Here is a 72089-nt window from a genome sequence, read left to right on the forward strand (position 1 = left end):
TAATAAATTCTTTATACGTTTCTTTAGTTTCATACTTTGCACTTTGCATTTTACTTTCATACTTTGCATTTTGTTGAGTATACATAGCATGTCATTTAAATAAAATTCTTCATGAATTGTTTAGTAATATTTTTAAGATGGTAAAAGTCTCTTTAATTTGATCATCAACTTTAGGTCATTTGACATGATTGGATACTCTACTTACATGATTTTGGTTAAAATGGTAGTGGATTCCATGTTGATCGATTTAGCTTGATTGCATGAAAATACCTAGAGAGGACCACCTTAAGCCTATACCTCATTACTTTCTTTTGTGTGTCATGCACTTACAACAATTGAAACTCTAGAACTTGCTTAGTTTCTTTTCAAAGTCACAATAGCATATGTGTGCATGGAGATGAAGTATATTTTTTTCATTCTTGTTCCCTTATTTCCCATTTCTTTCTCTACAATTTTCTTGAAACATTCTCATCTAGCATTCTAAATCTTAATTCTCTTTGCTTGTCGTATTTCTTTTATTTCATTGAGAGTTTTGGATTAATTGCTTGATGAGTTAGCTTGACTAAGATGGACAAGGTTTTAAGTGTGGGGGAGAGATGATGAGATGATAAATTTCTGGAAAGATTAAAGATGTTGCAAGGATTTCCAAAATATTGGCACAATCACTTGATTAAGGAGTGTATAAAGGCACTTTTAGGAAGGGGCTATAAGGATGGGTTGCTACTGTTCTAGAAAAGAAAATTCTGAAATGGCTATAATGAATGAAGTGCTTTTAAGATTGTATGCTAAATGAATCCATTTCTTGAGTTTTATCATGTCAAGAGCAAGTTACAATTGCCTCAGATTTTGAGACTTGATACTATGTTGATACATTTTAAGCTCTAGGAGATATTTGTTGGAAGAAGTTGTTGATGTGCTATATTCTGGAGAGATGAGAATGAAGATGAAATTTGCATGTAAATTGCAGAATTGTTACAAGACAGAAATTCAGAATGAATTTGCAGTGATCATTGCAAGAAATCTGCCATCAAGCTTAGCTGGAATTGTTTTCTTAAGTTCTGATTTGTAGTATAATTAATTGAATTCTTGTTGAACTGTGCTAGTTTTAGATTACCAGAATTCGAATTTGTAATAAGGGACAAGTGTAGGAAAAATCAGATTAATTGTACAAGGCTGAAATATTGAAAATCAAAGCTGTGTTACTTTGGAAATTTTGATTTGTTAAAGCTGAAACTAATTGAGCTCAAGCTTGAAGTGATTGAATGATAACTGAAATAATTTTTAGGAATAGAATGTTGGAGCTTGATCAAATTTAACTAAACATTCTAACCATTCGAAGTCAAAAAGATGGTGTTGAGCTTTTAAATTTTCTTGTATCATGTGGGTATCAAAATCTGTGGGCAGCCCTCAAATCAGTTATGAATTTTACTGGGACTTTGTTAATTTCAGTAACAAATGGTATTTTTGTATTTCTATGTCTTCTACAAGCTGAATGGACAGATTTCTAAAAATCTGCTGCTGAAAAGTAGAAATAGGAAGCTGAAGGCTAGGTTCTGAAATACAGATTTCTGAAACTGAAATGTAGAGATTTCAGAGGTGGTTTGTTCATCTGATCATTGCTATTAAAATCTATTTTTTAAACTGCATAGCTTCAATGAATTGTTGATAATCAGAGTTGCTACCATCTGATGTTTGCAAAGGAAGATAAAAAATGTTCAGTGCCAAATTGGAAACCCGTCTTCAGATTTTTGGAGAAGCATAAACCATAACTGTTAAGTAAAGAGAGAAGATGATACAATGTAGTATTGGGAAGGAAATTGGCACACCACACTACATTCTTCTTGTGCATTTTTTCTTGCTGATGCTGATGGGATTTAAGTTGAAGTCTAATCATACAAAACTGATGTGAAGAAGTCTTAAGCAACAGATTTAAAAAAATGTCATTCGAATCTTTGAACTGTATTGCTTCTTGCATATGTGTAGTAATTTCGGAATCCAAGCATATTTAGCAAACTAATTGAATGTTTAGAACTGAATTACAATGAAACAGAATTCAGAAAATAAAATAGAACTGTGACCGTTTGGGCTGGAAATTTTGGTGAACAAAGTGGAGTGTAGAAGCTAGAAATTCATAAATACAGAACAATGCTAGTTGTAGATTCATAAATAAAGGCAGACAGTGATAAGATTTGAAGTAGTAAAGTTTAATTCCATTCAAGGATTATAATCCAAGTTTTTGAAACTAAAGATTGAAGCAACATGGATGAGAAATCAGTTTAATTTCTGAGGATTTTCAGAATGGGTTGTGAAGTTGGAAATGCAGAAATTCTTTAAACTTAATTGAGTCTGATTTCTGTAACTTTGAAACCTTAGGCAGACCTTAAGTTAAACTTAATTGAATCTGATTTCTACACATTGAAATTTCTTTAATGTGGACTGACCTTGATTTCTTGTAATTCCAATTCTGAAGATAGTGGGATAAGTTTATGTGACAATGCTAGGTTCGGATCAATAGAAAGTTTTAGCTTCCTATTTCTCCATAAATGCTGTTAACAGAATTTTGAAAGCATCACAAGGCTTAAATTGAAACTGTGAACTATTTGAGCAAGGTGAATGCATCTGCTGAAAATCTGATCTAATGGATAAAAATTCAGAATTTGACTGATAAGAACCTTTACACTCATAAAGTACTTGAAGATAGAATCATTTAATCTGAAAAGAAGGCAAGGAAGGATAGTACTTGATACACAAACAATGTGCTGGCTGAAAACTGAAAGAAGCATTTCTACATTTTGGAATGTAACGACCCAATTTTCCTCATTAGGAGTTCTAAAAGTTCTTAAAAATATTTAGAAATGCTATAGAAAAATTCTAGAGATTTTTAGAAATTTTTAGAGTATTTTTACATAATTTTTGGAGGTCGTTTGGTATTTTTACTAAACGAAGGAAGTTTCGACAAAAAAATGTCCAAGCCGAGAATTGAACCCACGACCTTTGACTCAGTCAAAACCCGACTGACCAGGTGGGCAAACGGATTTTTCTATTTAGAATTGATAGTAAATTTATTTGAAGATAGTTAATAGAATATTAAGGTTATAAAAAGGGAGAACTTAGGGATTGAGTTAATCACCGAAGCCTAATTCCTCTCTTCCTCCTCTCGCGTGCGCGGCGATTCTGCCCGAGCAAAACCGAAGCCAAGATTAGGGTTGTCTCCGGCGTCGGCTTGAGGTGTTCTTCAAGGGGTTCTCTCCACCATCACGACCTCTTCATTGAGGGGAGCTCGGGAACACGAGGGAGAGCCGGAACCGTGAGCCATCCGAAGCCCTAGCAGTTTCTTCGGGAGTGAGTCCAAGAACGCAAGTAAGTCGCTTACTCACCTGCAGAAGGATAGCTTCGGATTTCTATTTCTTTTGTGTTCCGAACTTGTTCTGTGAAGAAGGTTAGATTAGGGTTGCTGCCATGACCTTCAAAGGAAGAATAGATTGTGTTCTTATCTAAATCTTTTGTGTCCTTAAGTTATCTAAAATAATTTAAGGATTCATGTTTCCTTCAGTCTTTAGTTTTCTGCCGAGAATATCAAAGAAGAGAAACGGATTATATTGTTTCGAATTATAGATTTGGTTTCGGTTTTGGTAATGCATGTGGTTTCCTGGACAGATTCGTAGCAGATAAAGATGGATTTTCATTGGGTTTTTATTCTAGTTTTCTACCATATATGCTAGTTCCTAGATTAGTTCTTGCAAGCATTAGTACACAATCCAAGTTCTGCATTTTATTATAGTAGTTTTTCTTTTGGAACTTTGTCTCTTAATGTTACATAGGAACTTATATGAGGCATGTTGTTTTCAGCTTTGAGACAGTTAGATGGAGAAAGATTTTAGCAGTTATGTTTTAATTGAGCAGTGTTAAGTGGTATTCTAAAGGGGAAGTGCTTTTGGATGCTTTAGTTTGGACTAAGCATTTGAGATTAAACACCTTGAAGTATATCATTTTTAAGCATTTAGTTTAGTTTTGTTAGAGTATATATGAGAACTCATCCCCTTTAAATAAGGTTATTACTAGCTGGATCTAAACAAATCTGTGAGTCTTATGCTACAATTGTCTAGAATGATAGCAGTCCACCATCTATTCATGGAGTGGTACTATTGTCAAGAACGGATGGATATGGTATTGTGAATTTTAGTTGAATCAGATGGTAGTAAATTTGTAAATCCTAGGTTTGTAGGTTGGTCAAGGAATTATAATTTAGGATGTGTAGATTTATTGAGTTATTGTTCTTGAATGTGCATGAACAGATTTATTTTTCCAGTTTTGTTTGCTATGAGTTGAGCTTGATCAGTTTCCTTTGTCACTAGATATGCACGGGATACTTTCTAGTTTCCTTTGCTATTAGAATATCATGAGCAGAATTTTATGTAAAATTTTATTAGCTTAGTGAGCAGATTTGATTAAGTTAGTATGCAGATTTTTATTAAACTAGTATGCAGATTTCTGTTAAGCAAGTGCAGATTTTGTTAAGCTAGTATGCAGATTTCTGTTAAGCTATTATGCAGATTTTTATTGAGCTAGTGTGCAGATTTCTGTTAAGTATTAGTGCAGATTTTTTATAACTATTGTATGCGCAGATTTCTTTTGTATTCTATGCATGATTATGTGTTACATAGTTAGTTTCATTCATAGATGCATACGAAAGATACCCTAACAGTATTTTGGGTTTAAGAAAAGTATAAGAAAGATAAAGAAAAGTATAATAAAGATAAAGAAAAGTATAAGAAAGATAAAGGAAAGAAAGAAAAGGCCAAGGCCTTAAGTAAATCCCAAAGTCAAGACTTTAGGTATTTTGGCACACAAGGTGCTATTAAAATGCCAAGGCATTTAAAGAAGAAGTAATTAAGATTATAAGTATTTTACTTTTAAGAAGAGGCTAGTACCCGACTTCCGAGGTTGTCGTTAAACAAATCCAGGTGTCCAATTCCGAGGTCTTGGCCCTGGTAGACCGAGGTCTGCTCTTTTAGGATTAGTGGCTCGCTACCCCAACCTATTAGGGAACGCGCATGAGATGGTACTACGCCTGGGTCCAAGAAGAAGTTGATTATTATTTTGAAGTATTATAAGTATAAGTTTTTGAACAAGTAAACGAGTTTTTACATAAACATAAAGTATTAAAGATTAAGTTTAGAACAAATGAAATAAGATTCATATAGTTCTAAAAATCAGTAAGTTTAGTTCTTTATTCTACCATGTTTATCTAGTAGATAAGTAATTTTCATGTTTACCTATTAGATGAGCAGCATGATTAACTATTAGAATTACATGAGTAGATTCCTTAGCTTTTCTTTGCTATTAGTTTGACATGAGCAGTTATGTTTATGCTTTATTTCTTTTTAGAGCATATAGTTTCTAGTTCTTTTCGTATACATGCACATTCGTGATTTTGTGAGTTAGATAGTGCTTACTAAGCAAATTTTGCTTATAGACTACACTTCCTCTTACTGCAGATACAGGAAAGGAAAAGATATAGAAAGGAAGGCGACAAGGAGGTGTTCGAAGGATGTGTGATGCCAGGACTATGGAAGCCTTGGGACTAGGAAAGAAGTTTTAATTTTAGTTTCCGCATTTTAGTTATTGTAAACATTTGAGTTGTATTTTAAGTTCAGTTTTGTAAGTAGATATTTGTGTGTTTGATACTTATTTAACTACGTGGGTGTTTGATAAATGTTCCAGCCGCCTGTGGCTGATGTATACTATGCTTGTATCTTGGTTTATGGTCACCGGTACAAGGGAGACTCTGCCGAAATTTTTCGGTAGGATTTCCATGTGATTTTTAATCATACCGGTTAAGTAGAGTTAGTAGTTAAGTAACGGTCACTCTTAGGTAGTAGTAGTAAGAAGGGTGGTCGTTACATGGAAAATGAGTTGTAGCTAGCTTAAGTTGCTTAGATTCAGAAGTCTTTGGAGGATGATTTGATAAGGATCTTAAGAGGTCAGATGTAAAGAAATTAGAATTTTTGGAGGCTAGATGATGGAGAGTTGATACATATTCAGAAACTGTGCAGGAAATCAGTAAATCTGCAATTGCTGTTACAACTGGAGTTAAAAGCTATTTGTTCATTGAAAATCTGGAAACTAGCTGTTTGTAGAGTGTTGGTAAAAGAAGACCTTGCATCTCCATAGTTTAGCTGAAGTTTAGATGAGAAATTAGATACCAAACAGGGACACATAACTGAAAACTGGAACCTGAAACAATTCTGCAACTTGGGTTTTATCCAGAACTGAAATGCTGGAAAATGCATTAAAGATAACTACTTGAAGGAACTGTGGAGTGTTAAGTTGCTTGCAGTTTTTTTAGTCCAAGAAAATCTAAATTATGAGACTAAATCTATAGGAGCTGATCTCTAAAATCTGTTGCAGAAATCAAAGTGGAGATTTGGCATGGAAGTTTTGTTATTTCTTAAGAAATAGAGATTGGGCCAAGTTTCTTTGTAAATTTTCAATTTAAAGGGTGTATCAAGCAGATCTGAGTTTCTAATTATAAGAATTAAGCTTGTAGGAAGAAACTGTGGAAATTTCAGAATATGAGTTCTATTTTATACCAGTGCAACATGAATGCATTTTTCAAGCTGTTTAGGAGAGCTGGAAATTCTGTTAAAAGCAGATGGATGTGGCACGATCTTGTTTCTGGGTAAGTTTTAGAGAAACCAGTAAGTTTAAAGGTGGTTCTTCAAACTCTGTTCAAAATTTAACTGAAATCTGCAGAAGCAAAAATTCATAAATCAGATTTGTTTCTAAAATTAGCAAGTGTGTGCTAAGCTCTTCCTTGCAATTGTTGAATCAATGGAAGGCTCAAGCAAAGTTAGGTGTATGCAAATGAATGCATTTATATGTTGTTTGATACACAGACCACAAACAGAGAAGAGCAGAAAAAAAAATTTGGAGCTAATGGATTGTCCAGCTTCTAGATTTTCTGATCAGTGGCATTCTAGAATCTGATTCCTGAAATTTTGGGTCTAGACCAAGTATATACGGTTAGAACCAGCAAGAAGACTGAAAATGATGAATCAATATGTTGTGTGCCAAGTTTTGGATGTAATTTTCTGATCATTGAAGCATCAAGAGTTGAAAAAAGTCAGAACTCAGACTCTGAAATTTTGATGGTTGTTTCTGTCCAAGTTAAGTATTGGTTTTTCAATATCATGTGATGTTCCATTTGTTTCATGAAGCCACTTTTTATTGACTCAAAGACTTTGGAATACTCAGAAGTTGAAATTCAGAAGTTTGGAAATCTCTAAAAATGTGGAAGGCATGCAATTTCAGAGAATTGATTTCTGAATGAATACAATTTAAATGCAATACAGAGATTGGGAAGTTGATAGATGCAGAATTGAGAAAAATTCTATTCCAGGCTACATTAATCCTTTTCCAAGTTTAGCTCTGTATAGTGTAAGAAAGGATTCTCTTAGATTCAAATTTCTGAAGCAAGGTTGCAGCAGGAACAATTGTCTTAAGCCTAAGTACAAGTTCTCTGTAGCATTCTGATGTGGTGTGCCAATTTAGTATCGAGCTCACACTGCTGGTTCTTTTGTCTCCAGGCTTGTTGCTATTACTTTACCTTTGACTTTTGCATTATTTCCATTGTTTTTGTAAAGCTTGAGGTCGTTCATAAGAAGAAAGGGCAGTAACAACAACCATAGACAGATCTGATTTCTAAAAATTGCTACTACTGTGACATCAAGCCTAGGAAGTGTTCAGAAAATTGAAATTCAGAGATTCTGAAGTTGCAGAATTTGAAGATATCAGGATGTAGGCAGTATAACATTTGCATTCCAGTTTTGGAACTGAAATTGTAGTAACAAGGATTAGGAATCAATTTCAACTTGAGCAAATTCTGAAATCTGCACACTACAGCTTAATCAAATTTTGCTGATTTCCAAAATTCAGAATCCAAACTGAATGTTTCTGCAAATTCTGATTCGGCAAGGTTTAATCTGATGTATCAGTATTTGAAGCTCCAATCACTCTAATGCTATATGAGACCACTGTTTGGCTGGAATTTTCTTACTTCATGCTGGAATTGATTCAATTCTAGAATCCTGAAACTTAAGTCCAAAGAGAAGAATGCAAATATGCAAAATCTAGAATTTTCCAGCTGCACTTCAGTTTTGATTCAGAAATGACACGACAGAATTTTGTGAAGCTTATTTCTTTGTTCAAACTTCTGAAATCTTATCATTATCATTGGAGATCTGATAGGAGCTGAAATGTTCAGTTATGGAGAGTTTTCTGCTGCATTGTGAGAAACTTGTACCTACAATACACCACAAGAACAGAAGTAGAAAAGAATCTGCAGAATGAAGAATGATAACAGTGGTTGGAAGAATATCAAGCAAATAGAATCTGATGTGTTTCATTGTCCGAGATGGCCAAAGTTTAAGTGTGGGGGAGTGAGTTCTTTGTTAGTTGATTGATTATTTGAGCTTCCAAATGCTAGAATTGAAGTGGAAAAAATAGTGAAGTAAAAAAAAAAAGTGGCAAAACAAAGAATATCAAATGTGGAGATAGAGTATCAAGAATTTTGGATTGCCATCAAATTGTAGGGGAGGTTAGCTTGGTCTTTTGAATTGATAAAAACAAATGGTATTCATCTCTTTTCACATCAAAATGGTCAACTCATCAAGTATATTCCTCCAATACTCTCATCTCCTCAATTCTTCATTGAATTCTTTTCTTTTGCCAATTTCATTCACTTTTATTGTTCTTCTTGCTTTCATTTCAATTCTTGTTGATAAATTCCTTTTGATTCATGTATGCTATGTTTATAGTGGTGGAGAATTAGAAAATAAGCAAGCTTATGGTAGTGAAATGTTGTGAGTTGCATTGAGTAAGCTCCACTTATATGCATGATTGAGTGTGAGAGTTAGAATAGGTAAATCCCTTATGAGATTGCAACTTGCTTAATTTTTCAATTGAATTGAAACTACCATACCTACTGATTATTATTTGGATTGTATTCATGATTGTTTGTGATCTTTAGATGATCTTAATTAAATTCTTTTTACTATCTTCTATGTATTGCTAGGGAATTTAGTGTGAAGATGATTTTTAGTGTTCTTTACTTGCACGGGACGTTCAAGGCTAAGTGTGGAGGATTTGATAATCATGATTTTACTATATTATTTTGATTCATTTATGCATGGTTTGATGCTATGTTCATAGATAAAACCTAAATTTGCATCACATTTCATGCATTGTCTTTATTTTAGGCTTAATTGCAAATTATCTTATTTTTGGTGTTATTTGATGCTAATATTTTATTCTTATTTTGTAGGCATCAAAGGATCTTGGATTTGGATCTATTCGAACTGAAATTGGGCTCGAATCGGAGTTTAAACGAGAAGATCAAGCTGTGGAGTATTATGGACCGTTCATCAAAGATTGGACAGATCTGAACCATCCAATGAAGATCTGGTCGATCTGACCTAAGGGAGAGTAGATCCAGACCCTAGATCGAGATCAGTACCTTCGGATTGGATTTTAGGCGACTTTTCACCGTTGATCAAGCCCCGAATCGCTCACAGCCGTCCGTTCAGATCTAGATCAGATTCAAAAGGGAAGCTACAGTGTTCTTTCTGCTTCGTCGAGTCCTCGCGCACAGCTTCGTTCCGCGGTGCATTTCCAGCGGATTCGGGCCCCGATTCTTCCTCCAATCGATCTCTCAAGCTTTGACCTCGGTGCTGAGCTTCACGGTAGCTGATTCCGATCATCTGGCGCCATCGGCGGGCATTCCCTCCGGCGGAATTCTTCCTCCGACGATCCTCTATTTTCACCAGATTTGTTGGGTGTTTCCTCAGATCTGAGCTTCGCCTTCCATCAGCGACGTTCGGCAGTGTTCCTCCGGCGTTACTGAGCTTCATCCGACCACAATCCGCAATCCATTTCCTCCACTCCAGATTCAGAGGTCAAGGTTTGAAGATTTCCATATTTTCGGCACTTGAGTGGGTTTCTGGTTGTTCTAGCTCGCCGAGGGTGGTCCGCCGGCGTTGTTGAGTATACCTCGAGCTGATACGTTGTAGAGATGCTCCATTGAGGTCTGGAGTTGAGTGTTCTCGACTTCGGCACTCTTGTGTGATGGCAAGAGTGTGTTTCTTGATAGATGATTGTGAGAATGGATTGGTTAGGGGTTATTTCATTTTATTACTATTTTTATAGTTTAGAACAAATTCCTTTTATGTTTGTTATGTTTTTATGCAAGTAATTTAGCATTTCTTTGTTTTGTTGAAGTTTAATTCATGTTTAGTAGTTGTAATTTCATTGATACAATTTAGTTTAATTCTTGTTTGATGCTTAGTTAGTTGTTAAGTGTTTAATTTCTAAGTTAGGGTTTTAATTATGCTTTAGATCATATTTATCTTGTGTTTTATATTTCATTTTTAGATTGAGTGTGTTAATGATTTAATCACAACGTAAAGTGACAATGCGTTATGGTTTAATTGTTGGCACCTAGGTAGATTTCATTTATGTATTAGATCAGTTTCTTATTTACTTGCTTGTCAATTGTTAGATTTAGATCCAAAGTTTAAACTCCCCCGTTTACATATTAAAAACCCCAAAAATAGGAATAAAATACAATCCTAAATTACATTATACCGTTGGTTCCTCGAGAGATCGATCCTGGGCTCATTACTACAACATCATTGTGTAGATAAGAGGTTCATGGAATATACATTGTTAATTTGATTTACGAGTGTGACAGACTCGTTATCACCGGCGACACCAAGCTTGAGCTCCAAGCTTGGGCCGGCCACCTTTACTTGGCTCAACCTTTGTCTTGGCCGGCCCAAGCTTGGGTTCCAAGCTTGCTTGGTCGGCCACCTAAGGGTGGGTAGGAGATTGGGTATTTGGTGGGTATAATTGTTTATAAATAAGAGGTTACGATAGGGACCGAGAGGAGGAATTGGTTTGGTCTCTCGATGAAATTAAGCTTTCCGTGTTCGCCCCGAACACCCAACTTAATTTCATTAATAATAATTCATACCACTAAAGAACTATTATTGAACTACCGCACCAATCCCAAATTATATTTTGGGCTCCTTCTTATCATGAGTGTGTTAGTCTCCCTGTGTTTAAGATATCGAATGCCCATTAATTAAATTAGTTACTAACAACTCACTTAATTAATATTTAGCTCCAAGAGTAGTACCACTCAACCTTATCGTCATGTCGGACTAAGTCCACCTGCAGGGTTTACATGACAATCCTTATGAGTTCCTCTTGGGGATATTATCAACCTAAATCACTAGGATACAGTTTCCTTCTATAATCAACAACACACACTATATATAATATTATTTCCCAACTTATCAGGCCTATTGATTTATCGAGCTAAATCTCACCCATTGATAAGTTAAAGAAAGAAATACTAAATATATGTGTTTGTTATTATATTAGGATTAAGAGCACACACTTCCATAATAACAGAGGTCTAGTTCTTTTATAATATCAGTATAAAAAGAAACTACCTCAAATGGTCCTGCTCAATACACTCTAAGTGTACTAGTATAATTATATAGTCAAGATAAACTAATACCTAATTACATTACGACCGTTCTGATGGTTTGTTCCTATCCATCTCGGTCGTGAGCTACTGTTTATAATTTATAAGGAACTGATAACATGATCTTCTGTGTATGACACCACACACCATGTTATCTATAATATAAATTAATTGAACAACTACACTTAGCAAATAAATGTAGACATTTTGACCAATGTGATTCTTTATTTCAAAATAAATATTTACAAAAAGCTAGGCTTTTAGTATACACTCTAACAAGATCTTGATGCCTATAAGGCATGGAAGAAAAAGGACTTCACTATAAAGGGCATATTGATTAGTTCAATGGTTGACGACCTAGTTTTTGAGTATGAGTCGTATCTTACAGCTCATGTAGTCTAGGTAGCCCTTAAGAAGAAATATAGTGGAATAAGTCTGAGCAAGCTTCGATAGCTGACGATTAAGTTTGATAACTACAAGAAGCGTCCGAATTTTACAATGGTTCAACACTCAGGGATATGTCGAACATGGTTCAGGAGCTTAAAACTACTGGTCATGAGTTGACAGATGAACAACAGGTTCAAGAAGTTATTCATTCCATTCTAGATTCTTGAGAGACCATGAAGCAGACTCTAGCTCACAAAGATAGTATTAACACTTTCATTGACATCTCATGTCATGTAGAATTGGAGGTGGAGAGAGTTGAATCCGCAAGGATTTCTGGACTAGCCTATGTGGCTATTGGTTATGTTGGATCATCTAGATCCAAGAAAAAGAAATGGTTCAAGAAGGGGAAGGGAAAGAAGAAAGAAGTTGCTGCTGTGGGACAAGACCCAATCAAGAAGAAAGGAAAGAAGACTAGATTGAAACAATGCAAGTGTGTCTTCTTTTCTTGAGCATTTTGTTGCTAGTTCAGTGTTGTTAGATGATTCTTATCCTTTGTAGATTATAGATTTGGGAGCAACCAACCATGTAGCTCGAGAGTGAGTTACATTTGTAGAGTACCGACGGGTACCAGCTGACAACAAATGGATCTATGTAGGAAATAATGCAAGAGTTGAAGTCAAAGGAGTTGACACTTACAAACTCAACCTCTGTGGTGGTAGTGTTTTGTTTCTACACGATGTCCTGTATGCTTGTTACGATCCGCAAGTGCACGGATTCATCGTCAGTAATAAAAATATCTATCCCACAGGGGCTGGTTACAAGCACTAGCAATTATTCACTTAGGGTTAGCTAGACTACCAATGGTTGTGAAATATTCTATAGAAGAAAGATCGAGAAGAAGAATCGAGAGCTATAAGTCGAAGTGTTAAACTTGGTTATGAGGAGTTCTAGGAGGTCAGTTTCATTGTGGTGGTATTGATGTGTCATGTTTTATCCTACACTCGCTGTCCTTCAACATGCAATTGTCGGAAGCTAAAGTGACTATTCTTAAGTACCAGAATAAAGAAGAAGCCTAAGAAGTCCTATTACGGTTTACCCCTGTCACTAGGGCGCCTCAATAAATCTTGAGGACACAACTCTAATTGGTAAATTAAGAATAGAGATTAGGAGCTAAGTTTGGTCTCTCACTTCCTTGAGGAGAATTTGCCTCTCCTTTCAAGGAAGTATCCTAGATGTCCATGAACGGGTTACCCCTGTCACTAGGGCCCCTCGGGTGTACGATTTAGAGATAATCCCTCTACGAGGTTAACAAGTTCTACACAATCAACCAACATGCAATTGAGACAAAGCATAAAAGATCATCCAACGAGTATAAGCATAAATACGAGTTTTATATCAAACCGGACCACAACTACTCCCTAATCCTAGAACAGAGAGTCTACTCCATAAATCCCAGAGAAATACCCAAAGACATAATATAGATAAACATACAATCTTCAGACACGAAGAAAGAAAGAAAGGATATACTTATCCAATGACGACGAGTGGCCTTCAGATCCGATCTTCTACTTCTGGAGTCGATGTGGTGATGGAAGACCGCTGGACGGAGGTCCAAGATGGCGTAGGATGGCTCCAAGGCGTTTCTCCAACTGACGGCTCGCTTCCCGGCTCTCTCCCTCGAGAAAAAAGGATTAAAACCCTTATATAGGCTAGGGTACGGCTGCAGCGACACGTCCGTGCCAGGATGGCACAGTCGTGCTCTTCCCCTTCTCTGGTCGCACTGCACGGTCATGCCAATTGGCACGACCGTGTGGTGTCTGGACTCGGTTCCTAGGGCACGGTCGTGCAAGGATGCACGGCCGTGTGCTGATCCGCCTCTATCTTGGCCGCACGGCTATGCAAGAATTGCACGGCCGTGCACTGCTCCCCTTCTATCTGGTCACACGGGCGTGCAAGGTTGCACGACCGTGTTCTTTGGCTTGTTTCGGTTCATCAATAATCACTGTTTTTGCTCCAAAAGTTATCCCTGTCAACACAAAACCAAACAAAGAGAAGATATCCGAACAAAAGAGTATATATAATGAGTACAAGATGAAAGAGGCAATCATGCAACGAATATATATGCATAAAGTAAGTGAATGTGCGCTAAAATATGTGTAAATGATCATAATATTTGCACACATCAATGCTCCTAAAATTTGACAGAATCTTGTTTCCGTTAGAGGTGTTCTTGATTTCAGGTATTATATTAATTTTTGTAGCTGGAGTGTTGAACTTAATATTGACTCAGTGTCAATCGGCTATATTTTTTTTATCAAATAGTTTTATGGTTCTTGATATAGAACTAGATGTCAATCGTGCTATTGAGGGTTGCTTTTCAAACATTGCTCTAATTAGTAATGCAGATATAACTAATGAGGTTTGACATTCTAGATTAGGACGCATAGGACAAGAATGTACGAATCGGTTGGCTAGAGAGGGTCTATTGGGCACTCGGGCTAAGATTCGCTTGTCTATGTGAGTATTTTCTTACTGGGAAAGTAACTAGGAAACCATTTGGTAAGGCTATAAGAGCTGAATCATCATTACAATTAATTCATTCGGATATTTGTGGTCCAATGAATGTGAAGGCTAGACATGGAGCTTCCTATTTCATTACATTTATTGATGATTTCTCTTGTTTCGGTCATGTATATTTGATTTCTCATAATCTAAAGTATTGGATTACTTCATTCGTTATATGAATGAAGTTGAGAATCAAACTAAACATAAAGTTAAGACCTTACGCACTGACTATGGAGGGAAATATTTGTCTAATATGTTCAAGACAATATATAATAATAGAGGGATTATTAGATAGCTGACAATCCTAGGAACTCCACAGCAAAATGAGGTTGCTGAAAGAAGAAATAGAACTCTTCTAGATATGGTTAGATCTATGATGATGCAGGATAATTTGTGGATCTCCTATTGGGAAGATGCATTATTAGTTGCAGCCCACAATCCTAGGAACTCCACAGCAAAATGAGGTTACTGAAAGAAGAAATAGAATTAGTCTAGATATGATTAGGTCTATGATGACACAGGATAATTTATCGATCTCCTATTGGGAAGATGCATTATTAGTTGCAACCCATATACTTAACAAGGTGCCTTCAAAGTCAATTCCATTTATTTTATATGAACGTTAGACAAGTAGAAAATCAGATTTGAGTAATCTGAGACCCTAGGGGTCAGCTGCATATATTCATGATAGTTCTCACAAGTATGGAAAACTGGAACTTAGGGATAAGAAATGTATCTTTATAAGATATAATGAGACCTCCAAAGGTTATGTTTTCATAGGTGAGTAACTAGATGGAACCATCTCCGAAATATATTCGAGAGATGTGACTTTTCTCGAAATAGAGTTCTCAACCAGAGGTGATGTTGATAAAAGTGTTCCTCTTTTAGAGGAGGATGAGAAATTATCAACAAGAGAGGTGTCAAATGAGATGCCAGAGTCTAGTCAACCCAGTAGAAGTGATTTGCCAAGTCATAAGTTGATTTCTCAACAACCCAACTTATGAAGAAGTGTTCATAAGATTAAACCTCAGAAATGGTTTGATATTGAGAATAAGGCATTAATAACACTCTCAGTTGATGCAATGAACCTCGAACGGTTGAGGAAGAATTAGGATGCTCAGTTAGAGGAAAAAAAAGGTAAGTTGCAATGGATGAGGAAATGGAGTCAATGAGAAAGAATCAAGTTTGGGATTTAGTTGATCTCTCTGGGTAGAAGGGTCATTGGGAATAAGTTGATTCTCAAAATGAAGAGGAAAGTGAATGGATCGATTAATCGATACAAAGCTCGATTAGTTACAAAAGAATATACCCAATGAAGGGTATTTTTTTTTAAGAGTAGCTGAGTACATCTTAGGAGTGACGATAATGAGAGATAGATAAAAAAAAGACTTTTGGGTTTGTCTCAAGAGGCTTATATCACTAAGATGTTACAACACTTTAATATGTCAAATTGCAACATTGTATCCCAAGACTCATGAAGAAATAGCTGAAAGAAAAAAAATCATATGCAGTGTTATTGGTAGTTTGATGTGCACTATGTTGTGTACTCATCTTGCTATAAGCTACGATGTTGGCTTAGTTAGTCTTTTCCAGTTAAACCGAGGATCGAGACACTAGAAAGCAATGAAGAGGATATTAAAATACCTCAAAAAGGACAACAGATTATTGTATTTATTTCCAAGGATCTATGATGAACCTTAAGGGTTGTACAGATGCAGATTAGATAGGAGGCCTTGATGACAGAAAATCCACATCTGGCTATACCTTCTTGCTAAATGGTGGCGCCATCTCATGGAATAGCAAGAAGCATGTTTATGTAGCCGTGTTGACAATGGAAGCTGTGTGGCTTGGCTTGTGTAGCCTTGTCGACAATAGAAGCTATATGGCTAGGCTTGTGTAGCCTTGTCGACAATGGAAGCTGTGTGGCTTACGCATTAATTATGCAATAATCTGTCTAGTTGAAAAGGTTCCTGAAGCATTTGAAGATTGCTAAAAATAGTGGGAGTCCTGTTACAGTGTATTGTGACAATCAAGCTGAGGATCCCAAATATCACAGCAAAGGCAAGCATATAGAATTAAGTATAATTTTGTAAGAGATATTGTGGACAAGAAAATGATAATTATTGAGTATATCTCTACACATACTATGCTTGCAAATCCTTTTACTAAGCCATTGACTAAAGAGTCATTTCAAAGAATGGGAAGTCTTTGTGACTTCGTAAAATGTCATAATCTATTCAGTGTATAAGTTGTTATATTTTGGATTAAAATCTTGATGAACATGTTGGCAGGTTGAGATTGGTCCACTCACATGGATAATTATCTCTATTTGTTAAATATAAATAGAGGTAAGATTGTTACTTATGGGGCATCTTATGTAGTTGTAAATAGAGACATATCCATAAGTTAAGGTTGCCTTGATAATTATGTCAAGGTGAGATCATTTATGTTGAATAATGATCGAAGTAAATGAACCCACCATGTACTAAACTTCTTGAAAGCCAGATTGGAATTCATATGTTGAATTCAGGATTAGACATTAGGTATGTCTAGATCAAAATCTGTGTTGGATCGATTATGCACGTGAGAGGGGGGTGAATCACATGGTTTTTGAAAAAATTATCTTTTCGGTTTTAAAAAATAGAGTATGAACGTAGTGGAAAAGAAAAACACGAAAAGCAAGCACTAGAAGAACATAAGCGGTTTACTTGGTTCGGAGCCTTCGGCGATTCCTACACCAAGACCCAGGTCCTGCTAACCTATCGATGGGTAATTCACTATAAACCTCTTCCAGTACCTTTGGAAGAGGGAATCAAAATACAAATGAAAGTTAGAACAAGTGCAACACCCTACACTTGTCCTTTTGCAGTATTTAATTACACGAATAAAATTTTACCAACACTTTAGGAATCAAAGTGGAAGCACTCATGTCGATGTCGGTCTGCCGTCCGTGAATGATTAGAAGTCCTCAGAGCAGTCGTCGGGTGCAGAAGCTTTACAGCAGAGTCATAACAGAAGCCTGGAGCAGTCGGAAGTTCAATCGAATGTGCGGTTGCTTGTATAGGTGTTGTTGAATGAAGCTTGGTTGAGTCTGCCTTATATAGGCTGTGGAAGGCGCCTTTCATAGCCTTGGAAGGCGCCTCCAATGAGGCAAGTTTGATCCCGAACAACCTGACACTTATCTGCTGCGAGGTCAAAAGTTTATCCTGTGGAAGACGCCTTCCATAGCCATGGAAGGTGCCTTCGGGCACTATTCACCCGAAGCCAATTTCTCTCTTTTGTCCTGTAAAACAATGTTAGTCCAATAAACCTGCAAGATAAGTGTTAGCATAATTATAATTAAAGAGTAGTAATTAGTTCCTTTCTCCCTAGACCAGGAATTAGTTAAGGTCTCAGCTTAGGGATCCCAAATGGACCTAAACTGGACAGACACCTACTGTCCCTCCAATTGGGGCACGTCCTCATTTGGTCACTCTGCTCCAGTGACTTACCTTAACTTACCAGTTTGTTAGACAATTGGTTAACTTGTCGACCTGTTTAGACTTCATACCAGCTATCCGGTCGGCCCGTTGACCTAGATGGAATTCTTGCCAGATATCTGGTCAGTCCGTTGACCTATCTAGTCTTCATATTAGCTATCTAGTCGGTTTGTCAACTTAGCTGAATTTCTTGCCAGATATCCTGTCAGCCCGTCGACCTATCTGGACTTCGTACTAACTATCCGGTCGGCCTGTTGACCTAGTTGGGTTTCTTGCCAGATATCCGGTCGGTCCGTCAACCTATCTGGACTTCATACTGTACACATAATCATGTAGTTAGATCACAACAGAACCTAACTTAACTTACTTGTCATTCATCAAAATTTGAGTTAGACTGTTAGTGCAAACCGCGTCAACAATCTCCCCCTTTTTGATGCAATGACAACCTGGGTTAAGTTAGGAAAAAAAATGCAAGCATAAATAGACAAATGATATGGTTCAGATTTTGATTTTGTTTCAACTTAACCCCTTAACCCTCCCCCTTTGGCATTCATAAGAAAAAATGAATGTATATTTAAGCAAAAAAAAATGTGCTAGGGAAAGTAAACAGGAGAAATTTTTACAATAATTCTCAGGATTACTTAAGGGAGGAAAATATGTTATAACTATAAAAGCTTAAAATGTAAAAAATATTTTATAACATATGTTAAAATATGTTCAAAGATAGTTTTGAAATCACTTAGTTTTAAAACAACTTTTTCAAAAATATTTTCAAAGTATTTTCAAGACATCTTGTAAAGTAAAAAAAAAATTTAAAGACATCTTTCAAAACAAGTAAGCATTTTGACAAGGTTAATAAAGTTGAAAATACTTTAAAATCTATGAACTTTAGAAACTTTAAGGTTTTTCAAATTTCTTTTTGAAAATGCTAAGTTTCCAAAAAAAAGACTTTTAAAAGATTTAAAGTTAAAGTTTGCCAAAACAAAAGTCAAAATACTAAGTGCTGCAATTTTAAAATTGTTTTAAAGTAGTTTTGAAAAATTGAACCAGTTTTCAAAATAAATTTTCAAAACGTGTGATAATATTTTCAAAAATAGATTTTTGAATAAAAGAAATGTTTTCAAAATTTATTGACTTTATTAATCCTCCCTCTGAACCTGAGCTTATTTCTAAATAATCTAGTCAACTATAAATTATCCTTAACTATCTAACCGTTAGTTACTAACTAACTATCAGAAGATAGCAGTGTTCACTTGATTAGTCATGTTAAGTCTTTTTATCTAGTTAGTGTTTGACTAACCTGGATTAGTTAACCTAATTACTATAAATATGTTATTAACGACCAGACTTATGTTGATGCACTGATATAAGCATCTTAAGTCTAGGTAAGCTACCTATGCATCTCCCCCCTTTTCTAAGTTTGGCAATCACAAGTAAAGTAGTCCTAATGTGTTGGTGAGATGCTCAAGTCCTAAATCTATAGGAACATGCTTTCTATGGATTTGATCTAGGCTAAGACTAAAATTGATTTCAAAAATTCTATAAATGAGGGAATTTTGAGAAAAATAAATAAATAATTTTTCCCTAGAATTTGAAAATAATTTTTGAAAATAATTTTGAAAATAATGGTCCTAGTCTATGAAACACATTCCTAATTTTACCAATCAGACTGAGAAAAACCAACTGAAAATAGTAAGTCAAGTCATATACATTGCATAATAATGTATGTAATACGATCAAGTCTGATTATCGTCAGCAGGTGGTGGTAGAGGTCGCTCGGGAGCACGCAAAGTCTGGAGAATCTACTCGAATCTTGTGATCATGTCGTCTCGGAGAGAAGCAAATCAAGTGGCCATCTCCCCTCGGAGTGTGCTGAATCCATCCTAGACTGACTGCCGAAGCTGCGCGAAGGACTCCTCAAGTCGAGCGAGTCAATCCGCGATGGATAAAGAAGTCGAGGAATGATTCGAGGTCGGAGGATACCCAAATATCTCCTCAGTCGTAAACTCTAGCCACTCCTCGCCCTCGGTTGGAATAGGTGGAAAGTCATCCTCGGCCTCGATTGGTATGGCTAACTGTGGCCCACCTCTCCAGGCTAGAACCCCTTGAGCAGTGGTGTCTATATGCACTAGGGTCTAGCTAACGCTGACCAAACTCGTCATATGCACTAAGGGAGCTAGACGTACCCTCAGTCATATCTACCCCTATGGTAAAAAATATATATGTTAAGATATGACAATAGGGTATATGGACCTGATTCCTAGTGACGAGACTGGATGCATGTACGATATTATGAAACATATGTAATGTAATGTCAATGTCTAGACGCTGACAGAGAGCATACAAAAAGAAAGAGTGGGAGGGTTGCATCATCGCAACGTCACGAGATGTGATCGGTAGAATGCATGTAGTCAGGACTCAATATAGGATATAGTCCTGGACCCTAAGGGAGAGTGACCTAAAGTCAGTCACTGTAGGTAGTCTCTCCTCCCCCAAAAATACATATAGATAGCATCTAATGTAATATGGGAGTAGAACTCACCAAATGGTAGATCTCTACTAGGGTAACACAAAAATGGGCATGCTGACCTCCTAATTCCTAAACTATCATATAATAAGGTGGGGGAAAAGTGAAAATCCTTTCCACTAACTCTGGTGGAGTAGGTCAGGTCATCTATCTTTTCTAAGTTGTTATAGAACTGAGCACATAAGTCAGATTTACTGCATGACTACAGTAAACCAGTTTTTCTAACTGTTAATGCTCAATGACCTGTGTGATAGGGGTGCAATATTGGATAAAAAAGGTCCTATTCAAGTACCTAGAATTCAATGGTACATATGTATGCTGTAAAAAGGACAATCTAAGCTGCTCAGTAGGGAATCTGGCATTAGTAGAGGGAGTATTACTAGGCGTATGGGTAACATGTTGTCTTTTCTTAATTTTATACACATATATAAGCATAAATAGAGAAGAAAATGCATAAAAACTAAGTATTGAAGATGCATATTGAGGTAAGGTATACCTAGGAGGCATTTTCGAGATTTTGAGGATGAAGTTGTTGAGAAATCCGGGCTTGAAGGCGCCTTGTCGGGACTAAATTCGCAAATAGAACTTCATTCTGTTCGCTAGAAAATATGGGGTCAAAGGTGCCTTCAAGCTACATGGAAGGCACCTTTCATAGGTTATGGAGGGCGCCTTCAAGCTGCTAAAGGCGCCTTCCAACGCTTAGGCGGGAATTTTCCGGCCTCTCCTGAGGGCGCCTCCGATGGTGTCGGAGGCGCCTATTTTAAGTTAAAATTTTTACTTTTTAAAGATAAATTTTTATTTTTAAATTTTAAGTTAATTTTTCTTTTGCGTTTAATTTTATGGTTAATTTTTATTTTAATCTTAAGTTTAATTTTATGGTTAATTTTTATTTTTTGAATTTTGAGTTTAATTTTGATTTTAAGTTTAATTTTTAAATTTGAATTTTGAGTTTAATTTCAATTTTAAGTTTAATTTTTAAATTTTGAGTTTTAAGTTTAATTTTAATTTTAATTTTTAAGTTTAAATTTTAATTTTAATTTTTAGGTTTAAATTTTAATTTTAATTTTTAAGTTTAAATTATACTAATTTAAATTTTAATTTGATTTTGATTTTTAAGTTTAAATTTTAATTTTAATATAATTTAATTTTAATTTTTAAGTTTAAATTTTAATTTTAATTTAATTTTTAAGTTTTAATTTTAATTTTAATTTTAAAGTCCTTAATCATCTCAACCGATCTACGTTTTCAATCAGGGAATCCTATAATTTTGTGAGATGAATTAAGTTCAATTTCAGGGTTAGGTTTAACTTTGTGTTAGATTGAAGTTTAGCTTTGAGCTCAACAAATAGACATTCTTTGGATAAACTTCTGGGCAATTGTGAGTCACTTGGACATCATTAGAGTAACCTTGCCTTCGAGGTTTTCCAAATAGTCCTATCCATTGAACTTTGTACAAAACCTTGGTCTAACTAGTTAGGATCCGTAAGGGGTAGCTTTAGTTAGTTCCACTAAGCCAAATGCACCAGGTTGAAGTCATATCTTCCTAGACATGCATAGGCAGAGTTTCCATTAACCTACTATTATCCAAAACTTCACCAGTATTGTTGGTCAAGTTAAACTTTTGCCCCTATTTAAACTATTCCTAAATACCCATTTGGATGCATCATTAATTTTGGAGGTGCCAACTAATTTGGAGTCCCCCCCTGAATTATTGAATATTTTAAGTTTTGAGTTTATGTCGATTATTTTTATAGTTATAGTTTACTTGATGATAATTTGAATTTGAGTTGGTTCTGCAGCCTTTTGACTTAGTTTTTATTTTAGGTTTTATATTTTGGTTTGGGTTATTTTATTTAAGTTTTTTATTTAATTTAGAAGGTTTAATTTTAGATTTTAAGGGAGAGATATTTAATTTGGTTTGATTTATGTAATAAATTTTATCTTTTGGTATGTAATATTGATTGAGTCCTACTTGCGTGGTTAAACACGCTTTTGGAACTCAAGCCTTAAGCTGATTTTTATTTTGGTTAACTAAAGATATAAAGGATTTGTTGGTTGAGCTAGACTTGAATCTGAGTCTGGACTTGTTGTACACAGCTCTTTGTGATCCAAGTATCATGTCAAGATACTTGGATCTAGTTGTGAATTTTTCAAGTAATTCTTTTAGTTTAACTATTTCATTTTTTAGTTTGAAATTATCCTCAAGTTTTGCAACTTGAGCTACGATTTCAATTTGAATTGGTTTAGTTGTTCATTAAGTGATTTATTTTCTTTACTTAGATTGTTTATTTGATTTTCATAAGTAGTTAATTTCCTATTTAAGTATGCAATGATTTTAAAGAACTTTTTATTTAAACTAAAATGTACCTCATCGGAACCTTCGGAAATGAGTGTGGACTCGTGGCTCGACTCTGGTTCGGACCCATCTTCCGATTCACTTTCCGATTCTGGTCCGTATGCCATCAGTGCGAGGTAGTTGGAGTGTTTCGGTTCTTTGCTGTCTGATTTTCCCCTGGCGATTCATCCCACGTCGCTTTAAGAGCGTTCTTCTTTTTTAGATTGGACCGTCGGTCTTGTAGTGTTGCTTCTTGAGAGCCTTAAAGTCGATCTGAGCCTTCTTCTTCATTTCCGGATTCCAATGTTCCGGGTTCATTGGGATTCTGTCATTATCGACGGGAGCCTTGTAACCTTTGGTGATGGTGAACCACTGGTCAAAGTCGGTCTTTAGGTACTTCTCCATCCGCTTCTTCCAGTACGAGAAGTTGTCACCATTGAATAGGGGAGGATGAACGATGATGTACCCTTCAAGTTGTGCCATTTCACAGCTGTAAAAAAAAACTAAAACGAGGTACCAATACTTGGTCTTGGATTAGCAGTGTTTGAGATATATTTAAACATATAGAAAAATTTGAGAGGTATTGCACCAATCTCAAATTAAAACCGAACAAAAAAAAATATCTGAATAGGTAAAATTTTACCAATTCAAATAGAATGCGAAAAACTGGAATTCGAAATGAAAATAAAATAATTCTCACAGGCTTGATTGGTGGCTGCACTAGTTCAGAGCAAAATTTCACTCTGATACCACTTGTTGGATCGATTACGCACGTGAGAGGGGGGTGAATCACGTGGTTTTTGAAAAACTTATCTTTTTAGTTTTAAAAATAGAATACGAACGTAGTGGAAAAGAAAAACACGAAAAGCAAGCACGAGAAGAACACAAGCGTTTTACTTAGTTTAGAGCCTTCGGCGACTCCTACTCCAAGACCCAGGCCCCGCAGACCTATCGATAGGTAATTCACTATAAATCTCTTTTGGTACCTCTGGAAGAGGGAATCAAAATACAAAGAAAAGTTAGAACAAGTGTAACACCCTGCACTTGTCCTTTTGTAGTATTTAATTACACGAATTAAATTTTACAAACAGTTTGGGGATTGAAGTGGAAGTGCTCATGTCGATATCGGTCTGCCGACCATGATCAGAAGTCCTCAGAGTAGTCGTCGGGAGTAGCATCTTTGCAGCAGAGTCATAGCAGAAGCCTGGAGCAGTCGGAAGTTCAATCGGATGCGTGGTTGCTCATATAGGTGTTGTTGAATGAGGCTTGGTCGAGTCTGCCTTATATAGGCTGTGGAAGGTGTGTTCCATAGCCATGGAAGGCACCTCTAATGAGGCAAGTTTGATCTCGAACAACCCGACACTTATCCACTACGAGGTCAAAAGTTTATCCTGTGGAATGCGCCTTCTATGAATAGTGCGAAGGTGTCTTCCATATCCATGGAAGGCGCCTTCGAGCACCGTTCACCCAAAGGCAATTTCCCTCTTTTGTCCTGCAAAACAATGTTAGTCCAACAAACCTACAAGACAAGTGTTAGCATAATTATAATTAAAGAGTAGTAATTAGTTCCTGTCCTCCCTGGACTAGGAACTAGTCAAAGTCTCAGCTTAGGGATCTCAAATAGACCTAAACTGGATCGACGCCTACTGTACCTCCAACCTGGATGTGTTCTCACTTGGTCACTCTCTTCTAGTGACTTACCTTAACTTACCAGTTTTCCAGACATCCGGTCAGCCCGTCGACCTATCTGGACTTCATGCCAGTTATCCGGTCAGCCTGTTGACCTAGCTAGACTTCTTACCAGATATATGGTCAGTCCGTCGACCTATCTAGTTTTCGTATTAGCTATCTAGTCGGCCTATCGACTTAGCTGAATTTTTTGCCAGATATCCGGTCAGCCCGTTGACCTATCTGGACTTCCTCTAGCTATCGAATTAGCCCATTGACCTAGCTGGGTTTCCTGCCAGATATCCGGTCGGTCTGTCAACATATCTGGACTTCATACTGCACACTTAATCATGTGGTTAGATCACAACAGAACCTAACTTAACTTACTTGTCATTCATCAAAATCTGAGTTAGATCATTAGTGCAAACCACACCAACAATCTGTACGATGATAAAATTTGAGAAAAACATACGCTCTTTTTAGTAAAGAGAATAACATCATAACATGTGATTCATACCACATGTGCTATGACGACAATAAGGGTAGTAGGAGAATGGATCCCTGTTTCTCTACTATGTGAGTGTCACGCCCCCAGAGGAGTCTATGCCAGACAAAAATCCGGCAGCATCTCCCCTGTATCGGTGACAATCTAAAACATACATACATACAAAATACATCAATCATATACGGCTGGAATATATACACAACCACGCAGTTATATAATCAGCCCACTCGGCTGGAACAAGAATAAATACAACCACACAGTTATATATATATATATATATATATATATATATATATATATATATATCAAACAGCCCACACGGCTGAAGGTAAAACACAACAGAAATCACAAATAACGATCACAAAATAACAATACAACTAACTGTGAGCCGGCTCGACTTGACACGACATCACCAAACCAAATACAAGATACCACAAAACAAAACTCCATATAAAAGAATACACAAATACAAGAACAAGTACAAAACCAACAATACGAAAGAAAGCACTAACGGTAGAAGGTGCTCGATGTGAAATGGGACTGGTGGACAGGATCTCCAGGCGACTCTATAAATCCTTTACCTGCTACCTCGTGAAATAACCAGTTTACGGGGTGGTGAGTAGTAAGACTCAGCGGGTAATAGATAGATAGTGCATGAACAAAATAAAGAACTAGAGATACAAAGGTATGCATTCTCGTAGGGAAATAGCAGATACTACAGTGATATCATAATAAGTGTCAATACCTGAAACCATATCCTAGGCTAGTAATAGACGGTCAAAAGTAGCAAAGATCTGCTACAGTACTGCTCATAACTACAAGGGTAGCATGTGACATATATACATAATACCAATAAGTGAGTCAGTGTCTAAACACATACAATAGATGTATATCTCAACATATGTAAGCATAACAGTATAAGTAATAGCAGCATAAACTAGCAACAGCATAAGTAAGCAACAACAGCATAAGTTATCAATAGCAGCATAAGCAGCCAGCAGCATAAGTATAATAACAACAGCATGTGCACGACGGTCAGGAATTTAGCAAAAAACCGCTTATACTACGAGTACCGCTTTTTCGCGTAAAAGTATGCTCCCTCTCTGCACCACGACCCTGTTGGGTTTTTCGGGCCGCGAAAACCGCTTTTTCGTGTCACGAAAATCCCGAAACTCCCTAGCCAACGGATCCGTGCAAAGAAAATTTTTTCAAAAAACTACGAGTACGAGTTTACCTAGATCTACACTTAGATCTACAAGGGAAAAATGTTATACCTTTGAAGCGAAGCCCTTCGCAATCCCGCAAGTCCAAGGTACGCCGGATCTCAAGATTGTCAACGTAGACAATCCTCTAGAAGTATCCACACGAACAAGATGTGTTCTCTAACACACAAGGATGGAGAAGAGAACACCACAAGTGTGCTAGCACTTCTTGATGCTCTCAGATGGGATTGGAAGAAGAAGAAAGGAAAAGAAGAGAACACACTCCTCTAAAATCTCTATGTGACTTTCACTAACCTTTCTTCTTGGATTAGATTCACTCTCCTTTCTTCTCCCTTGCTTGAAACCCACGACCAAGAGAAGAGAAGGAGCAAGAAGAGAGCTTAGGAGGAGGAAGATCACTTGAATGAGAGTTATTCACCAAAAGAAAACTTCTCTTTTCCATCAAGTGGTGTAACCCCTTCACATTAATCACAATTAATGTGGAGGCCATTAAAGAGAATAGTTGTAACCTCCATGAGGTGGCACATGTGATGATGTGGCACATCATCATTAGTTCTCCTAATGCTAAGTCACAAATGATGTGGCATAAAGTCAAGTCAAACTTGACTCTTCCTCTTCCTCTCAAGTCAAGTCAAACTTGACTTAATCTCTTTCATGGTTGATCTAATCCAACCATTTAATTCAAGCCAATTTAATATAATGAATCTAATTCATTTAATTAAATTGATTCAATGAGTCATAGTCTAAATTAGACTCATTGAACACATGAATCAACTTGAGTCCAACTCAATTAGCCCAATTAGGATTACTCTTAATCCAATTTGATTCATCACATGAATCTAATCCTCTTGGTTCATCATATGAACCTAATCTCCATCCACTTGTTCTTTGTGTGTGACCCAATAGGTTCTTGTAACGTTGGCAATGCCCCTAAACTCATTTAGAAGCATAAGTAATGAGCGGTATCTAGCAATACATCATTACTACCCAAGTTACAAGAATGTTGAGATCCAACATCACCTTGTGACTACTAATTGTGACTCCTCACAATATATGACAAGTGTCCTTCTATCCTAGACATCTAGATTGATCAATGTGAGGCATAGACCGTGTCATCCTCTGACCAATCTAAATCTTGAACTCCAAGTAGACTCACTCAATTAAATGAGCTCAATATCTCATATTGACTCATTTGGGCATGGCCATGCACTTCGTGGTCTCACTCTATCAAGAATATCGATGGCACTCCCGTCATATAGGAGGGATAGATCCCATCTACATCACTCACATCCCTCCGCATAATTTGTTACATACCCAGTAATCGCCTTTATAGTCCACCCAGTTACGGATGACATTTGACGAAACCAAAGTACATAACTCCTTATGTAGGGAACCATGATGACTTCAGGTCTAAGGACTAATAGTCATACTAATAGCCACATGAGAAAGTATATGACACTCATATAACGATCCATGATACTTTCTCATGGTGGGTCATTCAGTATACATTCTCTAATGCATACCCATGTGTCAACTTGATATCTCTATATCCATGACTTGTGAGATCAAGTCATCGAGTTGACCTACATGCTAGTCTTATTGCATTAACATTGTCCTTGAATATTAATACTCGACTAGGAATGATTAAGAGTAGTGTTCCCTATATCATCTCACTATCGGTTCAACTAACCGATTGATATAGGTGAGAACCTTCTACTCAAGGACGTTATTATACTTAGTTTATTTGGCACCAATACAAGTAAGTATAATAACCAAAAACCAAATGCCTTTATTTATATAGAATATGATACAACAAGTCCATAATACAATCATCAAATGATTGGCTATAGGGCGCTAGCTAATAATCTCCCACTAGCACTAGTGCCAATCAGTGTAGGCTCTAAGCCCCAATGACCTAGTGTGACCATCATGCTTCCCTTGTGCCAAAGCCTTGGTCAAGGGATCTGCGATGTTAGCCTCTGTCGGTACTCTACAAATCTTCACATCTCCTCTCTCGATAATCTCTCGAATGAGATGGAAGCACCGTAGTATGTGTTTGGTCCGCTGGTGTGAGCGAGGTTCCTTCGCTTGTGCTATAGCTCCATTGTTGTCACAATAGAGCTCAATAGGGTCAGCAATGCTAGGAACCACCCCAAGTTCATGTTAGTTAGAGCCCTAGAGCTAATCATTTGATGAATGTATCGCCTCATTGTATCATATTCTTGTATATCAATAAAGCCATTTGTTTTATGCAAAACACGAACCCTGACTGTGATCGATAATCATCCTGGTCGGTCTGGAAGCTAGCATCACTGTAACCCTTTACAGCTAGCTCATCATCGCCTCCATATATCAAGAAATATTCTTTAGTCCTTCTTAAGTACTTAAGAATATTCTTAACCGCTATCCAGTGACTTTCACCTGGATCTGACTGGTATCTGCTCGTCATGCTCAAAGCATACGAGACATCAGGTCGAGTACATTGCATGGTGTACATGATAGATCCTATGGCTGAAGCATAAGGGATCTGATCCATGCGGTCCCTCTCCTCTCTAGAAGAGGGACCTTGAGTCTTCGAAAGACTCACGCCATGTGACATCGGCAGAAATCCCTTCTTGGAGTTCTGCATGGCAAACCGAATGAGTACCTTGTCAATATATGTACTCTGACTTAGGCCAAGCAATCTCTTAGATCTGTATCCCTAGAATGCGGGATGCCTCACCTAAGTCCTTCATTGAGAAGCAACTCCCTAGCCAGGTCTTGACAGACTGAAGAATAGGGATGTCCTTCCCAATGAATAGTATGTCATCCACATACAATATGAGGAAGACAACTATATCCCCTACAACCTTCTTGTAGACACAAGGCTCATCTTCGTTCTTGATGAAACCAAACTATTTGATTGCATCATCGAATCGAAGATTCCAGCTCCGAGATGCTGGCTTTAGTCCATAAATGGACCTATGCAGCTTGCATACTCTGCTAGTATGCTGGGAATCTACAAAACCCTCAGGTTGTGTCATGTACACATCCTCGAGTAGGTTTCCATTTAGAAACGCGATTTTGACATCCATCTGCCATATCTTATAGTCATGGTAAGCTGCAATAGCAAGCATGATCCGAATGAACTTAAACATCGCTACTGGAGAAAAGGTTTCATCATAGTCAATACCATGAATCTGCTTGAAACCTTTAGCTACAAAGCGACCTTTATAGATAAGTCCATCCATGTCAGTCTTTCTCTTAAAGACCCACTTACACCCAATGGGTTTTACCCCTTCAGGTGGATCAACCAAAGTCCATACTTGGTTGGTGTACATGGATTCCATCTCGGATCTCATGGCCTCTAGCCATTTCTCGGAATCTGGTCTCATCACAGCTTCTTGATAGGTGGTAGGCTCATCCTCTATGAGCATAACGTCATCATGGTCAAACAAGAGAAATGAGTATCTCTCAGGCTGACGACGTACCCTATCAGACCTGCGAAGAGGTATGTCTACTTGAACTGGTTGTTGTTCCTCAACTCTTTGTGGAACAACATCATCCACAATAATTTGTGGTTCCAGTTCAACTTCCATCGAGGCTTCAGTGCTATTGTTCGCATCTTGAACTTCTTCAAGATCGAACGTGCTCCCACTAGTCTTTCTAGAAACAAAGTCCCTTTCTAGAAAGACCCCAGTCTTTCCACAATTACCTTGTGCTGACTGGGAATGTAGAAGTAATATCCCTTAGTTTCCTTGGGATATCCTATAAAGTAGCACTTGTCGGATTTGGGTCCTAACTTGTCTGAGACTTGACGTCGAACGTAAGCCTCACAACCCCAAATCCTCATGAAAGACACCTGGGCATCTCTCCCAGTCCATATCCTATATGGTGTCTTTATCACGGTCTTGGATGGAACTCGGTTGAGTATAAAAGCTGTCGTGTCTAGAGCATAGCCCCAAAGGTATGTCGGAAGATTTGTGTGACTCATCATAGACCGTACCATATCTAATAAGGTACGATTACTCCTTTCGGATACACCATTCCACTGTGGTGTTCCAGGAGGAGTGAGTTGGGATAGAATCCCACACTCAGCTAGATAGTCACGAAACTCATGGCTAAGGTATTCTCCACCTCGATCTGATTGAAGTATCTTAATACTCTTGCCAAGCTAGTTCTGTACTTCATTCTTGAATTCTTTGAACTTTTCAAAGGATTCAGACTTATGTGTCATCAAGTACACATAACCATATCTACTGAAGTCATCAGTAAATGTGATGAAGTGTCTATAACCGCCTCTAGCCACGACATTGAAAGGGCCACATACATCACTATGTATAAGTCCTAACAAATCAGTCGCTCTCTCGCTGTGCCCACTAAAGCACTACAACAAAAACCTTCATAGACATCGGTTTTCCACCGGTGTCTATTTCATTTTCGACCGATGTCTATGAAGCCGATGTTAAAAGTCTGTCATTTTAGACATCGGGTTAAAACCGATGTAGTATCACTTAACGACACCGGTCTTCAAATCGGTTATTAACCGATGTAGTATTACTTAACGACACCGTTTCATCAACGGTGTAAAACCGATGTAATATTATATGTTAATAACACCAGTTTTGGCAGCGGTAAATGACCGATGTAATATTAGTTAATAACACCGGTTTTGCAGCGGTGGAAAACCGATGTAATATGTATATTTATTACAACACAAATTTGATTTTCGAAACAATGAAAAACCGACAATAACAAAAAAAAACACAAATATTCACAAATTATACAAATATTCTTCATTCAATAATATCCATAAAATACACAAATATTCACAAATTATATAAATAATCTTCTTACAACAATATCCATAAAATACCCAAACATTCTTTTTACATCAAAAGCTAGCTAATAAATATCAAAATCAAGGTAGAACATTCTTTTAACACATCAAGGTAGAACCGCACTTCAAATGTAATCTAGCATGCATTCAACCCACTCGAACCGCACTTCGTCAATTTCAACTCTGGAGTACTTGAGATTTGTAAACTGTAAAAACACATAAATCCACCATATGTCAAATAACTAAAACAAATGTGTACATGCATCAAATAAAATAGAATACTGAGTTTTTAAAGGCTGCTGTGGAAGATAACGAATATAACATAGAATCTAAAACTTTCATATATGACACTTAGTATATGCTGCTTAGAATATAACATAGATAATTTGCTCCTTCTAATTCAAGTGTACAGATTGATAAGAACCGACAGCATCATACAACAAATTACTAGGCATGATAATGGTTGAACAAAGAAATATGACTGCACAACAAATCCAGTGAAGGAAGCATAGAAGAACAAAGCTACCTCTGATGAAGAGATCTACTATTTATTGTACTACCTCTGATGTCATCTTGGTATCCTGAATATCCTGCACTAAGCCCCCTATTTTCTGTGATTTTTGCTACCAACCAGAAGAACTTCATTGTGATTTCTGTGATTTATTGTACTATTTATTGTACTACCTCTGATGCCATCTTGTTCCCTCTATTGACAAGACCATCAGTAGCAGTCTGCGAAGAACTTCATTGTAACAGGCTATCGCTTCTGCATAATTTCCCTGGTGTAATACAAGAGAACAATCAATTTCCAACTAGGGGCAAAGACAGCAAAGAAGATGATAGACAAATTATATGACTTTCTTCCATTAAATGAGGCAATATGCAATAACTCTCAAACTAGCAATGAAAAAGGCAGATATAGTAGTCTACCTGTTGCTTGTATATAATAGCCAAGTTGTTGAAGGACGTAGATATCCCTGTTGTAACTGCTAAAGTTGCCTTATAGAATGATGCAGCAACACTCATCATGTTGCTGCATGAAGAGAAGTTTCATTAAGAAACAAAAATAAAGTATCCGCACAGTTGTCATCAAACATTTCTAAAACTTACCAATCCATGTATATGTTACCAAGGCTTGACAATGCTTGTGGATGGTTAGGTTGTAAAGCAGCAAAGGATGACTTGGGAAAAATTATTAAAATGAAGTTATTCAACAAGGAAAAAATGAAGATTTATTCATGGAAAGCTTACAGTAGACAATAAGTAACTTATTTGTAGAAAGTGGTAGAACAAATAATGAAGTGTGCAAAATGGATTTATTGATAGAAAGCTTACCAGCCCAAAATGGTGGAACTCCACACAGTAAGATATAGAGTATAACTCCAGCACTCCATATATCAATTTCTGGTCCATAATTCTGTTTTAAAACTTCTGGAGCCATGTAATAAGGGCTTCCAACTATCTCAGAAAATCTTTCACCTAGAATTGGGGTAAAAAGAGAAAAAAAAATAAGTAGAGCACGCCCTTATAGTAAAACTAAACTTCAAGTTATGTTATTGAATGGAAGTGATCATTAATGAGACTCAACAAAAATGAAGATCATTAATATGCATTCATATGGTAACTAATCATTCTAACTTCATTAACCAGGAGAACTTTAAGACTAAAATAAATAGATGAATACAGTAAAAATAAAACTCTCCTTCAACTCCACTGAACAAAAATTGCTTCTTGTTCAAGCAGTGTTATTGCCAATAGTTCACTCCATTCATAACATTATGAACTTAATCTTCTCATTCCAGACACTCAGAGATCAAAATATTCAAATTAGACATGAAAACAATCTCAATAAGTGCATTGCCAATAGTTCTTAAAATATTACCAAGGAGGAGAAAATAAGGAAAACATTCTTACGAAGTGTTCTTTTGTTTTAGCAAACTAACTTAGCGAAATGCAAGGAACAAAATGTTAAGTAAACAATGAATTGTGAGATAAATTCTTTCCATAGAACAACATTAACGGCAATACACGAACTATTTTAGAAGACAACACTAGCATAGATAGTTCCACGGCTGCACCACATTGTTAGCAACACAAAATAATCAGATAAAGACAGTATCAGTGGAAGAAATGTTATGTTAATTATCTATTCTGAACCTAATCACAGGATTAAATCAATATGCCCACATCCGTACCTACACAGAAACTTCAACTGGTCCAAGATTTTCTAATTAGAAAGAAGACACTTCATCAAAGGGGGAAAAAATCAGCAAGCAATAGAAGATGAGGATGATTTGGACCTGCGAAGCTCTTCTTGGCGATAAACAACCTGCATTACCAATGAATAAGTTTTAAGCATCTGAAAGTTATTTATTCCCTCTTTAACTTGTTAAATAGATATTAGATCAAAGTGCAAGTTGTTTGAATAAATCAACATTTGCGGACTTACCATCATCCTCAACCATAGGATGATAAGGTGTTTTAGGTTCAGTTATTTTCTGCCTCACTGGTTTATTGGCTTCAATTTCATACAAGTTGTCTTCATTCCATCTCACTTGAGGCCTACTAAAAGATATACATAATATGCAACTCTTAAGGTTTATATTATCCAACATGGAGAAATACATAAGTCAGTTTCAGGGGAAAAAAAAGTGACACCTAACCATTTTTTTTTAAAAAAAAATCTGCAGAATTTCTAAATTCTGAATCTAGTCATATGTAAAATCAATTTTTCTATGAATGATCACTTAATCAAATTCCTTCTAAAACAGACAAGCATCCTCTGTACAAATAAAAGAAAAGCTAAAAGGTCCTGAACTATGGAATTTGTGAATTTTCAAGCCAGTTGTAATAGCGTCAACTAATTTACGAAAATAATTTTTTGAAATTTTGTTTAAATAGACAACATCTAGCAAGGCCAAGACAAAAGAAAAGGTAAATATCACGCATTACTAGTACTAACCTCATTGTCCAAAATAACATATCTTAGCTATCAGTGAAATTCCTGATTATGTTTTTCCTGTGTATAGAAATACACATGATAAAAGTGTTAACTTCGAACACAATTTAGCAGCAAAAAACTGAATATTTACAGATAGCACAAGCTTAAATTCTAAACCATTTGTTCAGGAATGCATATAGGGAGGTACAAATACAATGATGATTTCATCAGGGGAAAAAAATTGAAGCACACTTCTCCAAAAAGAAATGGCAATACAATATATAGATAGCAGACAATAAATAATCAAACAAAGTTCACAAACTTCTAGAGGTAAATTGGAACATACTAGTAACACAGAAATGAAGCATATTATAATTCAATTATAATCAATGTAAATATGTTTGATGGTGTTAGTCAATAGTTCCCCCGAAGTATTTGATCTAGGACAACACCAACTTGTGCCACTATGGTAAATGCCAACATCCTCCGCATCTACACATCTGACGGGAGTAGAATGGAAGGGGCTCCCAAAATCTGAGCATTCACTAGCTTTAACTCAGAGCAAACAATATGAAGGCACATAATAGTGAAGACCTTGTCAGAACTATTCTAAATGACCTTGACAATTGAAGTGATTTATAAAATACTACAGTCAACTCAAAAATCTAAAGTCAACCAATGTGAGTAACTATCCCAATGTCTTATCTTAATTGGAAGAGATCGCCGATTACATCATGAACCACAAACCAAACTCAAACTATTGCAGCACGCAAAGCGTAGTTCTTTCCTTTCAATTTCTTCATAGTAATAGTAATGGACACAACGGGGCTTGAAAGATCAGTAATAGGAGACATTAAGGAGGTAGTCAAAGAGTTTGACTTTTTACCATGTATCAGTAAGGTTCACATCATAGATTAACCTCATATCAGTAAGGTTCAATCCAGTTATCAGTCACATAACATCTATGCATACACTAATATATTTTTGTTAACCATGGATATACTTGCACTTCCAATCCTCTGGATAAAGTTAGCTTCTTTCAATGGCGAGTTAGTAGTTGCACAATATGCAAATAAATCAAACTAAATTAATATAACAAATCTCTTGAACACTTCCATGGTTTGTGTAATCACATAACTGAGTAACAAACACTCTTCATGGTTTACTATACAACTTACGAAGAAGACTTAATGAGAGTTCCTTCAAGAAAAACTGGATAGAAGTGGGATCAAATAGGTTTCAATACTCTTCATTTCAAAGATGCTATAACTAGATTGAATGCACAGGCAAATAAGTAAAATACAGATTACAAGCAAGAAATCAGCATTATCTCTTTATGAATTAGAACTAATTACTTCTTTATAGTCGTCCATAACACATTTCTAGGAAGGTACTAAAAACAACAATAAAACCCCCCTAATATTTGGATTAAAAATTAAAAAAAAAGGAAGTGTGACTAAGTATAGGAAGCCATAATGCTAATAGATTAAACGAGCTTCAACTGAAGGATTACAAGACCAATTCAGCAAGAAAGTTCACGCCTTTTAGAATTAATCCATGGGTTTAAAAAGAAACAATTTTTTTGATTCCATATGAGGCACAAACATGAAGAACCAGCCAAACCAGAAATCTACCCAGATTAATTTGGCCATTTTGTTTCTTGCCAAAAAAATAAAAATAAAATAATCAACCAAATAACTTTGTTCCAACACATGAATCCAAACAAAACCTAACTATTAGTGATTCCCTAAGGAAACAGAAGACAATTAGGCAAGAATCCAATAAAGAAAAGAGGGGAAATTACCAGAGCGACGATGAAGATTCAACGCAGGACCAGGATGGCTTGCTGCTGGATGGTAATGGTGGTACTATTTTTTCCCAACCAGGATTTGGACCGCGCCGCTTCTGCTAGGGCTCGCGGAGAGGGTCGTGTCTCGCGGCGAGGAAGGTGTCTGGCCGCTGCTGCTAGGGCTTGCGGTGAGGAGACTGCTCGCGGAGAGGAAGGTGGCACGCGGAGAGGAATAGGGTTCGCGGAGAGCTCCAGCTCGCGGATGCTCGTGGCGAGGAAGGTGCGGTGGCTCGCGGCGAGGAAGGTGGCTGGTCGTGAAGAGGAGCTCGCTCGTGGAGAGGGCGGTGGCTCGCGGAGAGGAGCTCGCTCGTGGAGAGGAAGGTGGCTAGGGCTCGCGGAGAGGAGCTCGCTCGCGGGCGGTGCTTTTTTTGATGCGACGCGGCTTTTTTTTTTTCTTCTTCCGCGGACTGGACCAACAAAAAAAAACAAGCGAGACTGCGAGCAATGTGGACGAGGTTTCACAACGCGGACGGAGAAGCATGGGCGTTGATCTAGACGAGATGGTCGAAGATTTAGGTTTAGGTTTAGACGAGAGAGATAGTCGCGTGAGGAAGGGGCGCGATATAGATTTAGGTTTGGAGGGAACTTCACAGTGTTGCAAATTTTGGCTGTGGGAATATTAAAATATTTTATTTTGGTTCATTAACACCGGATTTTAAAAATCGTAATTAAAATCGGTGTCTATTAACGAAAAAAAGGCGCTCATAGACATCGCCTAAAAAACCGATGTCTATGAGCTAAAATCTGCGCTCATAGACACCGATTTTTGAAAAAACCGGTGTAAAATACTCAAAGACATCGATTTTTGCATAAAACCGTTGTTGTTCCACTGATGTCTATGAGGGTTTTTGTTGTAGTGAAGGGAGTCTTGGTCATCTTGCCTAATAAGCATGACTCGCACGTCTCATAAGTTTCAAAATCAAATGAGTCCAGCAAACCATCCTTATAGAGCTGGGATAAGCGCTTGTCATTTATATGACCTAAGCGACAGTGCCAGAGATAGGTTTGGTTCAGGTCATTGACTTGAACCTCTTGGTATTTATGTTATAAATAGGGCTTTAAAGATCTAGAATATAGAGTCCATTTATCAAAGGTGCACTACAATAGAACATATCGTTTAAATAGATGGAACAACATTTGTTCTTTATTGTAAACGAGAAACCTTTCTTGTCCAAACAAGAAACTGATATAATGTTCTTAGTAAATGTAGGCACATAACAACAATCATCTAATTCTAGTACAAGCCCAGAGGGCAGAGATAGATGATAAGTTCCTACAGCAACATCAGCAACCCGTGCTCCATTGCCTACTCGTAGGTCTATCTCACCCTTCGTCAATGCCCTGCTATTTCTCAGCGCTTGTACATTAGTACAAATGTGCGAAGCACATCCAGTATCTAATACCCACGATGAAGAAATAGAGAGGTTGACTTCTATAACATGTATACCTGAAGTAGAAATCTTATTTCTCTTCTTCTTAAGATCTTCCAGGTATTCTTTGGAGTTCCTCTTCCAATGCCTTGCTTGTCCTTGATATAGGTGACAAAGATGTTCAACCATATCATAAGCACTCATCAACTCATGTTACTTCTGAAGCTCAGAGTTCATGGTCGCGAGCATAAGACAGGACACATCTAATGCGTCATCTTGATGTTCTTATAAGTATCCACTACAACAAAATCGCACATAGACATCGGTTTTCCACCGGTGTCTATTTGATTTTCGACCGATGTCTATGAAGCCGATGTCAAAAGTCTGTCATTTTAGACATCGGGTTAAAACCGGTGTAGTATCACTTAACGACACCGGTCTTCGAATCGGTTATTAACCGGTGTAGTATCACTTAACGACACCGTTTCATCAACGGTGTAAAACCGATGTAATATTGTATGTTAATAACACCAGTTTTGGCAGCGGTAAATGACCGATGTAATATTACTTTATAACACCGGTTTTACATCGGTGGAAAACCGATGTAATATGTATATTTTTTAACAGAACATATTTGATTTTAAAACCGACAATAACAAAAAAAAATACACAAATATTCACAAATTGTACAAATATTCTTCATTCAATAATATCCATAAAATACACAAATATTCACAAATTATATAAATAGTCTTCTTACAACAATATCCATAAAATACCCAAACATTCTTTTTACATCAAAAGCTAGCTAATAGATATCAAAATCAAAGTATAACATTCTGTTAACACATCAAGGTACAACTGTCTCAAATGTAATCTAGCATGCATTCAGCCCACTCGAACCGCACTTCATCAATTTCAACTCTGGAGTACTTGAGATTTGTAAACTGTAAAAACACATAAATAATATATTAGTAAATCAAGACCAAAAATCATAGTTGAAAAAGTAGTAAGAGCACCAGGTAACAAGATGACTAATTTGAATGCTTAAAAAGAGACCTATTCATCATTTATCTCAACCACATCAATGCTTACTTCAATGCTTGTAATAAGGATCTTCAGTGATTCACAAGGTATCAGAAAGTTGAATTTGCAGTTACAAATGAAGTAAAAGAATCATATTCAGCTGTTAAAAGATAACTAGGTCCATGCTCTTAGAGAGAACCATACAAAACAAAATGAAAGGTTTTGAACATAAAAAAAAAAATGTTAGTCATGCCAAGACTGAGATCACTCATCTATCTATCATTTCAACCTAATAAATTAGTTACTTTGGTTTTACAAAGTCTCCCAATTATGTAGGAAGATCACAGAAGAATATTCCTGATAAAAGTTAACTTTCTTTAGTAGAAACAACCAATAGCGCTATAACAAATCCAGGAACAGCAACCAACCATTAGTCACTAATATATGAAGAGATTGCAAATGGAAGTGAACTTAAAGAAAAAAAAGAGCAAATAAAAATCAACTAGACAGCAATGGATCCAACATAAAAAAGTGTGCAAAAACTAATAAATAATAATAAGGGTTACAAATCACTCCTACACAATCAACACTACACTTGCTTCCAACTAAGAGAGCCTATAATTAAACAATCAAAAGTGTACCAATAATTCTCCTTTCTGATAAATAGTTGTAATAATAAATCAAAAGCATAACATGTTGTGCTCATATAGCTAACAATAAAAGTGAAACAAAAAAATATAGCTCTTGGGAATTAACTGACACGTATGGTAAACATGACCACCAAATCAAAGATGAAGTGTGTGAAAAATACCTTTGGTTTCTCTCCCTCCTTTGGTTTCAGTAGCTCTTCCTTTGAAATAGCTTTCCCTGCAGAAAATAATTCAGTCACTCAGCAGTCAGAAACATGCAAATATAAAACTACAAAACCGGTAGAATCTGGGCTTCCAAATGTACATGAAAAAATTTCAAATTCAATGCTGTGTCAGAGAACTCAAACCTTTTGCATCACGATATACTGGTTCTACACTTTTACCACTCAAACTAGGATCCAAGGATGCAAATCTGGGACAAAAAAACAAAAAATAGTGAACATATATATACCAGTCGTGAAGGCATACTCAGCCGATGTCGTATCCGTTTCCCAGTCCTTCCATCTGTGTATCTGCCCAAGAGAAGATTATCAATGCAAAGTGGATACTGCAACAGCTAAACTAAATCATCCTCAGGCAATGCTATGGAATTATTCAGAATGATACATAATGTAATCCACTACTCTGTCACTGCAGATTCACCTTTGCTCTTCCAAGGACCATTATAAGAGCACTATTTACCACATGAAACTCAGCCAAAAACAAGATCAGAATGTGCAACTGGTGCAAGCCTGTGGCAGTAATCAGTTGCTCCTTTTCCTACAAGTGATCGCAACTGAACATTTTAGTGAAAGCTTCTTAGATTTTGTTTACAATAGATTATTTTCAACCAAACAATCAGAGAATTGGAAGTTGCTGTGCACTACTCACTGGGGGGCATTCAACCACTGAATCACCAGCAGCTAAAATCCTGCGCTTCAGGTGTGACTCCGTCAGCACCAGCGCGAGCAGCCGCCTTTTATTTCTGCCAGTTGACTCTGCATCAGGGCGACATGGCAGCATAGAATCTGCAACTGCCTTTGGCACGCAGATTTTCACGATCTGGTCCTGACTAAATGTCAACAGCAAGGAGATGAAGCCGAGAATCATCAACTCTGCGAAAACCACAATGGATCACAGAGTTACAGTAATTCATCTATTCCGGATACCATGCACGTCGAAAGAGTGCTCCAATTTAGGTATGAACTTTCTGGTTTTACCGGCTTTCACCTTCTCAAGAACTTCAAAAAGAGTTCTCTTTTGCCTCTTGATAAACCACTGACAACGAAGTCAAAGCAGATGTAACTGTCAGTCATATGAGAAAATGATGCTAATGCAGGACAAGATGGAGTAGCATAATTCCTTTGAAATGAAAAAGATAAGCCATTCAAGGATCTGAAGTATGAAATTATCAGGACAATTTCTCACTTGCAGCCCCAGACATTCCAGAAACTGAAAAATGATTAATCTTTAAGATATAAACTGAGAATTTATAAAACCATGCTTCCTCGTGAAACATGACTGATAACTCGTAAAGAAACCGCTTTCGCTTCATTTAATTTCTTGATGTTACTGATAACTCCCAAAGAAAAGCTAAAAGGTCCTGAACTATGGAATTTGTGAATTTTCAGGCCAGTTGCAATAGCATCAACTAATTTATGAAAACAATTTTTTGAAATTTTGTTTAAACAGACAACATCTAGCAAGGCCAAGACAAAAGAAAAGGTAAATATCACGCATTACTAGTACTAACCTCATTGTCAAAATAACAGATCTTAGCTACCAGTGAAATTCCTGATTATGTTTTTCTTGTGTATAGAAATACACATGATAAAAGTGTTAACTTCGAACACAATTTAGCAGCAAAAAACTGAATATTTACAGATAGCACAAGCTTAAATTCTAAACCATTTGTTCAGGAATGCATATAGGGAGGTACAAATACAATGATGATTTCATCAGGGGGAAAAAAATTGAAGCACACTTCTCCAAAAAGAAATGGCAATACAATATATAGATAGCAGACAATAAATAATCAAACAAAGTTCACAAACTTCTAGACGTAAATTGGAACATACTAGTAACACAGAAATGAAGCATATTATAATTCAATTATAATCATTTTAAATATGTTTGATGGTGTTAGTCAATAGTTCCCCCAAATTATTTGATCTAGGACAACACCAACTTGTGCCACTATGGTAAATGCCAACATCCTCCGCATCTACACATCTGACGGGAGTAGAATGGAAGGGGTTTCCAAAATCTGAGCATTCACTAGCTTTAACTCAGAGCAAACAATATGAAGGCACATAATAGTTAAGACCTTGTCAGAACTATTCTAAATGACCTTGACAATTGAAGTGATTTATAAAATACTACAGTCAACTCAAAAATCTTCACTTTGTTCCAACTGTTCTTCTGGAGCAATTACAACTATAGGGTCTTCCTCCAATTCATTCGGAACAGAACAGAATAACTGTGAATTTTCACCAACAAAGTTCAGCTCTATTTTGTTGCCATCAACTAGAGAGATGGGATCTTTCGATGACAGAACAGACAAATCAGAATTGCTATCTGCCAACTCAACCAGTCGGTTTTCTTGCTGAGCAAGAATTTTCAAGTCAATAGCTTCTAGTACCTTTACTTTCATGGAAGAATCATCTTTTCCAAAGTCATGGATCAACTCCTCCTCGGTAGTTCTACCAACATTTTCTTCCTGACCTTTGATCAAAGATTCAACATCTTCTCCTGAGGAGACAAAACTTTCTGAAGCTGTCCTAGATGCTTCACTGTCTTCGTCCATTTTTTGCATATCAATCTCCAAAACAGAAACCGTTCCTTCTCCGACCACTCCTTTCTCCTCCAGACAGATCCCGACTTCGGTTTTAGCGATCGACTCAAGCAACTCCAACCCTTCGTCTCTTACTTCACCCACCGAATCCGATTCCTGCGCCTCGAAACCAGACCTTTTTGTTGTTTCCTGCTTCATCTAACGGAAATCATTCTGCTTGGAATCTTTTGCTTCCGTTTTCTCTAAAATTTCCTGATCCCTCCCGAGCACAGAGCTCTCAGAAACAGCGACCTCCTCCAACTTCACCTCGCTAGCATCACAGAACTTGAAAACGACGCTGCCGTCCGAACACTCTGAGGAAACCACCAACAAAACCCCAATAAAAAAAAACCAGCATAACGGACAATAACACAATACCCCTAAGGCGTCAGAACTCGGCCTCGACCTCCGATCCTCGTAGATTAGAAGATCAAAAAGCAAAAGTCAAAGGAATCTTCAGTACCGAAAGTAGACAACAGCTCCAGCGAAGGCCTCGACAGTGAATGAGGGGCGATCCTCGACCTTTGAGTCGGCAGATGGATAGGCGGGCCGGAGAGCGAGTGGCGCAGTGGGAGCGGTGGCGGCGGAGCGGGCGGCGAGAGCTTGAAATACGCAGGAGAGAGGCGGAGATCAATAAGTCCAGCAAAGGGGATCTCAGCTATAAACAATCAGTGTCCGGCGGCGGAGATTGGCTTCCACATAGCAGTGAAGAGGAGCTCGCTCGTGGAGAGGGCGGTGGCTCGCGGAGAGGAAGGTGGCTAGGGCTCGCGGAGAGGAGCTCGCTCGCGGGCGGTGCTTTTTTTGATGCGACACGGCTTTTTTTTTTCTTCTTCCGCGGACTGGACCGACAAAAAAAACAAGCGAGACTGCGAGCAACGTGGCCGAGGTTTCACAACGCGGACGGAGAAGCAAGGGCGTCGATCTAGGAAGGAGAAGAGGCAGATGAGGTTGAGAGAGATGGTCGGAGGTTTAGATTTAGGTTTAGACGAGAGAGATGGTCGCGTGAGGAAGGGGCGCGATATAGATTTAGGTTTAGAGGGAGCAAATTTTGGCTGTGGGAATATTAAAATATTTTATTTTGGTTCATTAACACCGGATTTTAAAAACCGCAGTTAAAATCGGTGTCTATTAACGAAAAAAAAGGCGCTCATAGACATCGCCTAAAAAACTGATGTCTATGAGCTAAAATCTGCGCTCATAGACACCGATTTTTGAAAAAACCGGTGTAAAATACTCAAAGACATCGATTTTTGCTTAAAACCGTTGTTGTTCCACTGATGTCTATGAGGGTTTTTGTTGTAGTGATCTTTGTCAGCTCGCGTGGCAGTGGTAGGAGGTGCCTCCAGAATGGGCTGCTCCAGAACGTACAGTTTACGTTCCTGGGTGAGAACTATTCTCAGGTTCCTGTACCAGTTCAGGAAATTTGCTCCGTTGAGCTTGCCCTTCTTAAGGACAGAACGCAGAGAGAAGTTGTTCGTGTTTGACGTCATGGAAATTCTACAATAGAAATAAATGCAGAAATTAAATATCATATTCTTTAAATCGTTTAATTAGGCCTTTAACTAAATGATACTCCCACTGAATTCTATAATTCATGTGGGACAAGATCCATATCATACTAACCCTTGAGTTAGCTTTGGCTAATACGCCCAAGACTTAGTATGATCGGTAGGTAACTAATTACCAATTACATCTCTATGCAACTCTTGTTTATAGGATCAAAATCCGCATTTATATTAAAACTCGAGTTAGCTTTGGCTAATACGCCCAAGAGTTAATATAAACGTGATTTTGACCTATCTACCAACCATTGGATAATGCCTATAGTTAAACTCGATCCAATTGAGTTAACTAGTTACTCAATCTAATTGAGTTATACTCACCCATGCGTTGATAGGCGGGACCAAGATTGTCCCTCCGTACCCTACCAAGATAGTATATGTTGCTCTGCTTTGGCAGATTCAATAACAACATGCGATCGAGGTAGTGGCAGATATCACGGCATGGTAGGCATTACGAGTTGTCGCGATTTAGATTTAATCTAAACGATGATGCGTATCATATACTCGATAGATCTAATCTAATCGAAGGGTGCATCATGTGCACGACTTAGATCTAATCTAATCGTTAGGCACTAATTAATTACTTAATTAACTAGCATGCATCACATACACACAAAAGCAATTAATTAAATAACTTTGTGATTATGTCATGACCCTACTACGATCTTCTCAAGCCAATGAGAAGATCGGATGGTCAACCTAAGGTCAACAGCTTCTCAAGCACCTTCCTTTTGACCACCTTGTGTTGCTCGCACCTTCCTCGTAACTCCGTCTTGAGTGGACCTTCCACCGCTTCAAAATTTACATTAAATTTTGAAACTCGAGTTACATTCGAGTCTAAATCTAATTTACAACCAGAATATAAATAGGGAGGCATGACGCGCAGGTCGTGTATCAAATACAGCACACACAAACACATGACGACACGCAGGCCGTATTATAAATTACAACACAAATCCAATCATATTGGGTCTTTTTGGGTCATGACTATCACAAAAATAATATATAATTCTAAATTATATATTTTTCATAATTTTTTGTAATTTTTCATAATTTTTACAATTTTATGAGTAAATTTTTCCCGGCGGTCCCGATTAGCGATTTCGAGCGCAATCGCGGAGCAAATCCCCTTGCGGGGTTAGGGGCAGTACACCTACCCGCGATCTAACCATCGTGAGTTGCTCCTAAGCGATCCTACAGCGCCTTAGCCCACTGTCCCAAAAAGTTTTGGGTCGAAACATTGCCGTAACGGAAAAATCTTCTCGGTAGTCGAAGCCTACAAGTGTCTAAACACTTGTGCTTCGCTTCTACAAGAAAAATACCCTTTAAAACTATAAAAATCATGAAATTACAGAAATTAACAGAATGTTTATTTTTCATAAAAACCAAAATAAACTCGTACACGCCTTCGCACGTGGCTCTGATACCACTGTTGGGTTTTTCGGGCCGCGAAAACCGCTTTTTCGCATAACGGAAACCCCGAAACTCCCTAGCCAACGGATCCGTGCAAAGAAAATTTTTTTGAAAAACTACGAGTACGAGTTTACCTAGATCTACACTTAGATCTACAAGGGAAAAAGGTTATACCTTTGAAGCGAAGCCCTTCGCAATCCTGCAAGTCCAAGGAACGCCGGATCTCAAGATTTTCAACGTAGACAATCCTCTAGAAGTATCCACACGAACAAGATGTGTTCTCTAACACACAAGGATGGAGAAGAGAACACCACAAGTGTGCTAGCACTTCTTGATGCTCTCAGATGGGATTAGAAGAAGAAGAAAGGAAAAGAAGAGAACACACTCCTCTAAAATCTCTATGTGACTTTCACTAACCTTTCTTCTTGGATTAGATTCACTCTCCTTTCTTCTCCCTTGCTTGAAACCCACGACCAAGAGAAGAGAAGGAGCAAGAAGAGAGCTTAGGAGGAGGAAGATCACTTGAATGAGAGTTATTCACCAAAAGAAAACTTCTCTTTTCCATCAAGTGGTGTAACCCCCTTCACATTAATCACAATTAATGTGGAGGCCATTAAAGAGAATAGTTGTAACCTCCATGAGGTGGCACATGTGATGATGTGGCACATCATCATTAGTTCTCCTAATGCCAAGTCACAAATGATGTGGCATAAAGTCAAGTCAAACTTGACTCTTCCTCTTCCTCTCAAGTCAAGTCAAACTTGACTTAATCTCTTTCATGGTTGATCTAATCCAACCATTTAATTCAAGCCAATTTAATATAATGAATCTAATTCATTTAATTAAATTGATTCAATGAGTCATAATCTAAATTAGACTCATTGAACACATGTATCAACTTGAGTCCAACTCAATTAGCCCAATTAGGATTACTCTTAATCCAATTTGATTCATCACATGAATCTAATCCTCTTGGTTCATCATATGAACCTAATCTCCATCCACTTGTTCTTTGTGTGTGACCCAATAGGTTCTTGTAACGTTGGCAATGCCCCTAAACTCATTTAGAAGCATAAGTAATGGGCGGTATCTAGCAATACATCATTACTACCCAAGTTACAAGAATGTTGAGATCCAACATCACCTTGCGACTACTAATTGTGACTCCTCACAATATATGACAAGTGTCCTTCTATCCTAGACATCTAGATTGATCAATGTGAGGCATAGACCGTGTCATCCTCTGACCAATCTAAATCTTGAACTCCAAGTAGACTCACTCAATTAAATGAGCTCAATATCTCATATTGACTCATTTGGGCATGGCCATACACTTCGTGGTCTCACTCTATCAAGAATATCGATGTCACTCCCGTCATATAGGAGGGATAGATCCCATCTACATAACTCACATCCCTACGCATAATTTGTTACATACCCAGTAATCGCCTTTATAGTCCACCTAGTTACGGATGACATTTGACGAAACCAAAGTACATAACTCCTTATGTAGGGAACCATGATGACTTCAGGTCTAAGGACTAATAGTCATACTAATAGCCACATGAGAAAGTATATGACACTCATATAACTATCCATGATACTTTCTCATGGCGGGTCATTCAGTATACATTCTCTAATGCATACCCATGTGTCAACTTGATATCTCTATATCCATGACTTGTGAGATCAAGTCATCGAGTTGACCTACATGCTAGTCTTATTGCATTAACATTGTCCCTGAATGTTAATACTCGACTAGGAATGATTAAGAGTAGTGTTCCCTATATCATCTCACTATCGGTTCAACTAACCGATTGATATAGGTGAGAACCTTCTACTCAAGGACGTTATTTTACTTAGTTTATTTGGCACCAATACAAGTAAGTATAATAACCAAAAACCAAATGCCTTTATTTATATAGAATATGATACAACAAGTCCATAATACAATCATCAAATGATTGGCTCTAGGGCTCTAGCTAACAGACCCCTGTATGGTCTAGAGGTCGGATCGATGACAACTGTACGAGACTCCAGCCGCCACTACTCTCGAGTGCCTGAGTGGACAGTTTGCATAGTAGCTATCTAGCTACGTAGCAATAGAGTCCATGCTGCTCAAAACCCCAGCCGCCACTACCCATGAGTGGTCGAGTACAGCACGACAGGACAAGCGGCACGCTCCAGCCGCCACTACCCATGAATGGCCGAGCGTGCGGCCCTGGCCAACGACCCTCTCAACCACAAGGGAGACATAGTTGTCGACATGCATACAATGACATGATGCGTAAAATGCAGCAGTCATCATATATATATAAATAGAAATCAGGTATGCTACATGAAGCCAACATGCTCAGTATGAAACATGTATAAATAGCAGTCAAAGCAAATAAGCATGATATCTTGTATATATATATCCAGTACTAGTGTCTAGTATCTCGTATCTGGTATCTAGTATCTAGTAATGTAGTATCTACTAAATATCATAGACAGCAACAAGAGACCGTATAGATACAGAACGAGTAGCTCAAATATCGAGTGGAAGTATCAAATGCAGGAAAAATAAGAGTGGAGTTAAGGTAAAAGCAATTTCTATCCAAAGATAGCTCATGCACTAAGTTCAAAGAACTACAGCATTAAGGTAAGAAGTACCCGCCATAATACATAGATCACGTCCAGAAATCCCACGTCAAGACACTCGTCCCAAATCCAAGTCCTGCGATCACATATTATATTTAGCTAATTACGTAGAAAGTAATTAACTAACCAACTCCTCCACTTAATTAGAGTAACTCTAATCAAACATGGTTATAGATTAATCCCCAATTAACCTTACCCATACTACAACCTAATTAGATTAGGTTTACCATGAATCATCTCTATAGCTCCCTAAATCAACACATCATTTAATTCAATACAAATCCATCTCTTAATTACCAATCCACTATATAATATAATCAATTTCTACAATCCATCATTCCTAATCCCAAACCAACATAGAAATGGAAATCAACTTCCAAAACTCACCGAAATTGGACACTCCACTGTTGACTCACAACCAGAGAAACTCTCTGCTGGAAAATGATGGCCGGAGCTACACTTTCTACAGAAACTTTGTGGCTGGAACATATCGAAGCTGTTGCCCCCCTTCAATCTCAACATCCTAATTCGTAAACAATACAACCATAATTAGGAATTAAACCCTAATTCTTAAGCCACAACCTTTAAACTAACAACGTACCATCAATCGATCATCGAATCTGGAAAATCTTGCTGGAAACTTCACATCTGATCAAAAGTAAGATCCAGCACTGTTGCTGGAAACATATGGATGGCTGGAGGATGATCTTGAACTGAGGTACCAATGAAAATGATAAGAAGGTGTCGGCGATCAGCCAGCGATGACCAGAGCTAGGGCACAGCTTTAAAAAGGGTACTCCCTAGTCCAAGATCCTGTGAGAAGGCGTCGTTGGACCTTCTTGATCCAAATCAGATGATGAGGGGGAATCGGCCTCCACGAGAAGCAGCTAGGGCTCGGCTTGAAGAGGAAGAACACTCTCGAGAGGGAGACGACGTCGTTGCTCCAAGAAACGACACTCGTGTGGCATTCGAAAGCTCTCAAGAACCGGCGTCAGGGAGAGGTGATCGACATTCGGGTGGTGGTCGGTAGTGTTGGCCAGTGGTGACGCTGAGAGAAGGGAGAGGGCGAGGGAATCGGGTGAGGAGAAGGGCGAGGTTAGGGCACGTTAATAATAATAGGTTTTATATACTTAGGTTTGCTTAATCAAATTTTAAGTAAATCCCTCAATCAATTCCTACTTTTGGGTATTCCAAACAGATTTTTCTCAAACCTATAATTGATCCCCTTAAAATACGTCAAACGGGCTTCGAAAATTTCCTAGAAAATTCCTAAAAATTCCTGAAAAATCTAATAAAATTATTTCTCAAATAACCTTATTATTTATTTATTATTTGGGTGTCGTATTTTACATTCTCCCCCACTAACAAAATTTTGTCCCCAAATTTCCTGCCCAACTCGGGGATCCTCATCCAAGGGTAACAACTAAGAAACATACTCATATACCACTCCATCATAGTATCATGATCAAATCTCCAACCATAAGGAATGACTCTGTGGATTGTGATCTCACCAGCTTCCGTTACTCCCTCACTGCTATCTAACCACATGCGAGTAAAATCTACTAGTCATAAATGGCTCCCACAACTACCTCCAAAGTTCATAATACACACTATCAAGAAATCCCCCAACATCTATATAGTGCTCTTAAAATATCCGTCAGCCTAAGGGTGGAAAGTTGTACTAAAGCGAGACTCTCTATCCATGGTCCACTATAAAATCTGCAGTACTGTGATGTGAATCACAGATCTCCATCCGATACAATACTAAGAGATATATCATCTAGTCAGGTAATCTCTTTACAGTATAACTCTACTAATCGATCCAAAGAATTTATCCTATGGATCGATAGAATAGAAGCAAATTAGTCAAACAACCGAAGATTACCCAATATTGTATCATATATCTACAAGTCCTAGGTAATCACACAACAAAATCCATCATAACATATTCCCAACTACACTCTAGTATCTGAATCAATGGTGACAATCCTGTTAGTCTCTAATGCTTAGCCTTCACCTGCTGACATACTAGACATCGAACTACAAAATTCGCAATGTCTTTCCCCATGTCGTCCCACCAATAGGATTGCCTCCAGACTCTGTATCTCGGGTATTACCCGCATGTATCATAAATCTGGGTTGATGTGCTTCCTGAAGTAACTCTTCCCGGACCGGATCTAACTCAGGAATACACATAATCTCTCACAGAAATAATGAATCCCGTATAAAAGATGTCACCACATTTTCAACGTGAAAATGATGGCTGCTAATTCCAAATCATGAGTCGGATAATTTTTCTCATGATCTTTCAGCTGTCGAGAAAAATGTGGTCTACTCAACCGTGTTGCTTCAAAACTGCACCTAACCCCTAGTATGATACTTCTGTATAGAGTATAAATTCGTCTACACAAGTAGGTGAAACTAAGACGGTGCAGTTATCATCTTTTTGTTTCAACTCCTAAAACTAATCTCACAAGCCTCTGTCTAGGAAAATTTCATTTCTTTCCTAGACAATCCAGTCAACGGCATAACAATGTTGGATAAATCCTCAACTAATCTCCAGTAATATCTAGCCAGACCAAGGAAGCTACAAGTCTCCTATACAGACTTCAACTACTCCCAACTGGTAACCACTTTTATCTTCTGTGGATCCACTGATATACCCTTGCTAAAGACAATATGTCCCAAAAGTTCCATAGAAGACAATCGAAATGCTCACTACCGAACTCCGCATAAAGATGTTCCCATCGAAACATCTCCAGAACTATGCGAAGATAGTGTTCGTGATCCACCTCGAATCTGGAATAGATCGCAATATTGTCACTGAAGACAACATCACTGATCCAAATACCCTAAGAATACCAAATTCATCGAGTCTATGAAATATCTAGGGCACTGTAAGCCTAAATGGTAAAATCAAAGACTCATAATATTCGTACAACGGACATTCTCTACCGTAAGATCACTAGCAATAGGTCTGTAATCTGATCACCAACAATATCCACCAATCTCAAATTATCCTCAACATCAATCAAACCTGATAATCCCCTGAACAATGATAAAGAAGAAGGAAAACATCCATCCTTCAACACCCACTGCTAATAAGCTTAGATATATCCGCCATGGTTCAACATTGCACGTCTATATCGTACCACTACAAAGACTATATCTACTGGGGAAGTTTATTATCATATATCTTTAGTGAGACAGACTAGTCATGTCCTTACACAAATCTAACTTCTAGTGACCTGCTCTCATCATGGGGTACTATCGAGATGTAAAAATATATCATCATCCTACCAAAGGTATATGACTACTGAAGTTCAAGGAATATCCCTTGACTTCCTAATCGTTAATCAAACAACTCTCTAAATGGTAGAGATATGGTCAATTCATGAGATATAAGTATACAAAACTCTACTAATCTTATCCAAAAATATCCAAAGAGTATGTCTAATCACATCCATTCAAATACTCAAAAATTCACCGTAAAGGAATGACAATCTAAAATCCAAAGGATCACTCAACCTCTTGACTGCGAATCTACCCATCAGAGAATATCACGATAAATCTCATAATCATACCTGTAAAATGTCCTCCGACAAATGTCGATAAAATTATCGAACATCCTGATCTAACACATAGACTTCAAGACCTTTAGTAAATGATCATGTGCTCAAGGTCTTGAGTTACTTATAGAGACAATGATAGTTGAGACGACTAACCATTGTCTTATAACACACACTATGATTGCTTCACCTGAGGTTTAGTAACCTCTAGTGACAAGACACGGACATAATGGCAGAGGAGCCCTATCACTAAATAGTAGGTCAAAATAATTGTCAATCGACGCTCTGCTACTCGAAAATCATCGTCTGATATTTCCACTTAGTAACAGTTCGATTTTATAGGTGTTAATAAACTAACACCATGTTCTCCACACAATTATGGATCATACACCTCTAAGTATCATCGAGGATATCTAACCATATCCGATTGGTCTATGAGTCAGGATCTCCCATGGAATATCGCTCAATAAGTCAACTTATCATCGCCTTATAAATCATCATGCCTCTCAAGGAGGTAGAGAAGTACCCTCTCTCAAAACACCTCAAGATATTCACCAAGGGATATCTTGTTCCCAAAATTCATCTTCAACATCTTCCTTCACGTGGTGCCTGATCACGTAAAGAATACGCAGCTAATATCATATTTTCCGTACCAGTACTGGTCATATATCTGAATGTACTCACCATTTCATACACCTATATAACAGATGTATCACGCAAGTGTTAAGCAAGTAGATCTACACTTTTTCTACATCAGTGGGGGCATCTTTCCACATGTACCCTCTAGGTCATCCTACCAGGTATATACAGTCCATGGTCAAAGTCCCCATGGAATAGAATACATCCTTTACAAACTAATCAAGACGACAATGATATACGACCAATACAATTTATTCTATGTCTGTACAAGGCATGTACTCAAATGTATCTTCTCGGTTATCTAACCTAACACAAATAACCCAAAGATCGGAATCTCTATGAAATAGAGTAAGTTGGTCCCTACTGACCAAGCTAATAAAAGTAACTCAGTACTCTACTAGCTACACCAACAAGAATAGATCAGTTTTCTACCGACCAAGTCAACAAAGATAAATCGGTCCTCTACTAACCAAAGAAACAAGGATAAGTCAATCCTCTACTACCCAAGTCAATAAGGGTAGATCGTTTCTCTACAAAACGAAACAACACGAGTAAATTGGTCCTCTATGAGCCGAAGCAACACGAGTAAATTGGTTCTCTACGAACCAAAGCAACATGATATTTAGCAGATACTATCCACTACCAAACTAGTGATAACAGAAACTAGTAATATTGGTGGTATGGTAAAAGAAATCCCATGAGACTGTAATCCCTAATCTCTAGCAGTGTCTAATAGATCTAACTAATGACTGACACGACACAAGTCATACATGATATAACCAACTAGTCAAGTAACAACAGAAGTGTATAACAGTAGTTTACAACATACCTCCTATAACTCGGAGATTCTTGTCACTGCCTGGTCCCAAAACATGAAAAGTCACATCGAGAAACCAAATCACGAAAAATCAAAACACAAAAAATAGGCCTTGTAAACCTGTGGCTCTAATACCAATAAATTGTCACACCCCCAGAGGAGTCTCTGCCAGATAAAAATCCTGCAGCATCTCCCCTGTACCGGTGACAATCTGAAACATACATACATACAAAATACATCAGCTACATACGGCTGGAATATATACACAACCACGCAGTTATATAATCAGCTCACTCGGTTAGAACAAGAATAAACACAACCATGCAGTTATATATATATATCAAACAACCCACACGGCTGAAGGTAAAACACAGCGAAAATCACAAATAACGATCACAAAACCACAATACAACTAATTGTGAGCCGGCTCGGCTTGACAAGACATCACCAAACCAAATACAAGATACCACAAAATAAAACTCCATATAAAAGAATACTCAAATACAAGAACAAGTACAAAACCAACAATGCGAAAGAAAGTGCTAACGATAGAAGGTGCTTGATGTGACATGGGACTGGTGACCAGAATCTCCAGGCGACTACATAAATCCTTTACCTTCTACCTGGCGAAATAACCAGTTTCCGGAGTGGTGAGTAGTAAGACTCAGTGGGTAATAGACAGATAGTGCATGAACATAATAAAGAACTAGAGATACAAAGGTATACAGTCTCGTAGGGAAATAGCATATACTACAGTGATATCATAATAAGTGTCCATACCTAAAACCATATCCTATACTAGTAATAGAGGGTCAAAAGTAGCAAAGATCTGCTACAGTACTGCTCATAACTACAAGGGTAGCATGTGAGATATATACATAATACCAATAAGTGAGTCAGTGTCTAAACACATACAACAAATGTATATCTCAACATATGTAAGCATAACAGCATAAGTAACAACAGCATAAACTAGCAACAACATAAGTAAGCAACAACGGCATAAGCTAGCAATAGCAGCATAAGTAAGCAGCCAGCAGCGTAAGTATAATAACAACAGCGTATGCACGGATGGTCACCCCGCCCACCCCTTTGCACCACGACCCCTGTATGGTCGAGAGGCTGGATCAATGACAACTGTACGAGACTCCAGCCGCCACTACTCTCGAGTGACTGAGTGGACAGTTTGCATAGTAGCTATCTAGCTACGTAGCAATAGGGTCCCTGCTGCTCACAACCCTAGCCATCACTACCCATGAGTGGCCTAGTACGGCATGACAGGACAAGCGGCATGCTCCAACCACCACTATCCATGAGTGGCCGAGCATGCGACCCTGGCCAACGACCCTCTCAACCATAAGGGAGACATGGTCGCCGACATGCATGCAATGACATGATGGATAAAATGTAACAGTCATTATATATATAAAAACAGAAATCAGGTAGGCTACATGAAGCCAGCATGCTCAATAAAAAACATGTATAGATAGCAGTCAAAGTAAGTAAGCATGATATCTGGTATCTATATATCCAGTATCTAGCGTCTAGTATCCCATATCTGGTATCTAGTATCTAGTAATGTAGTATCTGCTAAATATCATAGACAGCAACAAGAGACCGTATAGATACAGAACGAGTAGCTCAAAGATCGAGTGGAAGTATCAAACGCAGGAAAAATAAGAGTGGATTTAAGGTAAAAGCAATTTCTATCCAAAGATAGCTCATGCACTAAGTTCAAAGAACTACAACATTAAGGTAAAAGGTACCCGCCTTAATACATAGATCATGTCGAGAAATCCCACGTCAAGACGCTCGTCCCGAATCCAAGTCTTGCGATCACATAGTATATTTAGCTAATTACATAGAAAGTAATTAACTAACCAACTCCCCCACTTAATTAGAGTAACTCTAATCAAACATGGTTATAGATTAATCCCTAATTAACCTTAACCATACTACAACCTAATTAGATTAGGTTTACCATGAATCGTCTCTATAGCTCCCCAAATCAACACATCATTTAATCCAATACAAATCCATCTCTTAATTGCCAATCCATTATATAATATAATCAATTTCTACAATCCATCATTCCTAATCCCAAACCAACATAGAAATGGAAATCAACTTCCAAAACTCACCGAAATTGGGCACTCCGTTGTTGACTCACAACCAGAGGAACTCGCTGCTGGAAAATGATGGCTGGAGCTACACTTGCTGCAGAAACTTTGTGGTTGGAACATATCGAAATTGCTGCCCCCTTCAATCTCAACATCCTAATTCGTAATCAATACAACCATAATTAGGAATTTAACCCTAATTCTTAAGCCACAACCTTTAAACTAACAACGTACCATCAATCGATCATCGAATCTGTCAAATCTTGCTAGAAACTTCACATCTGATCAGAAGTAAGACCCAGCACTAGTGCTGGAAACAGATGGGCGGTCGGAGGATGATCTTGAACTGAGATACCAACGAAAATGATAAGAAGAAGGTGTCGACGATCAGCCAGCGATGACCGGAGCTAGGGCACAGCTTCAAAAAGGGTACTCCCTAGTCCAAGATCCTGTGAGAAGGCGTCGTTGGACCTTCTTGATCCAAATCCAATGATGAGGGGGAATCGGCCTCCACGAGAAGCAGCTAGGGCTCGGCTTGAAGAGGAAAACACCCTCGAGAGGGAGACGACGTCATTGCTCTAAGAAACGACACTCGTGTGGCATTCGGAAGCTCTCAAGAACCGACGTCAGGGAGAGGTGATCGACGTTCGGGTGGTGGTCGATAGTGTTGGCCAGTGGTGACACTGAGAGAAGGGAGAGGGCGAGGGAATCGGGTGAGGAGAAGGGCGAGGTTAGGGCACGGTAATAATAATAGGTTTTATATACTTAGGTTTGCTTAATCAAATCCTAAGTACATCCCTCAATCAATTCCTACTTTTTGGTATTCCAAACAGATTTTTTCCCAAACCTATAATTGATCCCCTTAAAATACGTCAAACGGGCTCCAAAAAATTTCCAGAAAATTTCTGAAAAATTCAATAAAATTATTTCTCAAATAATCTTATTTATTTATTTATTATTTGGGTGTCGTATTTTACAGTGAGACCTTTGAGATTATAAGTTAATCTCAGTTTTTGCCCTTAGTGACTATTTAGCTGTTTACTTGAAGTTATAATCAATGTCTGCTACTTGCGCATGTATCCTATGGCTATGGATGATTCAGTCTATGGAGCATAACTAGGAAAGTGACTGATTAGACTGAATATATTCTAACTAAAAAGGAAGATTAAATAGATTTATATCTTTTGATATTATTCACTAGTCGACCCATTTATGTTATGTATAGAAATGAATGTGAATATTGAATATGGAATATCCTCTTGACATAATGGTTATTATAAGATATTAGAGATGTTCATATTAATGTAAATGAAGATTATTTAGTCTGGGTAAATAGCATGACATAGAAATCTCCAAGATAATGGTTGTGTGCCACTGGGAGATTGGATGTTTCCTGGATAAAGACTATGCGCCACCAAGACAGAGAGACTATGTGCCATTATGAGGATATCTCTGATTCATTACTCAAAGAGCGGCTATGTAAGGTGTAACAATCTTCTTTTCATCTATCGCTCAATGTGCTTGGTGTCACACGAACCATTTTCCCTAAAGTATGAATTGGATGTTCTTATTTGGTCTTTGTGACTAACTAGTTCTTATTTCGTCTTTGTAACTAATTAGTGTTTTGCTCTGGTCTTCATGACTTGAATGTCATATAGTCTAAGTGACTTATTTGGTCTTTGTGACCAATTAATGTTTGACTTTGGCCTTGTGACATGAACATATTGTAATCTATGTGACTGACATGGTCTATGTAACCAGATAACCTTTATGGATTGACTTGGACGAGTGGGAGATGTTGGGCGTTGCATTAGTTGCAACGTTAGGAAGATGAAGGGGTGCCCATTCACCTTCAACTTCCTCCATTATATGCCATCAAAGCATTGGTTACAAACTGATGCTTTCTTCTTATATAATGAAGCGTCCAAGAGCAATCGACAGGTGGAAGAAGGTGATCAGTGTGTGCACAGCGGAGGCGATGGTGGGCAAAGAAGAACATTCAAGATTTGTTTGTCTTGTAGAAATTAAGAGAAAGAAAAAACTAACCATATTATTGGATCTTAAAATTGATACAGAGTATAAGGTCTTATATAGTTAAGTTAAGAAACCCTAAACTCTATTAAAAAAAAAAGAAAAGGTCCAAATTTCCCTAAAAGGTATAAACAAATAAATATATAATCTAACATCCCCCTCAAATTCACGATGCTACAACTAGAAGCATTGAGAGTTTATCAGATAAGAAATAAAAAAGTGAAGTGGAATGTGTCTTGGTAAACATATCAGCAATCTGTATCTTTGAAGGAACAAAAGGCAATGTGATGGTGTCAATCTAAAGATGGTGACGAGTAATGTGACAATCAATTTCAATATGTTTCGTCCGCTCATGAAAAACTGAATTGCGTGTAATTTGAATAGCACTCTAATTATCACAATATAATAGAGTAGGTTGATGAAGAGAGACACCCGTATCCGCAAGTAACCAACGCAACCAAACTATCTCACAAGTAGTCGAGGCTATGGCATAATACTCAGTTTTTGTGGAAGATCTAGAAATAACATCTTATTTTTTACTCTTCCAAGAAATAAGGGAATCACCAAGAAAAATACAGAAACCAGTGGTAGATTTATGATCTGTAGGATCACCAGCCCAATCTGCATCAGAGTATGCACGCAGCTCAAAAGATGAAGTAGAAGGAAATAAAAAGCTTTAAAATTGAGTGCCCCGAAGATACCTGAGAATACTAAGAACAGCAACCCAATGAACTATTGTTGGTGCAGAGACAAATTGATTAACCACATGAACAACATACGCAATATCTAGACGAGTCACGGTGAGATAAACCAAGCTTCCAACAATAGTTCTATACAAAATAGAATCCAGCAAAAGTGAGCCATCAGATGGAGAATATCGAGCATTAGTCTCAATAGGAGTATCAATAACTCTATTATCAGTAAGACGAGCACGCTCAAACAGATTAGATATATACTTTGACTGAGATAAAAGATAACCTTTCGGGGAATAAGCAACCTCAATGCCCAGAAAGTAGCGTAGTATACCCAAGTCTTTCATAGAAAAACAATGAGTCAACTCATACTTCAAGGAAGCAATTCCATCAGAATCATCACCAGTAATAATCATGTCATCAACATATAATGATAAAAGAAAATGACCTACACTCGTACATCTAACAAACAATGTTGAATCATGATTACTTGGATGAAAACCAAACGAAGTAATCACTGTAGAGAACTTCTCAAACCAAGCACGAGGTGCTTGTTTGAGACCATAAAGTGCTTTACGAAGCCTGCAAACTTCACCAGGTTTGTGTGAAATACCAGGAGGAGGTGTCATATAAACCTCTTCATGAAGATCACCATTTAGAAATGCATTCTTGATATCCATCTGAGATATTCTCCATCGACAAACAGAAGCAATAACAATCAGAGTAAGAACAGTTGTCATTTTTGCAATAGGAGCAAATGTTTCTTCATAATCTATGTCATACTCCTGAGAATAACCTTTAGCAATAAGACGAGCTTTGTATCATTCGATGGATCCATCAGATTTAGTTTTGATCATATATACCCAACAAGAACCAATAGTATGTTGTCTTGGTGGCAATGGAGACAAATCTCATGTATGACTCTGATGTAAAGTAGTTAGTTCCTCAGCCATAGCACTTTGCCAAAGTGGGTTACAAACAGCTTCTCTATAAGATTCATGCTTAGAAAGACAATGAATAGATGCAACAAATGAAGCAAAAGAATGAGAATAATAGGAGTAAGCAAAATCTGGTAGTTTAGTAGACTTATGAACATGAGTGGATTGACGACGGTGGAGAGAAGGATCATCCGCAACCTCAGGAGATAATTGGGTAGTGGCAGAAGGAGGAACATGTGGAGCAGATATCTCGGGAACCAAAGTACCAGATTCAGTTGAACTACTAGTAGGATTTATGGGTGAATCTTGCTCAATATCGGTATTAAAAGGATCAATGCAAAGTAGATCTAACTTTATCATAATATGCGAACTAGTCGGAATATAAAAGAATGGAATATGCTCAAGAAACACAACATGATTAGAGACATACAATTTTTGACTAACGGGATCAAAGCAACGATATCCTTTTTGACTAACACCATAACCCAGAAAGACACAAATAGTAGACTGAGAGGCTAACTTATTACGCTTTGCATGTGGATGAAGGACAAAGAAAGTACAACAAAAAACACGCAAAGAGGAATAGACAGGAGCATACCCATATAATTTTTCAAAATGTGACAAACCTGAATTGTATGAGGTTGGAATTCTATTAATGACATGAGCAGCAGTAAGGATTGCTTCCCCCTAAAAGGTACTAGGAACACTAAAATACAATAAAAATGAACGGGCTATTTCAACAAGATATCTATGTTTCCGTTCAGCCATGTCATTTTGTTCAGGAGTATCTGTATACGAGGTTTGATGAATAGTACCATCAGAAGCAAGTAAATGTGAAAATTGATTCGAAGTGTATTCCCCCCCCCCCCCCCCCCCCCCCAAATCACAACAGAAATATTTTATGAAACTAGAATGTTGAGTTTTTACAAGAGCTCTAAAGTTATTGAAAATTGTAAGATAATCATACTTGTGTTTCATAAGATAGACCCAAGAGTAACGAGTGAAATCATCAATAAACAAAATATAATACCTTGACCCCCCCCCTTTTATAGGAATAGGAGAGGGTCCCCACACATCAAAATGGATAAGATCAAATGGAGTAGAAGAAAAAAAAAGACTTTTAGAAAATGGTAAGGCAAAAAATTTGGCTAGTTTACAACCACTATAATCAGAAATATTAGAACTTTTTAAAGGCCCTAATACTCCTGTAGAGGCTAAAAACTATAAACGCGGTGCTCAAACATGACCTAAGCGAGAGTGTCATAAATAAAAATCAAAAGATGAACGACTTAGATGAAAAGACGATAAATCCACACTCGAAGCTATAACTTCTGGTAATTTGAGTTGATCTAAAACATATAGTCCTCCTTGCTTATGGCATGTCCCAATCAGCCTTTGAGATTGCAGCTCCTGAACATAACAATTGGATGAAGAAAAAGAGACTAGGTATCCAAACTCACATAATTGACTAACAGAAATAAAATTTAAAGTAAAACTTGAAATATAATAAACATTAGTAAGAGATAAAGAAGATGTAACAATTGAAACAACACCTACTAATGACAAAAGAGTACCATCAGCGGTCACAATAGATATAGATGAATTGGGAGAAAAAGAAACAAAAATGACAAATTAGATGATATATGATGGGAGGCACCAGAGTCCAAAATTCACAAAGATGAAGATATACCTGAAATACCAGACAACGACAAACCTATATGAGAGGAAGCTGACATGGAAGAGGATGTAAAGCAAGGAACTATTGAAACTACTTAAATATATATGAATTAGATTTCCATAAAGCATCTGCACGACCAGGCATGATGACAAAACAAATAATTCTTAGAATAACTAAACTGTAAGGATACACATTTGTATGATCCGTAAAAATTGATGTCAGGACGACCTGTGGTCACACAAATAATCTGAGGTAAAAAAGGATGTCAAATGTAGAAATCAGTAGCATAAGATGTCGGTGTCAAAATCAGTAGAAAAGGACGTCAGTGCCGAAATCGGCAACATAGTCCTTCGGCACCGAAATCGGTAGAAAAGAGCATCGGTGCCAAAATTGACAGCACAGGATGTCTGTGCTAAAATCGACAGAAAATAGTGTCGGCGCCGAAATCGATAGAAAATAATGTCGGCACCGAAATTGGTAGGACAGGACGTCGTCACTGAAATCGACAAAAAATAGATGTCGGTACCGAAATCAACAGCAGCAAGACAGAAAATAGATATTGGCGTCGAAATCAATAGCAGGAGTAGGAGACGTCAGTGGCAACAGGAAGCAATAACAGGGGGCGGTAGAAAAAATTAGGTCAGAGAAGAAGAACCGCTCTGATACCATGTAGAAATTAAGAGAAAGAAAAAACTAACCATATTATTGGATCTTAAAATTGATATAGAGTATAAGGTCTTATATAGTTAAGTTAAGAAACCCTAAACTCTATAAAAAAAGGAAAAAGTCTAAATTGCCCTAAAAGCTATAAACAAATAAATATATAATCTAACATGTCCAATCTCGCAAGAGAGATTTGGTTTGTGAACCATGAAGAGCTTTTGGATTCTGTGATCGTTCTTCTGTCAGCAAGTCTTGTCGGTGCCGATTGCAGATTTGTGAGAGATCGCTATAAGAGTTTATTGTTTTTCATGCTTTAGAACTATCAACAATACCATGGCCACTTGCACTAATAGTTAGTAGTCATCCATGATTTATCTCTTCCGTATTGGTCTAAGGACGGATTGGTGGAGGCATTGGGATGAACGAATCTCCTTTTATCATATGTATTAGAAATGAAGCTAAAATTTATATTATTATTTTCTCCCTGATGTGGAGGTAGGTAAAGGCGTACCCTTGGTAAGAGAATTCGGGTAGTATATCAAGACTTAGTCAATATAGACTCTAAATGGCGGGCCATCTTTGACTGGCCGAGTCAATCCACCACCAAGATGATCTGGCTTAGCGAGCCGATCTCCCAATTTAGTGATTTCCTGAGTTCGAGAGGGAGACACTCTCAAGTGCTTGAGTTTGTGAGTGGGGATGATTCCGAGCACCATCGAGCATCGAACACCGTTGAATACCCCTAAGTACCCTGACAATATATTGTTGGGTTGTATACCCGTTACAATAGTCAGAAGCTCTGTTTCACACTTCTGAGTTTGTGCCAGATGCACAAATACGACTTACAAACAAGTAGGCTTTAGCAGATAATCTCAAGTTGTCGACTATAGCAAGCCGAGCCCTGTGCTGAGGTGATACGTCACCTTCTCGAGCGGACACCGTGAGTTGTTGCCCGTTCTTCCGTTGAGAGTCGAAGTTTGATGCTTCTTAGATACCGACTGGATGTCGAGAGCTGCAACATGAGCACTGAGTGGATGCCGAGTTCAGCAGAGTGTTGTCTCCTTAAAACAGATTCATCCCCTCCGCCGTGCTCAGAGGATTAGGTGGACGTCTATTTCCCAGGATAAAATGACAAAATCACGAGCATAACCGAGCACTGGTTGTCGTGGCGATCTGAACTATATTTGAAAACTCTCACAGATATCTACTAGGCAAAAGATGCACAGTAGAAAAGAAAGAGTAATTAGAAGGGATTCTTGCTCTCAAATTGTTTTGCTCTTAGACAAGAATGGTGGAAAACGATCACAAAGCACTCATGCTCTACTCTGCTTTAAGTCTTCTCCACCTTATATAGACAAGAGTGTTGCAAGCTCGTGGCTTGCATGTTTGCCAAGCAAACCACACCGTGGCTAATTTCCAAGCCACAATGTGGCTTCTTCTTAGCAAGGCAAGCCAATGAATCATGCAACCATAGGTGGCATGCATGCAAGCAAAACATGTGGCTTTGCTTCCAAGTGAAACACATGGTTTTACATGTGTCATTGAGCAATGTTATTGAGCAAATGAAAGAGACACATGGCCTTACTTGGCAAACTTACGTGGACATTTCATGTCCCGATCAGTTTGTATGAGCATTTCGGGCCCTGAATTCTCACTTCTTTTGCTCGATTTAGTCGTAAAGCCGATCTTTCGTTGTGGGACTACAACCCACAAGTCGCGTTTCCATTCAACGTTTTCCAACAATCCCCCACATGAATGGAAACAAGGATTTGTGATAGTCTTCGATAGTTGAGTCGAGTATTTGGAAACAATCCCTTTGAACCTTCCCATGTAAACTCTGTTTGCTCACTGGCAGATTAGTAGACGTGATGTCTTTGAACTGTTCAGCCGTTGGTGTAAGCATGGATAAATCTTACCCAAGACTCTCCCTGATATAGCTTAGGTCTTATAAGTGTGTTCGTTTTTGGCCATGAACACGCCTGGTTCTGTGAGAACTTCTAAGACTTGAGCCTCCAATTCTCTTTCGAAGCGGCCCCACTTCTTTCTCACATAGGTGATCCCTCAAGAGTTGTCATCTACTCTTCTTGATCATTAAAAACCCATCGGCTTACCCTGGTTTGGTCACTGTGTCCTTGGGCTACTCCCCACAGTGTGTCTAGTCAGTGCAGATTAGTTGTCCCTTTGAACCTAGTTCTTGGGATCTCCAGTTAGCATAGGTTGGGTGTCCTCTGCACTGATTGCTGACAACGGCATCAAGCTCATTCCTCTTGATGAGCTTGCAACTAACTCTCGATTTAACCCCTTGGTTAGCGGATCCGCTAGGTTATCCTTTGACTTCACATAGTCCACAGTGATAACTCCAGTTGAGATGTTGTCTAATGGTCTTATGTCTACGACGTATATGTCTAGACTTACCATTATACAGATGGCTTTGTGCCCGACCGATAGCTGATTGACTATCGCAATGTATGCAAATCACCGGCACAGGTTTCGCCCATCGTGGAATATCTTCTAAGAATTGTCTTAGTCATTCAGCCTCTTCACCACATTTGTCAAGAGCTACAAACTCAGATTCCATCGTGGATCTGGTTAGGATTTCCAGGAAATGACAGCACCAGCTAGAGTGAAGACATATCCACTCGTAGACTTAGAGTCTTTTATATCATATATCCAACTTACATCGTTGTATCCTTCGATCACAACAGGATATCTTTTATAGTATAGTCCATCTTCATGAGTATACCTCAAGTACCTCAGTACTCTTGTTATCCCTTTCCAGTGCTCCACACTGGGATTACTCGTGTATCTACTCAGTTTGCTTACTGCGTAGGCCAAGTTTGGTCGTGTATAACTCATCAAGTACATCAGACTTCTAATTACTTGAGAGTACTCTATCTGAGAGATACTTTCACCTCGATTTTTCGATAGATGTTGACTCGTATCTATCGGTGTTCGTGCCAACGCAGTATCACCCTTGGTGAATTTCTCAAGAATCTTGTCCACATAATGAGACTGACTTAGAACAAGTCCTTCTGCCATTCTAAGAATTCTGATTCCTAGAATCACATCAGCTAGGCCCATGTCTTTCATGTCAAATCTTGAGTTCATGATATCTTTAGTGGATTTGATTATCTTATCATTACTCCCAATGATAAGTATGTCATCTACATATAGGCACAAGATGACATAAGTATTCTTTGTGACTTTCATGTAGATACATTTATCACATTCATTACTCTTGAAGCCACATTCCTTCATGGCATTATCAAATTTCTTATGTCACTGCTTTGGTGCTTGTTTCAAATCATATAATGACTTCACCAATCTACAGACCTTATTTTTCTGTCCTGACACAGAAAACCCCTCAGATTGGTCCATATAGATTTCCTCTTCTAAATCCCCATTTAGAAAGGTTGTCTTGGCATCCATTTGATGTATTTCGAGATTCCATAGAGCAGCGATAGCCAACAATACTCTAATGAAAGTTATTCTAGACACCGGAGAATATGTATCGAAGTAATCAAGGTCTTCTCGTTGTCGGTATCCTTTGATTACTAATCTGGACTTGTATTTATCGATTGTGCCATCTTATTTCATTTTCTTCTTGAAGATCCACTTACATCCTAGTGGTTTACTTCCCGAAGGAAGATCCACGAGTTCCCAAGTGTGATTTTGCAAGATAGATTCTATCTCAGATGCAATTGCCTCTCTCCAGTGAGATCCATCAGATGAGCTTACCGCTTCTGCGTAACTCCGGGGCTCACTTTCCAGCATGAAAGTGATAAAATCTAATCCGTAGGATTTTTCTACCCGAGCTCGTTTACTCCGTCTAAGCTCAACCTCAACTGGTTCATCGCCTTTTTCTTTGTCTTGTATTTCATATGCATGTTTTGATGAGCAAGCATCCTCTCGGGTCTTATATGGAAACACATGCTCGAAGAACGAGGCATTTCTCGATTCGATTATCGAGTTCTTGTGTATCTCCGGTATGTGTGACTCATACACACAAAATTGATAAGCACTACTGTTATGTGCATATCCAATAAATATGCAGTCAACAGTCTTTGGTCCTATCTTAATCCTTTTCGAATCAGGCACCAACACTTTGGCAAGACACCCCCACATTCATAAATATTTGTAGGACGGTTGTCTTTCATTCCACAACTCATAAGTGTTGGTGTAATATTCCCTAGGTCAAGGTTGACCTGGTTGACTGAGCTTGAATTGAGTCAGGCTCGAGTCTTGATGTTTGGGTTTCAATGTTTGACAATACATATAGACAACACATGGAGACTGCAGGTGCAATTGTTCATGTGGGGAGATTGTGAAGGAAAGTCAAGTAGGTCAAGGTTGACTGGATACTTGATTGGAAAATCCTGGTGAGCGAAGCCAGGTGAAAGTCCTAGTGAGTGAAGCTAGGCAAGAGAAAAGTCCTGGTGAGTGAAGCTAGGCAGTTGGAAGTCCTGGTGAGTGAAGCCAGGCAGTTGGGAAATTCTAGTGAGTGAAACTAGGTGAAAGTCCTGGTGAGTGAAGCCAGGCAGATGGGAAGTCCTAGTGAGTGAAGCTAGGCAATGGAAAGACCTGGTGAGTGAAGCCAGGCATGAGGAAATCCAGATGGGTCAAGGTTGACCAGACATCTGGTGGAAAGTCCAAGTAGGTCAAAGGGATTGACCGGGTACTTGGCATGAGGAGAAAAGTCCAAGTGGGTCAAAAGAAGTGATCGGACACTTGGTGAGTGAGTCCTAGCAGGTCAAGGGTGACCGGATGCTAGGCACGATGAACTAACAGGTCATGGTTGATCGGATGTTGGTTTAGGGGACTTTGGACTTGTTTTGGGGCAAAAACAAGGAGCTGGATCGATCAGTCGATCGATTGGCACATGCCCAATCAATCGGCCGATTGATCAGATGAGTCCCCGCTGTTGGAGTGTATACTGAAAGCCTAAGCTTTTGTAAACATTTGTTTTGAATAAAGAATCACATTTGGTCAAATTGTCTACATTTAGTTGTAGTTGTTCAATTAATTTATATTGTAGATAACATAGCATGTGGTGTCACGTGCAAAAGATGATGTTATCAGTACCTTATAAATTATAAACAGTAGCTCACGACCAAAATGGAAAGGAACAAACCATTAGAAGGTCGTAGTGTAATTAGGTATCAGTTTGTCTTGACTGTATAATTACACTAGTACACTTAGAGTGTATTGAGTAGGACCATTTGAGGTCGTTTCTTTTATACTGACTTTATAAAGGAACAAAGACCTTAGTTATTATGGAAGTGTGTGCTCTTAATCCTAATATAATAACAAGCACATATATTTGATATTTATTTCTTTAATTTATCAATGGGTGAGATTTAGTTCGATGAATCGATAAGCCCGATAAGTTGGGAAATGATGTCACTTATAGTGTGTGTTGTTGATTATAGAAGAAAACTGTGTCCTAGAGATACTAGGTTGATAATGTCCTCAAGAGGAGCTCATAAGGTTTGTCATGTTAAACCCTGCAGGTGGACTTAGTCCGACATGACAATAAGGTTGAGTGGTACTACTCTTGGACTTAGATATTAATTAAATGAGTTGTCAGTAACTCACTTATTTAGTGGACATTCGATATCTTAAACACAGGGAGACTAACACACTCATAATAAGAAGGAGCCCAAAAATGTAATTTGGGATTGGTGCGGTAGTTCAATAATAGTTCTCTAGTGGAATGAATTATTATTGATAAAATTAAGTTGTGTGTTCGGGGCGAACACGGGATGCTTAATTTTATCGGGAGACCAAAACCAATTCCTCCTCTCGGTCCCTATCGTAGCCTCTTATTTATAGAGTACTATACTCACCTTCTATACCCACCAATAGGGGGTCGGCCAAGCTAGCTTGGGAACCAAGCCAGGGCCGGCCTAGGTATAAATTGGGGTGGCCGGCCCTAGCTTGAACCCAAGCTAGTGGGGGTCGGCCAAATTAAATTAAAAAGGGATTTTAATTTTAATTTTTATTATGTGGAAGAAATAATTTATTAAAGAGAATTAAAATTAAAATATCTCTCTTGTAAAAGATCTACAAAAGATTAAAGAAAGAGATTAGATCTCTTTCCTTATTTGTAGATTGGTGAGATATTTTATTTTCTCTTTAAAATTATCCACATGTTGATAAAATTAAAATTATAAAAATTTCCTTTTATCAACCATGAAGAGATTTTTAAAGAGAAATTTTAATTTTAAAATTTCCGGAAACAAATTAGAAAGTTTTAATTGTTGATTAAAACTTGTCTAATTTTTCCCTTCATTGATGTGGTCGGCCATTAGAGTTTATTTGGGAAATTTTATTTTATTTTTCTCAATTAAATCATGTCAAGGAAATTAAGTAAATTTTATTGTAATTAAATTTCCTAATTTGCCTAGGCCAAGGAATATAAAAGAAGGGGTAGGGGTGCCTTCATGAGACACAACCTCTATTATTTCTCTCCCTCTTTTATTCCATGGAGTGGTCGGCCATCCTCTTCCTCTCTCCCTCTTTGTGGTGGCCAAAACTCTCAAAGGCTTGGAGCTCTTGTGGCGACCGGATACTACTTGGAGAAGAAGAAGAAGAAGGAGAGAAAGCTAGCATCTCTTGAAGCTTGGTTGGTGTTTTGATTTTCTTCCTTGGTGAAGCTTCCTTATTGGCCGAACCTAGCTAGGAGGAGAAGAAGGTGGTTGGTGGTTTCTCATCTCGGAAGATCGTTGCCCACACAACGTCCGAGGTTAGAAGAGGAATACGGTAGAAGATCAAGAGATTTTTCTAAAAGGTATAACTAGTAATTTTTCTTTCCGCATCATACTAGTTATTTATGGAAATAATACCAAATACAAGAGGCTTACGATTCTAGTATTTCGAATATGTTTTTCGAAGTTGTGTTCTTTTGTTTTATTTTTCCTTGTGATTTGATTGTTCTTTTCGGTTAACCTAAAGTTATTTTAGGAAATTAAATATTATCTTTCTATAAAAGGTTTTGTCTAGTTGGTGGTGGTTGCTCCCATATCCAAGAAGGTCATGTGCCTCACCACGTCAATACTGGGAACCAATTATGGAAATTAATATTTAATGGAATTAATAACTTAAGGTGATTTGGGTCGAACGTGTTAAGTTCCGCAAGAGACCCAAGTCAAAACCTAAAAGAACGAATAGATTAAGTTTTGGATCAAACATGTTAAGTTCCGCAGGCGATCCAAAATTTAATTTAAAAGAACACATGGTAGCTAGGAAAAGGTTCAGATCTTTGTACAAAATTTTTGTACAGTGGAACCTCTAGGCTTTCCGAGTAGCAACCAACAATTGGTATCAGAGCTAGGGTTTTGCCTCTGTGTATTTGGTATTAGGTTAATTATGCACATGTCATACATAATTTAGGCAGGTTAATAGTAGGATGTGCTAACTTTGTGGATGCATGATCCAACTATTATGGCTTTTAGTTATTATGTGTGTGATTGAACCCTTGGACATGTCAAGGGTATTTTTCTGTGTGTGCATGATTGTATTAAAATACAGCAGGAGTTGTATTTAGTTTTATTAGGATTTTATTTTGATCTAGATACATGTACATTCCTTTTATGGAATATAGGATCAAAATGTAAAATTCTATTTATGTCGCGGATCGATTCTTGCAAAGCGTGGAACCTTCTAAGGACCAGAGGCGCAGCGGAACTAGGAGCAAGATGGATGCGACAACTAGACCCGGTGGCGGTGGCCAAATATGGCAGCAGCTTGGGATGACAACACGCGGAGGAAAATTAGAGATAAAAGCCATAATAGTTGAAAATTAAATTTTCTATTTATTGCTTTTATATTATGCTGTGTGTGCATGTTAGTTTACAAGTTTAGTAGGCTAGCATAGTTAAAATTCCTCATTTATAAATAACTAAGTGGGAGAGGGATTTTTAAGTAAATCCCATGGTCTCCATTACTGGTTTGTAAGTGATGCAAACAAGTTTGCGCGTTGGCTCTGAGTGCCTTCCTCCATAACGGATGAGCTTATTTGTGGATCACTAGAACAGACTTCCATTTTTGGATAACTATAGGAAGTTAATTAAGAGCGTGTGATCTTCCCCAACGGAAGGGGCATAATCTTATTAATGGACTTAGTGTCAAGTAATGGTATACACTTAGACACATCTAATAGTATCCTCCCCATCGGAGTCACTGCTATTATTTGTGTGACCAAAAGACACCAACTATTAATTTTATTTGTCAAAAAGTTAGGTTGACAAGATAATAAAATTAATGGATTAAGACCCTCCTTTTACAAATGTTGAATTTGTATTCGTCCATACTAACGTGGCATACAAAATTCACGGTGTTTTGAGGTGTTGGTTAATTTAAAATAGTATTGTTTGAGGAATCAATATTATTCTAAATTTAGAGTTCTGACCAAAAGTTATTTGTGATTCTTAGGATGACTTTCAACCTACTGTCCATCATACCTCAACAGAATAGACTTACTAGACCTAATTACATAGATTGGAAAAGAAACCTGGACATTGTTCTTACTGCTGAAAGCTATAAATTTGTACTGACTGAGCAGTGCCCTGAAGCACCTACTGGTGAATCTACCCAAGAGGAGATTGAATATCATAGGAAATGGGTAAAAGCTGATGAGATGGCGCGGTGTTACATTTTGGCTTCAATGTCAAATGTATTACAACATCAGCATCAAGATTTACCAACAGCCTATGATATTATAAACAATCTCAAGGAACTCTTTGGTCATCAGGATAGGGCTTCTAGGCAAGAAGCCATGAGAAAGATAATGACAGCCACCATGCAAGAGGGTACTCCTGTAAGGGATCATATCCTAAAGATGATGGCTTATCTGAACGAGATACAGATCCTTGAGGAGAAATTGATGGGGAAACCCAGATCGATATGATCCTCCAAACGCTACCTAGAAGTTTTGAGCAGTTCTGCCTGAACTATAATATGAATAAAAGGATTTATTCATTAGGGGAACTACTGACAGAACTTCAAGCAGCAGAAGGATTATTTCGTCACAATTCTCAAATTCACTTTGCTAAAAATGGTTCTACTTCTAAATCGAAAGGAAAGAAGAAGAAGAAACAAGCTGGCTCAGCAAAGAAAGTGAATAAATCTCAGAGTACGGGATTTAAAGCTGGAGTGAAGAAGCCGAAGGGCAAATGCTTCATTTGCAAGCAGGCAGGACATTGGAAGGCGGACTGTCCTCGTAGGAACCAAAACAAAGGTATATCTCATGCTCTAGTTGTTGAAACATGTTTAGCGGTGTTATCTACCAGCACCTGGTGTGTAGATACCGGAGCCACTGATCATGTCTGCAATTCCCTACAGGGGTTCAAGGAAACCCGACGACTATCTGAAGGAGAGATTACCGTCTACAAGGGCAATGCTACTAAAGTGGCAGCTGTTGCAGTGGGAGACGTATACTTATCTTTTAGTAGAAATAGAAATTTGATTTTAAGAAATTATCTTTATGTACCCAGTTTTAGAAAGAATTTAATTTCAGTTTCTAAACTGTTTTTAGATGGATATTCAGTTTCTTTCAGTAACGATGTAGTTATTAAAAGAAATAAAGTGATTATCTGTTCTGGTGCATTAGTTGGCAATTTGTATACTTTAAATCCAATTTCTTCCACAAAGCAAAACATGGAAATTTATAACTCATCTTCTAACTCTAATAAGAGAAAAGAACCTTCGGAAATGAACCAAGCATATCTTTGGCATCTAAGGCTTGGTCATATTAACTTAAGTAGGATTCAGAGGCTTATAGCCGATGGACTTTTAAGTTCATTAGAGTTGGAAAATTTTCCAACTTGTGAATCTTGCTTAGAAGGTAAAATGACCAAGAGGTCGTTCAAGGCCAAGGGGTATAGAGCCAAAGAAGTGTTAGAATTGGTTCACTCTGATTTGTGTGGTCCTATGTCTGTCCAGGCAAGAGGAGGTTTTGAATATTTTATCTCTTTCATAGACGATTATTCAAGATACGGATATATTTACCTAATGCGCCGCAAGTCCGAGTGTTTTGATAAGTTCAAAGAATACAAGGATGATGTGGAAAAATGATTAGGTAAAAGTATCAAGACACTACGATCTGATCGTGGTGGCGAATACCTCTTAGGAGAGTTTAGGAATTACTTATCAGAGGCCGGGATTCAATCCCAATTGTCTGCACCTGGAACACCCCAACAGAATGGTGTAGCAGAATGAAGGAATAGGACTCTTATGGAGATGGTTAGATCGATGATGAGTTATTCAGAATTACCAAATTCGTTTTGGGGATATGCTCTGGAAACAGCAGTATACGTTCTGAACTTAGTACCTTCTAAATCAGTTTCTTCTACTCCCTAAGACATATTCGGATTTGGGGTAGTCCAGCACATGTGCTGAAACCAGATGCTCATAAGTTAGAATCTCGTACAGAAGTTCGCGTGTTTGTAGGATATCCCAAAGGAACGAAAGGTGGTTTATTTTATAGTCCTAAAGACCAGAAAGTCATTATTAGCACCAATGCCCAGTTTTTAGAAGAAGACTATATAATGGATCACAAGCCCAGTAGTAAAGTTGTTTTAGAAGAACTAAGAGAGGACACGTCTACTTCAGTACTAACAGTACAAGATGAAGTACCACAGGAGACTGCAACACGTGTCACACATGATACGCAACCACAGACAGTGTCTCGTCGTAGTGGGAGGGTTGTGAGGCAACCTGAGAGATTCATGTTTTTGGGAGAGTCTTCGGACTTGATCCCGAGTAAACATGAACCTGATCCCCGGACATATGATGAAGCACTCCAAGATATAGATGCAGCATCTTGGAAAAAGGCGATGAATTCTGAAATAGAGTCTATGTACTCTAATAAGGTCTGGGAGCTTGTAGAACCACTTGATGGTGTAAAAGCCGTTGGATGCAAATGGATCTACGAAAGGAAAAGAGGGACAGACGGGAAGGTAGAAACCTTCAAAGCTAGGCTTGTTACGAAAGGGTACACTCAGAAAGAGGGAATCGATTATGAGGAAACCTTTTCACCGGTAGCCATACTTAAATCTATCCGGATACTCTTATCCATTGCTGCTCATATGGATTATGAGATTTGGCAAATGGATGTCAAGACAGCTTTCCTTAATGGAAGTCTTGAAGAGAACATCCATATGAAGCAACCAGAAGGGTTCATTGAAAAAGGCAAAGAGCATCTAGTGTGCAAGCTCAATCGATCCATTTATGGACTGAAGCAAGTTTCAAGATCTTGGAACATCCGGTTTAATGAAGTAATCCAGTCATATGGATTTATTCAAAGCCCGGATGAGTCTTGTGTATATAAGAAGTGTAACAGAAACGTGGTGGTATTTCTTGTACTATACGTAGATGATATTTTGTTAATTGGCAACAATATCAAGGTATTATCAGACGTAAGGGTATGGTTGTCCAAACAATTTGATATGAAGGACTTAAGAGATTGTGCACACATTCTTGGTATCAAAGTTATAAGGGATCGTAAGAAAAGAATGTTGTGTCTGTCCCAAGCTTCATATATAGATACAATCCTTGCTCGTTTTAGCATACAGGATTCCAAGAAAGGGTTCTTACCTTTTAAGCATGGAATAGCTCTATC

At 37.8% G+C, this 72089-nt stretch overlaps 2 long non-coding RNA genes across 2 annotated transcripts; both read right to left on the minus strand.

Moving 5' to 3' along the window:
- Positions 1 to 33484: 33484 nt before the first annotated feature.
- Positions 33485 to 35867, minus strand: LOC122028105. Its single transcript, XR_006124643.1, has 3 exons — positions 35805 to 35867; positions 34022 to 34078; positions 33485 to 33624 (listed from the first exon to the last, which is right to left on the minus strand). It is a non-coding gene; the product is annotated as an uncharacterized LOC122028105 (long non-coding RNA).
- Positions 35868 to 39055: 3188 nt separating this feature from the next.
- On the minus strand, positions 39056 to 39607 carry LOC122027869. Its single transcript, XR_006124555.1, has 2 exons — positions 39243 to 39607; positions 39056 to 39112 (listed from the first exon to the last, which is right to left on the minus strand). It is a non-coding gene; the product is annotated as an uncharacterized LOC122027869 (long non-coding RNA).
- Positions 39608 to 72089: the final 32482 nt, after the last annotated feature.

Source organism: Zingiber officinale, chromosome 10A (assembly GCF_018446385.1).
Source record: "Zingiber officinale cultivar Zhangliang chromosome 10A, Zo_v1.1, whole genome shotgun sequence".
NCBI classification, from domain to species: Eukaryota; Viridiplantae; Streptophyta; class Magnoliopsida; order Zingiberales; family Zingiberaceae; genus Zingiber; species Zingiber officinale.